Source organism: Lotus japonicus, chromosome 5 (assembly GCF_012489685.1).
Source record: "Lotus japonicus ecotype B-129 chromosome 5, LjGifu_v1.2".
Lineage (NCBI taxonomy): Eukaryota > Viridiplantae > Streptophyta > Magnoliopsida > Fabales > Fabaceae > Lotus > Lotus japonicus.
The window spans coordinates 15,856,583-15,924,822 of record NC_080045.1 but is presented as its reverse complement, the minus strand read 5'-3'; the positions used below and the strand labels follow the sequence as shown (position 1 = coordinate 15,924,822).

General features: G+C 39.5%; 2 protein-coding genes across 4 annotated transcripts; one reads left to right on the top strand and one right to left on the bottom strand.

Annotated features, from left to right (window-relative positions):
- Window positions 1-7,775: 7,775 nt before the first annotated feature.
- Window positions 7,776-18,363, bottom strand: LOC130716716 (serine/threonine-protein kinase CTR1-like). 3 transcript variants are annotated; one of them, XM_057566725.1, is made up of 16 exons: window positions 17,606-18,353; window positions 15,314-15,615; window positions 15,085-15,229; window positions 14,839-14,942; window positions 14,429-14,637; window positions 13,934-14,221; window positions 13,420-13,460; window positions 11,870-11,938; window positions 11,666-11,766; window positions 11,472-11,556; window positions 11,293-11,391; window positions 10,500-10,568; window positions 10,224-10,355; window positions 8,817-8,911; window positions 8,534-8,733; window positions 7,776-8,143 (listed from the first exon to the last, which is right to left on the bottom strand). In XM_057566725.1, the coding sequence occupies exons 1-15, from the start codon at window positions 18,143-18,145 to the stop codon at window positions 8,625-8,627; spliced, it is 2,388 nt and encodes a 795-aa protein (XP_057422708.1). In that variant the 5' UTR covers window positions 18,146-18,353; the 3' UTR covers window positions 7,776-8,143; window positions 8,534-8,624. The 3 variants fall into 3 exon arrangements, with proteins under 3 accessions (XP_057422708.1, XP_057422709.1, XP_057422710.1); XM_057566726.1 differs by lacking the exon at window positions 7,776-8,143 and having other exon boundaries at window positions 8,593-8,733; window positions 10,224-10,290; window positions 17,606-18,361; XM_057566727.1 differs by lacking the exons at window positions 7,776-8,143; window positions 8,534-8,733; window positions 8,817-8,911 and having other exon boundaries at window positions 10,224-10,290; window positions 10,446-10,568; window positions 17,606-18,363.
- A 27,856-nt stretch (window positions 18,364-46,219) lies between these two features.
- LOC130721274 (uncharacterized) lies at window positions 46,220-48,532 on the top strand. The gene has a single exon (XM_057572039.1). The coding sequence runs from the start codon at window positions 46,220-46,222 to the stop codon at window positions 48,530-48,532; it is 2,313 nt and encodes a 770-aa protein (XP_057428022.1).
- Window positions 48,533-68,240: the final 19,708 nt, after the last annotated feature.

The window sequence follows — 68,240 nt, the reverse complement described above, 5'->3', positions numbered from 1 at the left end:
CTTTCTTTCTGGAAACGTCAAAGCTCCTACACCTGTTCGCACCGGAGAAAAGAGGCAAGACTCACCGACAGACGATGGCTCCTCAAAAAAGAAGAAACTAAGTGAGCCAGGCTCTTAAGCTTCTCAGCTGGATACCGCAGGCGGAGGGAAAGTCACTCCCACCTTCTCTGCTTCAGCCGGTGCACACGACTCCTCCCTTCTTGACCAAGGCGAAGAAACGAACACTTCCTCCGCCGAGGACTTACCTCGCCCACTATCTCAGGCGGAGGCCTAGCCGTCGCCGTCCTTCGTTCGTCCCTCTTCTCCTGCTCGTGTGACTCCTGATCTCTCTAACCCTACTTCCTCAAAGGTTGGAGACGGAGAAGAAAGGCCTTCTTCCAACTGTCCAAAAGAGCCTTCCCGTGATTCCACTTTCGACCCCTTTTCCTTCTTGCTCTCCCATCCCTATCTTGAAAAGCTGAGGGAGGTTCCCAGTCAGAACCCGCAGGACGTCGCTCAGGAGCTGTGTCCAGCCTTCTCCGCGCCGGTTCTTTGTTCGCCCAGGTGGCCTGGCAGGCACGACCCCTCACCGGGATCGCGGGGCTTCGTCAGGAGGTGGAGAAACTGCATGCTGCCAATCTCCAGGCTAATGAGACTTGTTCCAAGCTGACCAAACAACTGGCTTGTGAAGTGGACAAGAACAAGAAAATACATAAAGCCCTCGCCGAGGCGAAATTTGCTCAAGCTGCAACGGAAGAAAAAGAAAAACGCCTTGAGGACCAGGTTGAAAAGCTCCGCAGAGACCTCAGCTCCAAGGAAGCCATTGTTGGTTCTCAGGAGAAGGACCTTTCCGCTAAAGGCGAGGAAGTTGCTGATTTGCGTAGAAGGTTGACGGATAGGAGTAAGACGCTCGCCGACGCCCAGTTGGAACTGGAGTCCAAGTGCAAGCTCTTGGTGGAGAAGGATGCTCAGGCCCTCGCCTTGGAGGAAAAGATAAGGAAGGAAGCTGCCCACGCAGTCGCCAATGAACGTATCCGCGGCTTTCTGATCGCCAAAGCTCAAGTCAAGCACCTACATCCTGCCATCAACCTTGACCCTATGGGAGTTTTCAAGAAGATTACCCCCGCCGGGTTGGAGGGTCTTGATGATCCGCTGGAGGTCGCCTGCATTGACCTTGGAGATGTTGTGGAACAAGAGAGAAAAGACAAATAGATAGAAAACTTTCTTAATTTGGATTACTGTAATGTTAGTACCCCTTTGTTTGATTTACCTATTACTTCAAGTTAATTAATTCGATTTTAGATCCCTTATATTTTTATGCATGCTTGAGCGCTTTCTAATTTTCTTCTCTCGGGCCCTTATGATTTATTTATTTCTGAATTACGTCTGACGACATTGATGGTGTGCTGGGTTCAATTAGGACTTTTTGCTCAGTTTTTGAACCGAGACTTTTGTTTTGCACACACGTATTTCCCGTAAGAGCAGGTGTGGCCCCGCCAGCCTTATTAGGCGGGGTCTTACAATTGCTCAGGGCCCAATGGTCATATGGGTTTACCCGAGACTTTTTAAGCCTAGTTGAAGAATGCTCGCCCATATTTTGGGGAGATTATTGGGATAAGAAGCTTATCCGCACACATCGCTGACGAGTGACGGCGAGTTGCGTCGGCTTTTCCGGAGCAGTCCTCAGACATCAAGGTCGTGTTGGGATTGCCACCTTCAGGGAATTTTTCCCACTGAGCTCTCGCCGTAATTCAGTGTGATTGAAATTGCTGCATACAATTTTTGTATTTTCAATCAGACGTGATAGTCAACAAACTCCCGAGATGGAGAACAAGAACGTGTCTTTGTTTTTACCATTTAGGCACTTCGACCAATAATTCCTTGTGCATGGAGTACAAAAGTATACTTCGTCATTTTTATTTTCAACTCTTCAGTCTACGTGAGGAGCGCTCCTTATCCTTGCATCAAATCCAGCTCTCTATCAATTCCTTAGCTGTAGTAGTACTTTAAGCTTGTTGCGTTCCAAGATCGAGGCAATCGTTTCCCATCCAAGCTTTCCAAGTGATAAGCTCCCTTCCCCAAAACTCTAAAGATTCTGTAAGGTCCTTCCCAGATTGGGCTTAGCTTGTTTCCGGTTATCCCTGTCCGCTTCTTAAGCACCAAGTCCCCCTTCTGCATTTCCCTCGGTCGTACTTTCGAGTCGTATTTGGCCGCAGCTCGCTGCTTCATTGCAGCCTCCCTGAGGCGGGCCTCACTGTGCGTTTCTGATAGCAAATCTAGCTCTACCGCCATGTTTGAAGAATTCTCGCCCTCAAACTTCGGCGCTGTTCGCCACGAACTGTTGTCTATTTCCACGGGAAGCATGACGTATGCCCCATAAGTCATCCTGAATGGAGTTTCTCCCGTAGTTGAGTGTTGCGTAGTGTTATACGACCAGATTACAATCGGGAGCTCATCCAACCAGGCCCCCTTTGCTTCTGAGAGCCGGCGCTTCAAACCTCGCAAAATGACTTTGTTCGCCGACTCCGCTTGCCCGTTAGTTTAGGGATGTTCCACCGAAGAAAACCTCCTCTGAATACCCATCTCCTCGCAGAATTCTTTGGTTTGATTACTCGCAAACTGCGTTCCATTGTCCGAGACGATCGCCCTCGGCACCCCGAACCGGCACACGATCCATTTCCAGTAAAAGCTTATGATTTTTGCCGCTGTAATGCTCGCAAGGGGCTCGGCCTCCACCCACTTGGTAAAGTAACCCACCGCCACGAGGATGAACTTCATTTGTGACCTGGTGGTAGGGAAAGGTCCGACAAGGTCAACTCCCCACATGGCAAAGGGCCAAGGGGAGCTGATTGTGGCCAATTGCTCTAGCGGGGCTCTGGGCAAGTCCGCAAATACTTGACACTTTTCACATTTCTTTACGAATTCTGCACAGTCTCTCCGTATCGTGGGCTAGTAAAAGCCCGCTCTGAGGACTTTGTTCGCCAGTGACCTTCCTCTGATGTGGCTAGCGCAGACTCCCTCGTGAACTTCTGTCATAACAGCCTCGTATTTCGTCGGCGAGAGACACCTTACGAGAGGCGAACTAAATCCCCGTCGGAAGAGGATCCCATCGAGTAATGTGTAGTGCCCCGCTTCTCTCCTTTGTGCCTTTGAGTATTTCACTACATCGCTTGATTCCCCCGCCAGGATATCGACGATGGGATCCATCCAAGTCTCCTGGTGACCAACCGACGCCACCAACTCTCCCTCTATGCTGGGGCTGGCGAGCGTTTTCTGAATCACGCTTCGATTGTTTCCAGGTTTTCGAGTGCTTGCTAATTTCTCGAGGGCGTCCGCCCTTTGATTTTGCGCTCGTGGAACAAACTCAACTACAACCTCCTGCAAACGACCCATGAGTAGCCGTACGCGCTCCAGATACTTAACCAAGGTCGGATCCTTCACCTAAAACTCCCCGTTGACCTGATTCGCCACTAACAATGAATCTGTTCTGGTTAGCAAACTGTCGATTTGTACTTCGATCGCCAGCTTTAACCCTGCAATCAGAGCCTCATATTCCGCCTGGTTATTACTAGCCTTAAACTGGAATCTGAGGGATTGCTCCAACACTAGCTCCCCTGGTCCTTGCAGCGTGACCCCAGCTCCACTTCCATTGTCATTCGACGACTCATCGACAAACAGGGTCCATTGCGTGCTCACCCTCTCGCCCTCTTCTGGTGTTAATTCAACCACAAAATCAGCCAGAGTCTGTGCGCCGACATTTCCTCTTTTATCATACTGTAAACCATACTCTGACAATTCCATCGACCACGCGACGAGTCTTCCCGACAGATCTGGCTTCTGCAACACCTGTCTCAAAGGAAGATCAGTTCTTATTTTTACCTGGAAGCTTTGGAAATACGGTCTTAGACGCCTGGCGGTGACGAGGACGGCGAGCGTCGCCTTCTCTATCTTCTGATACCTGATTTCTGCGCCTTGGAGTGTATGACTTACAAAGTAGATGATTTTCTGCTCTCCGTCTACCTCCTGGAGGATCACCGAGCTGATGGCGTGATCGCTGACGGAAAAGTATAAGTGCAAAGGAAGGCCTTGGGCGGGTTTTGATAGAACAGGTGGTGCTGACAACATCTCCTTAAGGCGAGCGAAGGCTTCTTCGCACTCCGAGCTCCACTCGAACGCTGCATTCTTCTTGAGACAGTTGAAGAACGGGGCTGACTTATCGCCTGAGTGAGGGAGAAAACGTGATAGGGCCGCAATCCTCCCCGTCAACCGCTGCACTTCCTTCACGCTGCTCGGGCTTTCCATTTCCTGGATCGCCTTACACAGATCCGGATTAATCTCAATTCCCCTTCACGTAATCATAAATCCTAAGAAATTTCCCCCCTGTATACCGAAAGAACACTTCTCCGGATTAAGTCTCATGTTGTGCTTTCGGATTCTGCCAAAAGCCTCTGTCAAATCCTCATGATGGTTCACCCCCCCAAAACTGATTTGACGATCATATCGTCGACATATACCTTCATGTTTCTTCCTACTTGACCCTCGAACACTCTATCCATCAATCGCTGATACGTCGCCCCCGCATTTTTCAAGCCAAAAGGCATGGTTTGATAACAGTAATTTACTCTGGCGGTCATGAAGGTTGTTTTGTCTTCGTCAGCAGGATGCATTTTGATCTGGTGGTATCCTGAATAAGCGTCCATCAAGCTCAGGAGTTCATTTCCTGAAGCTCCGTCCACCAGCTTGTCTATGCTTGGCAGTGGATAGGAATCTTTCGGGCATGCCTTGTTCAGGTCTGTATAGTCCACGCACATTCACCATTTCCCGTTCGCTTTTTTGACCATTACTACATTTGCCAGCCAGGTAGGATACTTGATTTCTCGAATAAAGTCTGCAGTTAGTAACTTGTTCACCTCATGCTGGATCGCTTTTTCCTTTTCATCGCCCATTCTCCGGCGAGTCTAGGTCACTGGCTTTATCCCTGGGTTCAATGCTAGCCTGTGACAAATGAAGTTCGGGTCTATTCCGGGCATGTCTTTATGGCTCCAGGCAAAGAGATCTAGGTTGTCACCTAATAATCTAGATAACCTCTGCTCCTGGTCCTCACTCAGCTTGGTCCCTATTTTGAGCACCTTCTCGCCAAATTTCAACTCCTTTGTCTCCTCTATTGGCGTGGGCCTATTAACACGGCCCTCGCCCCTTGGGTCCAAATTTTCTTCTGGCGCTCCCACCTCGTTGCATCGATGCCCTATCGAAGAATTCTTCTTCCCGTACCAATCCACAGCATTACAGTAGCATTCCCTCGCGACCTGTTGGTCCACAACGACTCGTCCAATACGCGCGCTTGACAACGGATATTTCACTGCCAGGTGGGCTGTTGAGATTACGGCACATAAACGGTTTAAGGTGTTCCTTCCAATTATCATATTGTAGGATCTCTCCGCCTCCAGGATTAAATATTTCACCTTCAGCGTCCTCGCGTTTTCTCGCTCGCCAAATGTGGTGTCAAGGTCGAGCACGCCCCTTACCCACACTTGTTCGCCCGCGAAACCCACCAAAGTTCCGGCGTACGGAATTAGATTTCCTTCGCTCAAACCAAGCCGATCAAACGCTCCACCGTAAATGATGTCCGCTGAACTCCCTTGGTCAAGGAGCACCCGTTGCACATTGAGCTTATTAACGCGAAGGGAGATCACGATCGGGTCATCTAAATGCGGCTTTATTCCAAAGAAATCCGCAGATGTAAACGTGATGTTCGGGTGCGAGAAACCGAAAGGAGTCTCCGTGACGGCGTTCACCGCCCTAGCATAACGCTTCCGTACTGCGCTAGTGACTCCTCCTCCACCAAACCCTCCGGCGATCGTGCCTACTTCCTTAAGCGCTGAAGACACATTGTCCCATGCTTTGGAAACTTTTCCTGTTGTTATCAACTTCCTCACCGCGCGTTGTAAAGCGTGGCATTCTTCGGTAGTGTGGTTGGAGACTCGGTGATAAGCGCACCATTCTGCCTGCAATCTTCCTTCAAAGGAAGAAAACTTTGGTTGTCGTAAAGATGCTCGGTAACCCCTCTTATATGAATCACCAGGCGCTGGTGTTGCGTCTGCTGCTCGGTTCTCTGTATCATGTCGCTCCAAACGATCAACGACATCGGAAATCAGCCCTTGCCAACCGCTACCAACATTCGGTGCCTGAGGCGGAGGTTGTGCGTCGCCTGAAACGCTTGACAAGAAAACTGAAGACCTTACGTTCTTCTTGTGCTTTCTCATGTTCGCGCGGTGCCGCAGCGGAATTCTTGTACTCTTCACACTTCCTCTTTGTGATCGTCCATGTTTCTCCATCGAGCTTCGCTTATGTATTGAAGAAACGCAATCGGAAAACCTTGAAAATTGGAGAAAAACCGCACAAAAATCGAGTTTCACGTAATTGAATCGCAATCCACGTAGTCCGGGAATCGAAATCTACCGTTCCCCACAGACGGCGCCAAAATGTTCTAACCAGAGAACATCAAAAGGGGTAGAGTACCCAAAGTGTGAGGGAAACGATATGAACAATCTAGAGAGAGAATAACTGAATTTCAATCTGAATATTTCTCAAATGAGCTAAGAGCCCTTTACAATTGGTACTCCCCTCCTATTTATAGGGGCTGAGTTGGGCCTTCGCACCTTCAATTTTCCTAAGTGGGCCGGTTGGGCCTCAGGGGAAGAGGCCCAAGTCCTTAACACGTCCCTTGTATGGGGTTAGCGCTCCTGGGCGAGGGACCCTGGGGTCTCGCCCAGTCCAGGTTAAAAGGCTAGAGTCATGATGGGTTAGGCCAAAAATGGTATGCATGGGGAAGGAACCATAACTAAAAGCACAACTCTTGCCATTTATGTGTGTTGGCCGTCCACCCCCTTCTATGAAAGCTATTCAATCAGTTTTTCTGAAGCAAAGTGATGGAAAGGAGAGATTTTTTGAGAGAAGAGTGAGAGAGAGTGTAGAGAGAAGATTCATTCATCTTCTTCATCTTTCTTCTTCCAAGATCAAAACATTAACACTAATCACCCTCAAACACTATCAGCGAGTCATCTTTATCTCTTCTACTCTTCACAAAGGAGCTAGCACTTAAGGTGAGGATCATGGTGATGGTTTTCAAATTCAAAAAGGAGCCAAGCCAAGCTAGCTTATAACAAACACTTATATCTATTTATGAATTAGTTTAAGCTTATTTCGATAAGTTTCTTAAATTATAAATAAGTTTAATGTGATGAGTGTTAATAAAACATACTTTACTAAGTTTTTTACCCTAAAGCTAATGTTAGTATTGACAACATACCCTAGCACATTGCATAGGCCATGCATGATAATTCCTTCAATGCAAGAGAAAAGACGCAAGAACCAATGAAGGGTTCTCGTTTTGATGGAGGTAAAGCGGATTTCCAGGCTTGTTTGGCCAAAATGGTCATTTTGTTAAGTAAGAGAAGAAAAACGAACGGAACCGGAACTCAAGTTTAGAGCTGATACCATCTTGATGACATGAAAACCAATGGGATCAAAATGTAGTATAGCTTGTCCCTTCGGGGACATCCTATAAAGTGTAGTATAGCTTAATTTTGCAGAAATGTAAATTTATATATTACAACTGCGCTGTAGGCTCTCACATAGCTATTATACAAGGACTTCACTAACATCTAACTACTACAAGTCTACAACAGAATACAACTACCAGAAAGAGCTTAACAGCGAACTATAACTCTATCATAACCCAGCAATTGCTCACGAAGTAACAGAGGAAGAAGTGCAAGAAGTAATTTCTGATACTCTAGTGTTCGTAAGTCACAACTCTTAATTCCTTTCAAAAGAATCAATTCGTCCCCTTGCATTGACCTTTTTTTCAAACAAGGAAACTCTCTAAACAAGGCAATGACAGATTCAAGTACATTACACGAATACAGGGCAAACAATTGTTGGTGTACACCGCCAGCGCAGCTGCTTATCATAAACTGCGTCTAAAACAATGGGAATAATTTTTACATACGAAATTATGGAAGGGAAAAAATTAAACATTTCTTGGTGAAATTACAATATCACCGACTCAAAACAATTTTGTTTGGAACAAAGATGGAGAATTCTTGCTTTGCGTTGGAAATCAGTGTTCCAAAACCTGATTTAAAAAATATACAACTTGTCTCTGCAACCAAAAAACATGGCATTAGTTTTACCATAACAGGTTGGACATGCAGTAAGCTAACATTCTCAGGGACAAAGGATAAATAAAAAACAAAGGATAAACATTATCAGGTTCGACAGCACTACCCCCGCAAAAATAAATAAATAAATGAAACTTCAAATAACTCTTCTAATGAGTTAGTTGTAACGGCGTTTTCAGCACGGCGTTTTCAGCACGATTATAACTGGTTGAACCAAAGTTTGTGTACACTCCAATTATAACAATCAGATCATATCTTCACTAGAAGACCCATACGAAATCCTTTACCCCACAAGAAAACAGAAAATAGTGAAATACTACATTGAAGCTAGATTTAGTGTTGGCAACACCATTATGGAATTTGGCACGTACCTACGACAAGTAAAAGAGCTATTCTGTTAGATATCAAAACCAATAAAATCCTGTGGTATGTGCATGAATAACAACTTGGCCTCCCAACCATTCAGGTGAGTAATGGCATGTTTGGACGACCAGGTTGAGGAGTAGGGGGTTTAAGCATTGTCCTCAAAGAATCCATAATACTGGAGAAAGAAGGCCGTTTCCAGGGCTCACTGCAGCAAAATAAATATATCAATAAATCACATATAGACAATATAGTAGTAGAATACGAAATGGCATATGTATCTAAACTCACTTGGCCCAACAAGCCTCAATCATTGCAGCTAATTGGGGATTCACATCACGTGGGATCTCAAGCCTTTTTCCCTTAAAGCCAACAGCTGCCACGACCTACAGGACATCATGCATTAGCGAAAATACTGATTCTAACGCCATTGATTGGCCAAAGGGAAAAATAACTAAGTGCTGGGAACTTATATTACAGAAAATGGAGTTTAGCTCCTGACAACAGAGGTATCCCTCGATATTATACTGAAAAACAAAAAACTGCAACCCAGAAGAAAAATTAATTGCAAAGAGATGCTGCAGGCAGTGTTAGAAATCCTTAGTTAGAACCACACAACACCACAAAACCTTAGGCTTAAGGCAATGGGTGTGTGTGTTCTTTATTATATATGCACTTGTGCACTTGCTAATCTTGGCAATGTGGGACTTCTTTGAGTTACCACTTCATTATCTCTATTACTCCCCCTCAATTGGGACTCCAATTTTTTTTTTTTTTTTTTTGCCTGTGCCTTGAACTCCAGCGGGAACATCAGTGGTCGTCGGACTTGTGCTCCTTCGTCTGAGTCTGCCTTTCGACTTTCTTTGTCTGGGCTAGTACTCTAGCGGGAACATCGGAGTTCCTTGGACTTGTGCTCCTTCATCTGAGTCTGAGGTCTTGGCTTGCGCAAATGGGACTGCCATTTTTGCTTTTTTTTTTCAATCTTTTTTTTTTTACTTTTTTTTTACGTTTTTTTTTTTTTTTTTGAAAGCGGAAGTCATGGCTTGGATCAGACCAGCTCTGATACCATGTTAGAAATCCTTAGTTAGAACCACACAACACCACAAAACCTTAGGCTTAAGGCAATGGGTGTGTGTGTTCTTTATTATATATGCACTTGTGCACTTGCTAATCTTGGCAATGTGGGACTTCTTTGAGTTACCACTTCATTATCTCTATTAGGCAGGAAGAAACTCCGTGCCCCTCTCTCTTCATCCAAACCCTCCTTAAACCGTTAGTGCCTCTCTCCTCTCCTTTCACTTCATTTGGTTTCTGGTCTGATGCCCTTATTTTATTCTACATCCCTATTCCCTAGCATATCACCTGGCATGGTTGTTTCAAATCCCTATCTCCTCTAACAAATTCTGTCCCTTCTCTTTCAGAATGAAGGCCTATCAATATGAACCTTGACCTGTCCTATTTACCTATCATCATTTAGTTGTTCGACACATGCTTCAACGAACAAACACTTTTTGCGATTACATTCAGGTTTCCATCACCAACTGCATGCTATTCCATACTATATATATATTGTATATTCTTACAGTCATAAGTTTCAGATCTTATGAATCAATCATAAAACTGAAGCAACATAGTTATAATAGAATCTCTAAAGCAGAAACATACTGCAGTTTCATGTAACAGCGGTATAAAACAAACCTGTGCTGGATTCAAATTGCCCCATGGCTGTTGCAACGTTGCAAGCTCCCACAAGATTATACCAAAGCTGTAAACATCAGACTTCTCATTCGATGGCTCATCACGAAGAACTTCTGGAGCCATCCACTCAGGCTAAGGAAGGAAAAGGAGTACAATTAAATTATATATATATATATATATATATATATATATATATATATATATATATATTTATAAACTAACCTTTGAAATATTAGATACACAAAACAGAAATATCTGCAGCTAATTTAGACTTACAGTCCCAGCAGCTGACTTGGAGGAGAGAAATGTATTGGCCTTTAAGCGGGAAAGCCCAAAATCACAAACCTAAGAGGATTATATTAAAAAACACTCCATTAATATCCGAGAAAATAGATAGCCAAGCTAACGACCACCCCCCTCCCCAAAACAAAAAAAAATCCACAAAAAAGTTGTTTCTAACACTACACATGCTGTTTTCATATTAATTAGCATTTCAACATTCCAAATTTGCATCAAAACAAAAATGGCTAGGCAGCAGAATGCTGAAACAGTGAAACTCCTATCAGCTATGTGAAGGTAGAGAAAGTTTTGCAATAAACTCAAATCTTCCACCAGTTCAATAGTACCAGATGAAATCAACTTCCATTAAAGGAAAAACCAATGAAATCAATAGTTTATTTTTATGGGCTGTCATGCAAAGTGGAATCAGTGGTGCCATTTCTTTTTAAGACAATGTACAAGTTCCAAGGGCGGGATGGGAGAAGAAGGCTGCTACAACCCCACATCAAACAGAGACTAGCTGGTTATCAGAGCAAAGGTCTGATATCTGGCCAAAAAGTGTCATTAAACTTGAACATATAATATAACACCTGATTACTTTCATGCTATAATAGACCAAAAATTATATGAACCTTTGTGGTTGATTATAGCCTTGTATCCGTAAAATCGTGCAAAGCTCTTTGCAAGAGCTGGAAAAAAGAAGTGGAATCCTACTGCCAAGGATGACAAATGATCTCCATGAAACTTTCATGTCTATTTGGTGGTGTACTAGAGAAATCCTAATTCTTACCTTCACTGTATATTTCTTGTCAACTAGAAGGTTTGGAGATTTAAGATCTCTATGAACAATGGGAGGATTACGTTTATGAAGATAATTCATCCCCTTTGCCTGCAAATGAATATTACGAAGTTAAAAATTAACCTTGACCAGAAACAATTATGTTTATTTTTTAGTTTTTACATGCATACCACATCATAAGCCATTGCAATCCTACGCCTCTCATCCAACACCTCTCTGGCACCAGGTCGATGCAACAGCCTATATAAGCTACCCCTGCACTTAGTTCAAAATCTGTGAGGGTCTCCAGGTTAAAATATCCAATGACTCTGAAAAATTTCCCTGTTTTAGGGGAAAATACTGAGGGCTGGTAGAGGCGTAAAACCTTGATAAATATTCAGTGACAATTGATAAGTTAGGAGGTTGAGTGACTGCTCCCATTAATAAAACGATGTTTGGATGTCTCAAATGTTTCATTATTGCAACCTAGCAAGAGAAGTGAAAATACAGCTCAGATCTACAGTAAGCCAATATATAAAGGCCAATTGGTGTTCTCTGCATAACACATGGTTAGATCTTTAAAGCATACCTCCCTCAAGAATTCTTTGAAGCGTTCAGCATGAAAATCTTGTTCCATCAGAATTTTCACGGCGACATCCTACAATTGACAATGTGCTGGTTGTTAAAGAATATAAAAAGAAAAGAAAAAAACAACACGGAAATATGGAGAGGAAGAGAGAAGCATAAAAAATATGAATCAATATTTCAGCTAAAACTTTAATAAAGCAATCCTGAAAAGAGGATCATAATCCTGTCAGAAGATATATGATGCCCTCGACATATATCATATATGCATTCCAAATCATAACATAAACACAGCTTAAAAATTCTGGACATAAAATTGAAGTCAAAAGGCATAAAATCATTAAAATATGTCACTTTGAAACATTAAGACTCCATTTGTTTACAGAAATAAAATGTTAGATGAAAATAGTTCCATGTGCAAAACATCTATTCTATTGAAGATTAAATTTTTTTAAAGAGGAACGTTAGGGGTGATTTATGACAGTAAAGTACTACTCAAGCCTAAAGATTTTTTTTACCACACAACTATAAGAACTATAATGATGTATGGAGTTGAATGTCGGGTGCAAAAGAGCCAACAAGACAAGATAGTAGAGTAAGCTTGAAGTTGCATAGATGAGAATGTTACAATGGATAAATTATTACACAAGATAATTAATTATCAGAAACAATGTTGGGTAGCACAAGGAAAGATGGTAGAGTCTCTTCTTAGGTGGATTTGGCATATGTGAAGAAGACATGTAGAAGCACCAGTAAAAAGGACAGACCACACGAATAGTCCAATAACTAGAGGTGGAGAGAGACCAAGAAAAACTGCAAGCCAAGTTATTAATTGAGATTTAAATTTAAATGGTATTTCATGCATTGCACTTGATTCATGACATTGACAAAACATTATAACGCCATTCAATCCATGTAGCCAACCCCACCAAGTGGAGAAAAGCTTTTGTTGTTGATTTTATTGTTGTAAACTTCTACTCTTTCTTACGTACAATTCAAATAGAAAACTTATGGAAATAAAGGTCAAAATTTATTGAAGTCATCTAGTTTAAGGAGAGAATTTTAGCAAATAAGATGCTAAGGCAATAAGCATTGTTTTCCATTGCGAAGGCTGAGATGCTAAAGATCAATAAAAAATAATACTAACAAGGGCTGGGCCTCTACTAGAAGTGCATTGGCTTCAGCTTATTTGATGTATTATTATTGACATATGTTAGGAGTATCATTGGGCTATACTTGTATTTGTTGTGCTATACTTGTAATTGATATGGACTATTTATACAAATAGGGGCACAGTTAGTTTTCATATCTCAATATTTCAGCATCTCGTTACTTTAATATATACTCTCTTTTCTTAGAATTTGGATTAGACCTAAATCTACCCAAAAGCTAGCTTAGGGGTGAGGATTACACTACCCTTTATAAGGACTTATTTGGCCATATCTCTAGTTAATGTTGAGACTGCTCAACTAAAATTTCAAAAGAAACCGGTCAAACAATGATAATTTGATTGCTTTATGCAGCATTAAATAAACAAATAACGAAGTGGCTTACCGAGCCATTCCACTCAGCACGGTGTACAGTTCCAAAAGAACCTGAAATACAATAGGTCCTCATCAAGTAATGACTCCTGATATTAATTGCACAAATAATTTCACTAGAAGAAGAAAGTCATGTCACAAACACATTAAATACCATGTCAATTTAGTAGAGATCAGATCTTATTTAACTTTAGAAGGTTTGTAGGGCATGGCAAAATTTTGTGGTATGGTATTTTTGGAGTGATGAATTTTACTGGGTACAATATTTTGAATTATTTTTATTTGGTGCTCTAAGACTCTAACCATAACCTTTTTTTGTTATGAAACCACCCTGACAAATACACATAATGGATTGGGGAGCTTTGCAATAATGAGCTGGCTTCCCCTTCTTGTTTTCGTCTTTTCTATTGTCATTGCTAAGGGATATCCATTTTACTCGTCTACTCCCTCTTCAAAAGAATGTTTCTTTTATCCCCCAAAAAAGGAAGACTTCTTAAAATATGTCACTTATAAAGGTTGAGATATACCTGATCCTATTTTCTCTTTTAACACAAGATCACACCACGGTATGTCCAAATCATCCATGTCAAGGGAAATTTCTCGAGTAGGTTTGCTAGGTCTCAGTAGACTTCCTTCAACAAACCTCCTACCCTCAATCATGTCATCATTGGCATTAGTTAGTGCTAGTGAGGTTTGCATACCAACAGGACGCTTCTGCTTTAAAGGCGGTGGATACTTGCCCACTGTTGTTGAGTCTAAAATGTTCTGAGGAGGATTGCATGATACATATGTCTCAAGACCTTGATCATGTGTGCCTGAATTAAGGAGAGTAACTAGCTTAAAGAAAAAGATTTTATCATTCATAAAAAAGTGGAGATAAAAAAGATCTGGGTCACCTTGATCTTATGTTATTAATGAATGCAACAATATAGCATAAGTAGGTCCTTCAAGATATATGAAATAACAATATCACAAGCCCAGATCTAGAATATTATAAATTAAATACGAAATACAGATGTTACCCGCAGAATTGCTGTCAAAGACAAGCTCAATGGACAGACAGTCCAAGAAATATTGTTTGGCCAGTGACCTGAAATCAATGGTAGGTTCAGTTGGATTATGTCTTGGAAAGCGCAGGGGGGAAGAAAATGAGATGGAAGATGGACCATTGAGCAAGGAATCAGGCTCGCATAAGTATCCTGGCTTCCCAATAAAATCAACGAGACATTCCCTGTAATTAGATTATGTAGGATGTGACATGTCAGGACTATTACTATTAATAAAATCTATTTAAATTGTTAATATACAGAATGTTAACCTCTGACCTACAGTCTTTTCACAAATCTTGGATTTCCACAGTTATCATAGCTTATGAAATTGCAGTTCTACTTATAAATGAAGAAGTATATGTGTTCGGCAATAAAACATATACCTCTCAAGGCCAAATCGAACAAGACAAGATGAAGCATCAACCCTTTTGCAATATTTACAGCCCCTAGTGATCCGACAAGGTAAACCAATGGCATCAGCTAGTACCTGAAAATATTGATACAAAAAAAGTTGTTTCAAAACAACTTAAATACACTCATCTGCACTAAACCAGTATAAAAAAAACAAGTAAACTTATTGCACAATCAGTGATCACAGCCTTTAACCTCCACAAGAAGTTGAGCCTTACTTTGAATAATATAGCACGATGCCTGCACAGGCCAACAGATAGACTACCTATGGGAACAACAACAGATCCTAAACAATCTTTCAGATCGTTACTGCAATCCCTCCATATAGAAACCAAGTCATCTTCCCCAACAGAAGTAGAACCCCTTGTTAGAAATAAAACACAGTTAGACTGACAATACCAGACAATAAGCTTAATAGGTCAAGCTATGAATTTCAAGGAATCTCACCCCATACGATTGCAAACCAGTTTGGAGAGGTGATCTACAACCTCTGCTGTTGTTAAGCTGCTAGAAGAAATGCTATGAACTGTGTTTTGCAGTTCTCTTAAGGTGGGGTCACTGCGTCGATCCACCAAAACTACTTCAAGTGAAGAATCGATGCAGGGATCTACAGATTTAAGCGTATCAACTGAAGGGATTCGGCCATTTTCCTGCAGATCAGTGCACACAGTCCAGACATAGGAATCCATCCCATGAATCAGGTAAAACCCATCAGGAATTTTGTCGGAGTATGATAGGCAGCCATTCACCTGGTGCAGAGTATTAACAAGACACAAAATCAACAATTTAATAGCTAGCAATAAGTACATCAAGTCTATCAAAAAAATGAAACAGTTTTCAATTTCCCTTCACCTTTTGAGATGGAGTAGAATAAAGAGTGGAACAGCTATATTTCTTCCTCATGCAACAGCTAAAGAATCAGGTTTTAAGGTAAGCAAATTTCTCTAGGATGATCAAGCACATTTTGCTCACTAAAATATTAATGCACATTTTCAAGATTTCTCGGACTCCTTAAATTACCATATTTTCCAATATTATATTTTTATGCAGTGCAACAATGATAAAAGCACTTCTTGTAGAGGTCAAACAAACTTCAACTGAAGAATATGCAATATGTTCATTAGCATGTAAGGCGTACATTAACACTTTGTTTGGTAGCGTAGAAGTTGTGCAGAGAGAGATGGCACAGAGAGAGATAGTGCAGAAAGAGAGGCTTCATCTCTGTTCGGTGTCATCACAGAGAGAAGAAGCATGCAGCAAATACATGGGCCCCACATGTTTTTGCACTCTTCTCATTTTCATGAATAAGAAGAGAACTGAGAGAGAGTTATATTATATCTCACTTTTACCCTTTTAAGCACTACTAATTTATTAATAATCAATTATAAATATTAATATTTTTAAGAGAAAGATGTAATTTTAAACAAAAGTAACTCTCTCATTTCCATTCTCTATTTAACCAAACAAAGTGAGAGAGAGGCCACATCATAGTTTTCTCTTCTCTTTCCATACCAAACAACCTACAAAATCTACTCTATTTCTCACATCTTTCTCTCTACTCATCTCCGCTATTCTCTCTTTTCCTCTTCTCTCTCTCCCCAAACAAACAAAGCATAACATACTACCTGGCCCACACACTGCCCAGAAATCACAGCAAACGTATTATGAATCAAAATTGAACACCAGGAGGTAGTTTTCCTTGGTCGTGCTATGGAAAAAAATACAACCAGGAGGTTGTTCGAAGGACCTGGGACCAAACAAAATGAAAGAAAAAGGATCCGAAATATCCTGATCTATGTTGTCAATTCCAGTTCCCAACTCGTCGCGGCCAGCCTCAAAACTGGGATAGCAGGATCCCCGAAAGCGGGATGGCCGGGATAGTGAATTTTTGTCTATATCTTGTATAATTTATACCATATATATACCATACATACTAAATCAATTATAAATACGGGATGGAAAGAGGAGGAGAGGGTCAAAGTAGGTAGAAGAGACGGAAAGATCAAACAAAGTCAAAGGCCTAGGGTTTTCCCGTTGTGAAAACCCAGAAATACCCCTAAGTAAAACCCCCAACGCTTACATTTGGGGGCATTTTTGGGAAACTGTGGCCTTCACTATCCCACCAGGATGGCTGGGATTTTGGCCCGGATGGCAGAACAATGATCTGGGATGGGAAAATTCATCCCAGGGCATGGCAGAGATGGGAACCCGCCGGGATTGACAACTTAGATCCTGATTACTCTTAGTAGACATCAACACTAAATCAAAACTCAACTCAGTCCTCTGCAACGAACAAAACACAACATCCTAGGAGGGTTGTGTACTAATACAACTCCCATCCATTCAAGTCAAACTACAGCTCCTCCAATCACTCATTGCAAAGGACCAACAGTCTCAATCTAAATGAACTTCTAAAAACGCTATTTCGAGCTCTATAGCAGAAAATAGCGGCAAATAGTGGAGTAGCGATGAACCCCCAGGGCGCTACGCTATATAGCGCTATTGCGCGCGCTATTAACAAGCCTGATTTTACCCATAGCCAAAATATTCTCATGCCAATTCACGCGCTTCCTCATTCATTATTCTAACTAATTAGTTATTCATTAACAATCAAAGTCGCCGCAGTAACAGCAATCACCAGAATTCAAGATCACAATTCAAATCAGCACAATCTAAGTCACTACATACAAAGGACTCACACAACACAACACAACACAACACAACAATCAATCATCATACCCAGAATCTATGCGAAACCGCCTCGGGCGACAAAGGGAGCCTCATGGACGATTCATCAGGAGCCTGATCCAGGAAATTCGGGTCATCAGCACACGTAGCATCCGACGATAACCGCAACGCAAGAGCAAGCTGCAGCTGGTAACTCTCCTCCGTCTGCTGCGCCCAGCTCTTCCCAGAAGACCCACTAGCCCTCCCCGGAGCCTCCACCAACCTATTCCTCCCCTCCTCATGAAAATACCCAAACGCACCATCCACCTCACTCGCCGCCAGCGTCGGAGCGTAGAACTCTCCTCCGCCTGAAAGCGAGCTCTCACCGAAGCTGCTCCCACTAGACTGCCTCTGCAAGCCGCTCGAAGAGAATAAGCTCCCGATCCGATTGTTCGCCTGCTGAGCCGCCCTGTGATCGGCGACGAGCTCCCAATCGGACCTGGCAGTTCGGGTGGGTTTTCCGTCGCCGGAGGAAGACGGCGCGGCGGTGAACTGGTCGTCGGGAACTTGGCTGAGGAGAGAGTAATTGGTCCTTCTAGCAGGCATTTCCATCGCAATCTGTAACCGTTTTTGTGATCACAAAACCCTAAAACTCACCATTGTTTGTTACAGTTGGTGTGTTTGTTTATCTCTATAGAGTGAATGAATATGAATATGAATATGAATATGAATATGAATTGTTGAATTGAATGAATCTTCTTCTGTATCTGGGATTGAAGTGCCACAAAGAGAAAGAGAGAAATCAAAGTCGCGAGGTTTTTTATTTATTTATTTAATTTGGTTGCGGAAACCGTCATTTGGTTTTTTTTTTTCCTTCAAAAATTCACTTTTAGCGGTTTGGTTTTCTTTTAGTGGGAAAAGAAAAACCACCATTTGATTCACACGGCTGCGATTTTTATTTTTGTTTTAATTAAGGTATCATTGTAATCAATAGTTATTAGACTAATTATTGAACTCATGGGTCATGGTCAACACATTAATTATACATGCTAATGTGGGGTTTTGGATGAATACGTCAAGTGTATCGAGTTTTCAAGGAGGTAAGAAATACAAGTGTATACCTCGTGAAGGCTTCATTTGATGAATTGAATATGGAATCGTTAAATATAGGGAAGTTTGCTATCAATTCATTTGGATTTATAATACAAAAAAAGTTAGCTCATTTTCTAATTTGAAAAAACTTATATTTCATGATGTTATGACAGAGTCGGCTAGTCGGCTTCCTCGTCAACAATGAGATTATTGTTGTGAAACTTTTGTGGGCTGGGAACCAACAGACGGTTAGAGTTTTGTGTATGTTCAATCCACTCTGACACTCCCAATGTTTTTTTTTTTGTGTGATGGAAACACGTAAAAAGATCCATAAATTTCATCGTTTAGGGATTTTGGTGGTCTCTCAAATGTTTTTCTTGTTAACTGTTCAGGCTAAGGTAGGTCGCATGGTAAAGGTTTGTGTCAGTTCTGGAAATAGGATAAACATGTTCGAATTCAATTGGTCTCTATGAATCAAATTCATTTTTATTATCAAACCATCATGATCAAGAACATCTAATGCTTATCTCGACTAGAGAACCTTATCAGGAGCTTGAGACTGAACGATAACACATCTTAATTATATGTTAGAGATTTTAGTAACACTCTCAATGTTGTGTTGTTTGTAGGAGTGACAACCCTAATCTAGTTCATATTCAATTTTTTCAACAAGTTTGTGTTGTTTGTTATTTGGAAGATTTTGGCTTCTTGGTTGATAGATGCATCTGGTTAAATAGAATAAAAGAGCTTGAATATATTGAAGAGAGACTTAATTATGATATTGCTAATGGTTATTGAAAATCAATTTGACCATGCATATCAGTCCTGCATTTACCTAGGTATATTCTGACCATAATTTGATTATTTTTTATTGAGCTTTGTCGAGTCAATCAAGTTGTTCATAGGGACTTATGGTATAACATATAACAGGTCCAAGGCAAGTCATATATACCAAACTAATACCTTAAACAATGTATATATTTTTTAAAAATCTTATTTGGTTAAAAACACTATACTCGAGTCATTCAAAAAGCATTGTAAGTTTAATACGCTAGCTAACCTCTTTTAAATAAGCATAATTAATATAGATATATTTCATGATTTATATTATTTTTTATTTACATTAGAAATTTATTAAAATTTCTTGATATTATATATTTAATCACATATTTATATATTTAAACAAAGTGACTTATATAATGGTTTAAGGATATAAATATATTTAAGTTAATTATTAAGATTATAAACCTTAGAACATAGAGGCATGGAACATTATATGAAGCTTAAAACAACCTCCCAAATGAAATGGTCATAAGGGAAGTTGTGCTCCTACAATTCAATATAAGTACATTAAAAGTTGAAAATTTTGATGTTTGCACACTCGAGAGTGAGGAATTGAGAAGTTGAAGTCAAATGAGAGAACTAAATGTGTGTTAATAAGGAAGGTAAAGGCTAGGGCAACATGCACCTTTTTAGGGTGTGATTAGATTATTTAGCCTCTTGCATTTACTATTAGTTTATTGAGGCTAGGTTTTGTTCTCAAGATTATATTTATTTTAAATTATATGATTTTCGCTTGCGAAAAAAATTAAAAATATTTATGACCTCTAGACACCTTACTATGAAATGTGATTTTAAATAGACTTTTAAACCTTAGAAAATCCAACATAATCTAACATATCTCAACCTCTACCTATTAGCTTACAAACAAGCTACACTTCCCAAGAGTTTACATTAAACTTTCACCAAAATAGAAACATCTTTTTTTTTCCATTTTCCTAAACTACTATGTGTAATCACCAATTTAGGAAAATCTTAGATAACATATCATCTCAAGCCCGATAAACAATGAAGAGCATTAAATGCACATCAGGTAGTCATTGCAATCCCTTGCAGATGCCAAGCAAGCTTAAGCCTCTCGCACTGTATGAAGCTTCCAACGTTAAAAGACTATATAAGGAACACTTGAAGACTTGTCAAGTAGATTCAAGAATTGAGGATTTTTTAAAAACGTCGAATCTACCAAGCAAGCAGAACCAATCACACAAAATCAATTGCTGAGAAACTAGAACTGCCTTGAAGAAAATCTTCTAAGAGTTCTTATTTCAAAAGACCGAAAGCTAAGCCTCAAAAGCCCAAACTTTTACCCAGAGCTTTTGTTAAGAGCATTTGAGTACTGTAATCAAGTGTCGAATCTCACTCACATATTAGAGAGCCTTGTACTTAACTTCTACTGTCATTTCTTAAGGAGAATCAAGTAAAGTTAAATCTTTCTTTGTAAAGGTTGAGAAGGAAAAGTCTTTCAAAGTGAACAGTTGAATCCTATAACTCTTTCACCAACTTCGGGTAGATTTCTCTTCTAACAACAAAAAATATGTTGTTCCATCATGCTCCTATAAGCTCAGTGGTGGCGTCTCTGGTGCAACTACAGATTGGGTCTTGCACCATACAAGAGAGGAAATTACCTGCTATGACAGGTCATGTTTACTTGTTAGGAAAAAAATAAAAACCAATAAACACTACAATAATACAAAAATACCCTCTCCATATCTCTACCCTTCACTCATGCCTTTCTACTCTGGCGAGCTCTCTGCCATTGCCGTGGTGTTTCCTTTCTACTCCGCCGCCGCCACTTTTCCTTCCTTGCAGATGGATATGCTCCGCCGCATATCTTCCTTCTCCCTCTGTCGTCCATTCTCCCATCCTCATCAAGGTCGATTGGTGGTGTGTGGTGTAAGATCAAGGTTTGATCAGTGGTTGCATCTCTATGTTTTGATGATTACAATTAAGGTTTGTGATGATGAACAATTGTGGTACCCTAACGTTTGTTTTTTTAAGTTGTGACAAACAGGTTCTGAATCTGACCCAAGCCTATTCGTTCAGAAGAAGAAGAACCAAGGGTTACTAAAAAGAGAGCTCATTAACCTACCATGTTCGTTCTGAACAGTGGCAAATACTTCAGAAGCTCTGAAGATGGAAGCTCTCAAGAAGATCTGAAGAACTCAAGTCAGAAGTTCTGAAGACCAGATGTTCCAGTGGAACGGTCCAGAAGCAGAAGACTCAAGTTCTGAAGACTTGCAAGAAGTTGGTTCTGAAGACCCAGGCTATTCTAGCTCTGACGATCAGAAGTTCTGAGGAACTTGTTCAGAAGCAGAAGTTGCATGGTCAGAAGACTCCAAGCTTCAATCTGACGATGATCAGAAGCTTCATCAACGTTCATATGAAGCTCCTTCATCACAAGTCAACTGGTGAAAGGACAAGTCGCTATCACAGTACAACGTCGTACAAGTCTCAGTCTGTCCGCCACCTACCTTGTACAGCCTAGCAGTCTGATATTACAGAATTGCCACTCCAACGGATAAAACCCTAGCAACGGCTACATCACAAGTCTTGGAGTATATAAAGGCTAAGAAAGAAGAAAGAGGCTAAGAAACCTTGCTGAAGATAATCAACACATACGAACCATTCTCTTGGCATTATTTCTTCACTGTTCTTAAACTTCTCAGTTTACTATTTGCTTGTAAGAAGCACCCTTTGTAAACCCAAAATCTTTTACATCATATTGTAAAGTTCATCAAGAGACCAAGGTTGGTCGGATCTTGAGAGGACTGAATCAAGGCTGATTCAGTATTTAGCTAGTCTTAAGAGGATCGGTAGATCAGCTTCTTAAGAGGATACTAGTGAGAAAATCAGTGTATTGTTAGTCACTTAGCAGGTTGCAAAGTGCAGTTGTAACACTCATTGATTTTAGTGGATTGCCTTCATCAGAAGAAGGAAGAAATCACCTTCACAGGTGGACTGGATTAGCTTGAGCTTTTATCTCAAGTGAACCAGGATAAAATACTCGTGTGCTTCACTGCCTATTTTTCAGCACTTAGTTTTATCCTTGAGTTTTGAAAAAGCTTAAAAATATACCCGAGATTCAAAAACTCTATTCAAACCCCCCCCCCCCTTTCTAGTGTTTTTCGCACCTTCAATTGGCATCAGAGCTCCGGTTCTGATTTTAACACCTAACAGTGTTCAGTGATCCAGAACCTTGTGTGAAAAACAAACAATGGCCCAAGCCAATACTTCCGCTGACAACAACAACAACAACAATCAACTCAGAGCACCAATCTTTGATGGTGAAAAGTTTGAGTACTGGAAAGATAGAATAGAATGTTATTTCCTTGGCACTGACCCAGATCTCTGGGATATGGTCATTGAAGGCTATACTGATCCAGTAGATGCTTCAGGAGTGAAGATCCCTCGTTCTGAAATGACTGACGCTCAGAAGAAGCGTTTCAAGGATCATCACAAGGCGAAGTCCATGCTATTCAGCTCAATATCATATATTGAGTATGAGAAGATCTCTGACAAAGAAACTGCTAAATCCATCTTTGACTCCTTGGTCATGACGCACGAAGGAAATGAAGAGGTCAAGGAAACCAAGGCTCTTGCTCTCATACAACAATATGAGCAAGATGGAATCTGGTGAAACCATTGAGGAAATGTACTCAAGATTTCAAACTCTGATTGCTGGAATCAGAGTGCTAAACAAGGGCTACTCTACTGGTGATCATGTCAAGAAGATTATCAGAAGTTTGCCTAAGGAGTGGAGAGCCTTTGTCACTGCCCTGAAACTCTCCAGAAATTTGAACTCCTTGAAGTTATAAGAGCTCGTGAGTCATCTCAGAAGTCATGAGATTGAACTCAAAGGAGACAAGTCTCAGAAGAAAGACAAGTCTATTGCTCTTAAATCAAAGTCTGACAAAGCAAAAGCCTATCAGGCAGAAGAGGAAAATTCATCTGAAGAGCTATCAGATGCGTCTGATGATGAAGAGCTGTCTCTTTTCACAAAGAGGTTAAGCAAACTCTGGAAGAACAGACATAGCAAAGGCAAAGGACCAAAGAAAAGCTCAGGAAGATATGAATCTTCATCTGGTCAGAAGAAGTCATCTGGAAAGGAAGTCACTTGCTTCGAGTGCAAGGAATCTGGGCACTACAAGAGTGACTGTCCCAAGCTTAAGAAGGACAAGAGACCAAGAAAAGTCTTCAAGAAGAAAGCTCTCATAACCTTTGATGCAACTGATTCTGATGAAGCTGAGTCAGAAGAAGATGAAGCTGTGGAGGCTCTAATGGCTACCACTAGCAGAGGTGCTGAAGCTTCAGAAGATGATTCAGACTCTGAAAATGATGATGAGGTATTCTCTGACTTTTCTCTAACTGAGCTAAGAACTGCTTTATCTGAAATAATGAAGAAACGTGATATTTTGCTAAATAAGCATAAAGAGCTTAAAAAGAAATATGCTGCTAAAACCAGTTCTTCAGAAGTTCATGAGAAGTCAGTCTCTGAACTCATGGATGAAAACTATATTCTTGTTAATGACAATGCTGTTCTTCGTGCTAAAAATGATGTGCTAGAGGATCAACTTGCATCATCTGATGTTAAGTATGAAACAAAATATGAGAAAGCGTTTCAAAAGTTCCTTGCAAAGGGCATAGACAGAAGTCTTATGGCTTCAATGATCTATGGCATGAGCAGAAATGGGAACAGTGGTCTTGGCTACTTTCAATCCATGAAAGATGAGTCAATTGAGTCCAAACGCGAACCCTTGCACAAACATTTCGTTCCCGCTGGCACTGTCATTCCAGAAAAGGTTACACCAAAGGTGGTGAAACCAAAGGGGAAGTTTAAACTTGATATGTCTAAATATTATACTCAAGTTCCTTTGCATTATCCTCCTGTTGCACCCAAAGTTCCAAGAACCTCTGGGAAAACTAACAAGAAAGGACCCAAGATGTGGGTACCTAAAGCAAAAATTATTCCTGTTGCAGACATCTTATGCAGCTCAGTTAAGACACCTGTCATGGTACCTGGACAGTGGATGCTCGCGACACATGACAGGCACAAGGTCTATATTCCAAGAACTGACATCGCTTAAGTCAGGTGGAGATGTTGGCTTTGGAGGAAACCAGAAGGGAAAGATTATTGGAAAAGGTTCCATAGGAGATGGAAAAATTCCAGTCATCAACGATGTACTTCTGGTGGAAGGATTATTTCACAACTTGCTCTCCATAAGCCAAATTGCTGACAAAGGCTACGATGTGATCTTCAATCAAACCGGATGCAAAGCTGTTAGTCAAACAGATGGATCTGTTTTGTTTTCTGGGAAGAGGAAAAACGATATTTACAAAATCAGATCTTCTGAACTGCTATCTCAGAAGGTTAAGTGTCTCATGTCAGTTAATGATGAGCAATGGATCTGGCACAGACGTCTAGGACATGCAAGTCTCAGGAAAATTTCTCAACTTAGCAAGCTAAATCTCGTCAGAGGATTGCCTCGTCTGAAGTATTCATCAGAGGCTCTATGTGAAGCTTGTCAGAAGGGTAAATTCACCAAGAAGCCCTTTAAAGCAAAGAATGTAGTATCTACAACAAGGCCCCTTGAGCTACTTCACATTGATCTCTTTGGACCAGTGAAAACTGAATCCATTGGAGGAAAGAAGTATGGGTTAGTCATTGTAGATGATTATAGCAGGTGGACATGGGTAAAGTTCCTAAGGCACAAAGATGAAACACATACTGTGTTTACCAACTTCATTACCCAAGTTCAGAAGGAGTTTCAATCTTCCGTGATTACTGTCAGAAGTGACCATGGTGGAGAATTTGAGAACAAAGCTTTTGAAGAATTATTCAACTCTCAAGGAATCTCTCATAACTTCTCTTGTCCTCGCACTCCTCAACAAAATGGAGTAGTTGAAAGAAAGAATAGAACTCTTCAGGAGATGGCTCGCACCATGATGCAAGAATCAAGTATGGCCAAGCACTTCTGGGCTGAAGCAGTCAACACTGCATGCTACATCCAAAACAGAATCTCCATTAGACCAATTCTGGAGAAAACTCCTTATGAGCTATGCAAAGGAAGACAACCTGACATCTTTTACTTCCATCCATTCGGAAGTACTTGCTTCATGCTCAACACTAAGGAGCAATTGGGTAAATTCGATTCCAAAGCTTTAAAATGTTATTTTCTTGGTTATTCTGAAAGATCTAAAGGTTTTAGAATTTATAATATTATTCATCAAACTGTTGAGGAATCCATCCAGATTAGATTTGATGATAAGCTTGGCTCAGAAAAGTCAAAGCTGTTTGAAAGATTTGCAGATTTAAGCATTGACTGTTCAGAAGCAAATCAACCAATGAAAAGCCCAGAGGATGTTGCTCCAGAGGCAGAAGCATCTGAAGATTTTCCAACAACTTCTGATCCACTTCAGAAGAAGAAAAGAATAGTTGCTTCTCATCCAGAAGAACTGATCATTGGCAGCAAAGATGCTCCTGTCAGAACCAGGTCTATGCTCAAACCTTCAGAAGAGACTCTTCTGAGTGTGAAGGGACTTGTGTCTCTCATTGAGCCGAAATCAGTTGATGAAGCTCTTGAAGACAAAAGTTGGATTCAAGCAATGCAAGAAGAGCTAGATCAGTTCACCAAGAATGATGTATGGACCTTAATGCCCAAACCCAAAGGTTTCCATGTCATAGGAACCAAGTGGGTATTCAGGAACAAGCTGAATGAAAAAGGAGAAGTAACAAGAAACAAGGCAAGACTGGTAGCTCAAGGCTACAGTCAACAAGAGGGAATTGATTACACTGAGACCTTTGCTCCTGTAGCAAGGCTTGAAGCTATAAGGCTCCTGATTTCCTTCTCAGTAAATCACAACATCATTCTTCACCAAATGGACGTCAAAAGTGCCTTCCTCAATGGCTACATTTCAGAAGAAGTGTATGTCAAGCAACCTCCTGGCTTTGAAGATGACAAACACCCAGAGCATGTCTACAAGCTCAAGAAGTCACTCTATGGATTGAAGCAAGCTCCCAGAGCGTGGTATGAAAGGCTCAGCTCCTTTCTTCTACAAAATGAGTTTGTAAGGGGTAAAGGTGACAATACTCTCTTCTGCAGAACCTATAAGAATGACATTCTTATAGTTCAGATTTATGTTGATGATATCATTTTTGGTTCTGCTAATCCCTCCTTGTGCAAGGAATTTTCTAAGTTAATGCAGGCTGAATTTGAAATGAGCATGATGGGAGAACTTAAGTACTTCCTGGGAATTCAAATAGATCAACGACCAGGAGTCACCTACATCCATCAGAAGAAATACACCATGGAACTCCTGAAGAAGTTCAACATGAGTGACTGCAACATCTCAAAGACTCTAATGCATCCAACATGCATTCTTGAGAAAGAGGAAGTTTCCTCTAAGGTTTGTCAGAAGCTCTATCGTGGAATGATAGGCTCTCTTCTTTACTTAACTGCATCTAGACCTGATATATTGTTTAGTGTGCATCTCTGTGCTAGATTCCAATCAGATCCTAGAGAGACTCACTTAACTGCTGTTAAGAGGATCCTCAAATATCTGAAAGGAACTACTAACCTTGGCTTGATGTATAGAAAAACATCAGAGTATACACTTTCAGGTTTTTGTGACGCTGACTTTGCTGGAGATAGAGTGGAAAGGAAAAGCACCTCTGGAAGCTGTCATTTCCTTGGATCAAATCTTGTATCTTGGTCAAGCAAGAGACAGAACACAATTGCCCTATCAACTGCAGAAGCAGAATATGTTTCAGCTGCCACTTGCTGTACACAAACCATATGGATGAAGAATCATCTAGAAGATTATGGCTTGTCTATGAAGAAAGTTCCCATCTACTGTGACAACACAACTGCTATTTCTCTCAGCAAGAATCTCATTCTACACTCAAGAGCAAAGCACATAGAGGTAAAGTATCATTATATTCGTGATCATGTTCAGAAGGGCACTCTATCATTAGAGTATGTTGATACTGACCATCAGTGGGCAGATATCTTTACTAAGCCCTTGGCAGAAGATAGGTTTCTATTTATTCTTGAAAACCTGAACATGGATTTTTGTCCAGAATAAGGTTTTCTTCAGAACTTCTGACCATGGTACCTCTGAAATCATCAGATGTTACCCCCTTCAGAAGTTACTCGATCAGAAGCTCTTAACCCACTGGTTAAACTTCTGTGGTAGACAACAATACACGTGTCACTTCATTTGTGACATAGTTCCTTGAGTCGCGTGGTATATCTGCTATAATGATGATGTCTACTCTCCTCTACTATGCTATTTTCAGACTATATACTTTATAACCGTTGATTTTGCCTTTAATTTCTTAGAAAAACTGTCAACGGTTACCATTAAACCCACTATATGCACTGTCACACACGATCTCCCACTCACTTACACTTACGGTTTTGAAACTATTCGTGTGCATTGCATTCATTCATATTCCTTCCTCCAACATTTCCTCCTCTCTCTGAACCCTAAACCTCCATCTCTAAGAATCATGGGCAAATCAAGGAAACCTAAGGCGAATGTTCCTGCTTCTACCACACAAACTGCCAAAGATCAAGAGAAGCAAAGATTCGAGGAAGCTCAGAAGATTCTGAATGCACCAAATGTAGTCACCTGTGCAAAGAAAGTGGAAGAACTGAGTGTGTGCTGCGAAGCAAGAGTTGATTTTGATAATCTTGCTCAACGTGGGTTTGATATTAGGAACCAAGTCGAGTTGCAAGGATGGTCTGGGTACTTCAACAGGCTCGTTGGTCCAATCTATCACAAATTGGTTGTCGAGTTCTGGAAGAATGCAGTTTGCAACGACTACTACGTCGTCTCCCATGTACTGGACAAGAAAATTGTGATCTCTGAAGAATCTATAGCAAAACTGCTGGGTATGGAATTCCAGCAGGGAAAAAGGATCAAGAATGTTGAAGCAAATGTTGCTGGAATGAGGACCGTGGTCAACAAGGCGCTCTATGATAACTGGTCTTACGAGAAAACCAAGTACAACATTAAGGACTTGAAGTCTGAGATGAAGATTTGGCAAAAGATCTTCATGCACTGTATTCACCCCAGAACTGGAGGAACTGATTACCTGAATGCAACTCAGAAGGTAATCATGTACTACATTTCAACTGGTGAGCTTATATGTCTGCCATTCCTACTTTTCAATTATCTGAAGGAGTGTGTTGAGAAATCAAGGACCACAACTGGTTCTGAGAACAAAAGATTCATCTCTTACATTCCGTATGGAAGGCTGCTGTCAGACATCTTCGTCCAAAATAAGCTTGTCAAGACTCTATCAGATCTTGGACTTCACGAAGATCTGGCCATGACAGTTGGTGATGCTCTCAATGGCACAAAATTGAAGAAAATGCAGATCATTGAGAAGATTAAAGTTGCTCCCAAAGAAGACACCTCTGATGAAGTTCGTCGGAGAAATTACCCCATTGATGACTTTCCCATTTGGTCCAAGAAGGACAATCCAGCATGCATTCTGGAATATGTCAGGATGCTCAGAAGTCAAGGTGATCCAATCACCCTTACAGAATTTGTTAACACTCTTCCTGAAAGTCCTCCTAAGCTGGTTACCAGGAAATCCAGGAGAGCAACAAGCAGCAAGCCCTCAGATTCTAAGGGAAAAGGGATTCTGATAGAGGAACCTGCAAAGAAGAAGGCTGCTTCCAAGACTGTGATCATCAGGGAACCATCTTCTGAAAGGCCTCTGAAGAGAACCTCAACTCAACAACAACAAATGTCTGATTCTGAAAGCTCAGAAGACACATGGGTAGACCCTTCAAGTGAGGAGACTGAAGATGAAGACTGGCCTCGGGCTAAGAGACGCAAAATCATTCTTGAGGAAGAGGAAGATGAGCAGGATGACCATGAGATCATCCAGAATGTGATTCAGGGTATAAGAGAATCCTCAGAGGCTGAAGAATCCACAGATTCTGATGAGGTACACTTGGTAAGAAGAAGAAAGCTGCCTCTGAAAGGTCCCCTTCAGCAGAAAGAGACAGTTGCAGAACAAGCTTCTGAATCTGCTTCAGAAGTACAACGTGAAAGAAGATCTAAAAGAACTTCTGATCCAGCAAGGGCTGTCAAACTCACCAGAACCTCACCCATCAGAAGCCCTGCTAAGGTAATTACTGAAAGCATTAATTCTGATTCTGCTTTAGTAGTTATACCTGAACAACCCATGTCTATATCTCTTCCATGCCTACCTTAACCCAAACAGCGCCCACTCAACCTGAAACGCAAACTCACACACAAGCTGAACCTCAAGCTCCTACTTCAACCAGCCAAACAGCTACCACAGCCATCCCTTCCATGCCAATTTACACCTCTTCCACATCCATCCCAACTGAACCAGTACCTCCCTTCAATTCCTTCATTCAAGGCATTATTCAAAGTGAGGCAACTCTAACAACATTAGTTCAGCAATTCACTCCCAAGCCAGTATCCACTCCACACACCTTTCTCATAACCCAGACTGGTGAGATCCCTGCTGAGAAAGAAAAGGAAGATGATGATGTCCAGATCCTTGAGCCGCCTTTCAATGTGAAGCCTCTTCAACAAATTGCTTCCAATTTTGAAGATCGGATTCCAGATGCTGCTGAGACCTCCTATGTGTCTTTGTCTAACTACTCAGCAGTCAACTCACAGGATCTGAGTTTCACTTCACCTGAGAAGACTGTCACCTCAAGGCAAAGGCCAGATACTATTTGTGAAGCTGAGTATATGGATGAATCAGATCACTCAGGCGTAGAGAAGGTCCATGAGATTGGTTCCATTATCTCAGAGAACATGGATGAATCAAATGCTTCAAGCTCCAATGCTGCCAGAACTCCTCAGCCTGTTCTGACCCTGGCCACCTCTTTCCTTCCTCAGAATCTTCCTCAACTCATTCAGGAGTTTTCTGAAGAGGCCACCAGAAGACTGAAATGGTTGTATCAGGTAACTGATAATCAGTTTGATGCCTCTCTGGTTGATGGTCTATGGTCTGCCTTTGAGAGATGGTCAGCAGGCAAAGGTCTTGCTCTTCAGAAGCAATTTAGCAGGGAGAAACGACTAAGAGTTCATGATGCATCTGAAAGGGCCTATGAGCAGAGGCAGAGAGTGCTACACAAGGTCTGTGAACCCTTGAGAAGAGCTATGGCTGAAAGACCATGTGTTGTCTCTGAATGTACCTCAGAGGATGTTGAGATGCCTTCAGTAGAGGAAGAAGAAGAAAGCACAGATGGTATAGTCATTCTGGAAGATGCAGATGCTGATGAAGTTCAGAAACAAGGGCCAATTCAAGTTGATACTGTCATGACTTCAGACGCTGAAGCTGCTACTCATCCACAAGAATCAGAAGTTCCCACTTCTGATCCAGCTCCAGAAGTTGCCGTTTTAGCTGCCCGGATTGACAGGATTCAAGATGATCAGCAGCGATTGTTTCAGATGGTTGAGCAACAAGGACAAGTTCAGACGGAGCAGAGCAAGCAGATTGCAGAGTCCTCAAGCAAAATAAAAGCCATCATGAAGTACCTCATGGACAACCTTCCCTCCTCTTCCAAGCCTTGAATTCCTCATCTCTATCATGCATACATTTAATTGTTATGACTACATTTATTTTATGATGACTATGCTTAATTCTTTCTTATCTGATTCAATGCACCGTCCATTTAGTAACTCACATGCCTTTATGATTTGATCAGTTTTATGCATGATTTTCTGTTACCTTTTCTCCTTATAATCTCCGCAATCCTTCTTCTCCATCACAACGCAATTCACTTCCTTCTCATTCTGTTCATTCTCCCTTATTCAAGAATGACTTCTGTCAACTTAATTTCTGAACTCAAGACTTTGGTATTTGACCAAGTCTTTCCATGGAGTGTTAATCTTTCTTCTTCTGAGATCTCTCAAGCTATTGAGAAGATTGAGCATCTTCTGACATGTTGGCTCACCTCTCATCAGACTCACTGTCTTCAGAACCTTCAAGAAGTTCTGAATGACCTCCTCCGTCTGACCAATCGTCGGGAGGACATCGAAGCTCAGCTCCAGGGTATTTGCATGCTTCTGGAATATGAGGCAGATAATCATGAAGCAGATCAAGAGGCTGTCCAGGAGAATGTTGCCTTGAAGGAAGATTTGGCTACTCAGTTAGCCTCAATTGATAAGGACATTCGTCCTCTCCACCTTCAACTTTTCTCCATGAAGAATTCTCGAGCTTTCCTGTTTGTCTAGGCTTAGTCTTCTTCTTTCCTCTCGATCCTTTGTACTTCTTCTCCATTCAGAAATAATAACATATCTTCATTGCATCATTTCCTTGTTATTGTTATTGTTAATTTTTGTTTTTCACTCTTTTTGATTATGACAAAGAGGGGGAGTACATATATTGGTTTTGATAAATTTTTATATTATATAAAACCAGTAGAGGAGAACAAGTATCAATACTTATAGCACATAGATATTGTCAAGCGTCTCAGATAAGGAATACATTTTGTTCTTATCGTGAACTAATCTTGCTTCTGACGCCTTATTCCAATTACATCTAGACAACACTCTATGTTATTATGTGGTATACGCTAAGTTCTGAACCATCACTTCTGATGAGTATACATCTATTCAAGCGTAAAATCTGATCACATAACCAGACTCCGAATCTAGACTATTCACCAATTCATCAAGTCATAGATTCAGGGGGAGTCAGGGGGAGACCCTAGCTCAGAAACAGGTGTTGTCCTAGATTCAGAAAGAGCATAGCAAACTGTTACACAAGGATAAGTTTAATCTCTGATCCTTCTCTCTTGTATATTCAGTTTATTGTGTAAAAATTGTTCATCAAAATACTTGTTTTGTCATCATCAAAAAGGGGGAGATTGTAAGATCAAGGTTTGATCAGTGGTTGCATCTCTATGTTTTGATGATTACAATTAAGGTTTGTGATGATGAACAATTGTGGTACCCTAACGTTTGTTTTTTTAAGTTGTGACAAACAGGTTCTGAATCTGACCCAAGCCTATTCGTTCAGAAGAAGAAGAACCAAGGGTTACTAAAAAGAGAGCTCATTAACCTACCATGTTCGTTCTGAACAGTGGCAAATACTTCAGAAACTATGAAGATGGAAGCTCTCAAGAAGATCTGAAGAACTCAAGTCAGAAGTTCTGAAGACCAGATGTTCCAGTGGAACGGTCCAGAAGCAGAAGACTCAAGTTCTGAAGACTTGCAAGAAGTTGGTTCTGAAGACCCAGGCTATTCTAGCTCTGACGATCAGAAGTTCTGAGGAACTTGTTCAGAAGCAGAAGTTGCATGGTCAGAAGACTCCAAGCTTCAATCTGACGATGATCAGAAGCTTCATCAACGTTCATCTGAAGCTCCTTCATCACAAGTCAACTGGTGAAAGGACAGGTCGCTATCACAGTACAACGTCGTACAAGTCTCAGTCTGTCCGCCACCTACCTTGTACAGCCTAGCAGTCTGATATTACAGAATTGCCACTCCAACGGATAAAACCCTAGCAACGGCTACATCACAAGTCTTGGAGTATATAAAGGCTGAAGAAAGAAGAAAGAGGCTAAGAAACCTTGCTGAAGATAATCAACACATACGAACCATTCTCTTGGCATTATTTCTTCACTGTTCTTAAACTTCTGAGTTTACTATTTGCTTGTAAGAAGCACCCTTTGTAAACCCAAAATCTTTTACATCATATTGTAAAGTTCATCAAGAGACCAAGGTTGGTCGGATCTTGAGAGGACTGAATCAAGGCTGATTCAGTATTTAGCTAGTCTTAAGAGGATCGGTAGATCAGCTTCTTAAGAGGATACTAGTGAGAAAATCAGTGTATTGTTAGTCACTTAGCAGGTTGCAAAGTGCAGTTGTAACACTCATTGATTTTAGTGGATTGCCTTCATCAGAAGAAGGAAGAAATCACCTTCACAGGTGGACTGGATTAACTTGAGCTTTTATCTCAAGTGAACCAAGATAAAATACTCGTGTGCTTCACTGCCTATTTTTCAGCACTTAGTTTTATCCTTGAGTTTTGAAAAAGCTTAAAAATATACCCGAGATTCAAAAACTCTATTCAAACCCCCCCCCCTTTCTAGTGTTTTTCGCACCTTCATGTGGTTCATAGATGAAAGGGGTTTTTCTGATTCTTCTACAGTGCGCAGGTCGCTGGGTTCAAGATGAACTGCGGTGGGGGCGATTCACGCCGATCTGAATGCAATTCATTTCCTACTCGATCGATCTGTCTCTTTCTCTCTCGGATCGATCTCGTTCGACATCCCAGATCTGGGAACCACCGCTGACCCAAATAGAACAGAATCCAGAACAATAGACAACAATACCCACACAACAACCCATAACAATTGAAAGGGATTTGAGACATGGAGAGATCTAGAGAAACGCAGTGTCTACGCCCTTTATCAAGTTTGGGGAAATCGTTCGAGTCAGATCTGGGTGTTCTATGTTACTTTCTGAGCATTGTTACTTCTAGTTTTTTCTGGGATGTTTCAACTCCTTTCTGAGCATTGTTAGTTCTAGTTTTCTCCTGTTAATTTTTGCTGATTCTTTTTGTTATGAGATTGTTGACTAGCTTGTTGTGATTATTCTTCTTTTGTTGAATGTGGATAAGGCATTCGTGTGTTATGTTGTTGTTTCAATGTTTTGTTATATTTTCTCAATTATATTTTCCGATTGGTGGTATGGAATTTGAGTTGAAGTGGATAGAAGTGGTGGTGGAGAAGCAACAGATTAATTGTGATGATGAGATCAAACCACAACAGAGAATTTGAGAGTGTTAATGAGATCTTGCAAAGTGGGATTTGCTGAGTGAGATTTTAGCTGCCATATTATTGTGTTTGTGAGTTGCAGTAGTGGGTTTGACAATGATGAAGATTGGAGAGGATAGAGAGAGTGGAAGATGAAGGGCTTTACTGTAAAAGACAAATTAAAATTACATTATATTACAAATATAAAATTATAGGTTGAACCGGTTATAGATATGGAATATTCTAAATAGAATATTCTGTTTATGTGGTTAAAAAGCTATCATGCACCGATGCATGACCTAACTAGTAGTGCACCTTATAACCCGCCAAGCTCAGTCACTCCTTCAATCTTTGCGCCAAAATTTTCTCAATGCTCGTGTATCTGGTTGTGTAGACCTTTATGCTTCCTATACCCTATATGACCAGACCTTAGGCTCCCTTACATCCTCAACTCCAATAACTATTTTATAATGAAAAAGAATAATTATGATATTAATGAGATATGAATATCATAAATAAAAATTGATTAATAATATTACATATAAGTTTTTGAGAATAATTCATTTACATTTAAAAAAATAAGTCAATCTCCCGCATTTTTAAAATTTGATTGGAGATGATAATGTAAAAAACATCTACATTTCTAGTGTGTATTTGTAAACATTTTTTTTGCTTGTTCTTAGAGCTTATCAATGACCATAAATACATAGCTATATGATTCATTCACAATCTCATTTGTTTACACCAATTCATATTTATTTATCTTTTTTTTTTTCTTTTAATCACATATTATATCTCTTACTTTCTTTCTCTTTTTTTCGTGTAGAAGTGCTATTTGGCAATACTATCTATGCACGAAGACGCACAAGCTGACGTGGAGCAGTGTTGAAACCCATATGTTCGCACCTTCTCTCTCATCTGTACTTGCCTCTTCTTCTTTCACTCCATGACCTCAAGCCCCTGCTGCCGAGACGACCTCCAATCAGCGTGTTCTCTACCCTATGTCCAGATCAGATCCATGCACGCCCATTGTAACCTCCGCCATCACACTGTCAGGAAACCCCACCAGAGGTTAGCCGAGCCCTTCTCCTACGCGTCGGAAACCCCAGCTCTGTGTTGTTCATTTCTCTGCGTCACGTATGGAACCACCACTCTGTACCTCTGTTTCTCTCATCTCTATCGTGGTCTCTCTCTCCTGATCTTTCTCTTGCGATCTCTCTTTCTCTCCCCTTATGTGTGTTTGGCGGCAGCTATGTGAAGAAAAGAGGGGCAAGGTAAGGTTATCCTAAATTGAGCCTAGTGAGAGGAAAGTTTAGGCAGGAGAAATCTTTGCAACCAACACAAAACATATTAAAAGAGGAGCAGAAGCTTGTGAATTAGACATGAAAGTAGACCATGTTCAGTTTTTATTTTGATTTTTGTTGGTCGTGCATGTTTCGTCGGGGAAGTTGTCTTGCTACATAGTATTTTCCTTTTTTTATCCCTTTCTTCTCTTCACTTCATCTACTCTTTAAAGAGTGTGAAGAAAACTTTATTCATGAAAACAAGAAGTGTCAATGCAAAGAACACATTAAGCAACGTTTATTAAACAAAAGTAGGAATGCAAGTGGGTATATTGTCTTATAAAAAAAAAGTGGGTATATTGTACGGTTGAAGAAAGGCAGAAAGCATTATTGAGTCACATCTCTTTTTATTATGGGCAAAATCTTAACTAATAAATCAGTCTCTTTCTGACGAAAAAAATTCCTCTTATAGATACGTGAGAAGCTTGTGATCTCACATACAATATGAGTTATAGAATTGTAATTATAAAATCCTGAATTAATTATAAATGATATTCTTCTAAATATATGGCAGACTAAACTCACTTTAAGGATTAGATGATATAAATTTGAATCTTTGATAAAAATATTTATGGAAAGATATATACAACTGTTTTTTAAACTGATAGTAATGACAATTGTCAAAGTGTAAGAGTATAATTAAAACCTTTTAAAAAAAAATTAAAACATTCTTTCCAAAGTCATAAAAAAGTTAGCGTTAGTTAATATTTTTAAGCATTTTGATTCATAAATATTTTTTCTTTCATCACATTTTCACAATTTTTTTTTTATTTTTCACTCTATATTTATCATATCATTTACAGTATTACTATATTTCTCATTTCTTTGTTTTTCTTTTTTTCTTTACCTCTAGATATGAGTGTGTTTAGTTAGTATGTTAACAAAGCTTAGTTGTAATTTAAAAAGGAACAGAAAGAGGGTCGTGTTCGATGAATCTAAACTTGTCCTCGTCTTCGATGTGATTACTCCCTTAATTCTTTGTCTTTATTATTATTTAAAGTCAATATATGGGATTAGCCGATTAGGCACCAAAAAGTAAGATTAGAACGAAGTTGCCGCTCCGTAGAAAACAAGTGTAAGAATTGTGAGGGACCCTATGCTGAGTCGGTGAACCCCAACCTATTTCAAACTTCAAATTGATCAATAAAAAACTCATTTTGATATCTGTTCGAAAATATATAATTATTTCTCCCAATATATGATTTTTTTCAGAAAAAAAAATCAAACTTGTGTTCTACGTTCATCATGAGATTATAATATACTATAACGGTTGAGTGAGATAAAATGTAAAATGTTTAGGATTTGAATTCTTAAGAGAAACTGATTTACTGACAACTAACATCTGTTTTATTTAAAAAAAAATTAATGGTAGCTCATTGCGAGTGGCAACTATTCAAAATGCACTTTTTTTTGTACAACTTTTAAAGAAAGAAAGAAATTAAGTCTCACAGATGAAACACCTATAGCATCAGCTAACAAAAACATACACATTCCCTCTACCAGATGCTCAATCACCACAAGCAAATTATCCTCTTGTGCACTATACTTAGTCAATAAATCAGCACAGGAATTCCCCTCTTAAAGCGTATGATACAGATCAACTTGCCAAGAACGATTAAAATGCACCGGTTAGATATTAGTCAATGGAATTGAAAAAATTATTAAAATTTTCTCAAAAAGGTAATTTATCTCTACATATAAAACGTAAATCATGTCATATTTGTAAAAAATATTAAAAAATTAATACTGTATTTAGTTTTCGAAACTGAGATAAATTATAATATTAATTTTTTTTACGAATATAAAGTTAGGTTTACTTTTAGGAATTAATATGATTTGATTTATGTTTTTAGAAAATAAATTGATCGATAAACCACATTATTCATGTTTTAATAAATTTCTTTTTCACAACTTATCAATGCACTATTAGAAATAAAAAAAATGACGTCGCGAAATGAGAAGAAAAATGATTGGAATGATGTGCAAAATGCAAAGTATCACGATTGCATAAATATCACAGGGGAACTCAAGTTGCAGTCCCAAAACAAGAACAGAATGCTAACAATATAGCCAACAGGATTCATACTCAACAACCATCAAGTAATATGTTTTGTTTTGAATTCAATTCTATGGATTGAACTTGTGTTATGACGTTTAGAAATTAATTAATATGATCTGATTTTATCATATATTTTTTAGGAAATAAAATGATCAATAAACTTACATTATTGATTTTTTAACAATTTTCTTTTTTGCAAGGCTAAAATAACTCATCCATGATCCATGCACTTTTAGAAAAGAAGTCCAAATTAACTGCAAACAAGTGCAGCGGTAATATTGAGAAAGTGATTTTTCACGTATTTAAAAAAAAAACTATCATCATTTAATTTTTTCATTGCAATTTGAATTTACAAATTTTCTATTCTCGAATCTGGCGGTATGTATATAGCTCGTGGACCTTGAGTTGGACCTATCACCTACATTATTAGCTCAGCAATTTTGGAAAAGTAATTCCATGAAAAGAAAAGAAACAAATTAGGGTCCTCCTTTTTCTTTGTAGTTTTTTTAAAACTATTTGTTTAAATGTGTATTTTTTTCCTAAAAAAAATAATCTCTGAAAAAAAAATCTTTATTCTTATCCATAAAAAAGTTTATTTGATTTAAATGGCATGTATGACTGTAACCCAAAAAAAGATTCGCATAAAAGTTTATGTTATTATGAAGAAAGAGTGAACGAGTAAATAAGAAAGAAGAGAAGAACAAGAGATAGAAAAATAGTGTAATGGAGATGCTCTGTTAGGTGCAGTATCTCTTGTATTTATGATATTGAGTCAAGAGTGTTGAATAAGTATACATATGAGTCTGACCCCTGGACTCCTAACTCTAAACCCTGATTGACATGCAAATATTCATAACACTCCTTATTAGATGATCATCTCTTAAGAATGTGTCTCGTTAAAATCTTACTAGGAAAAATTCAACGGATAAAACCTAGTGAAGAAAAACAAAAATACATCATTTTATAGTTCATTTTTGTATATTGCGTCATTATATATTCATAAGCAATCTACCTAGGTGGCTCACGTGGACTTTTAACATCAGTTTTTATCCCTGAAAAATTTCTTCAGTCAAATTTAATTTAATCTTTCTCTCATTTTCCTTTTTCTCTCCGTCTTACTCTTCCTCCTCCCACTCACTACACTTTCTCCCGATCAATATTTCTGGCCAAGAACACCTATCTTGCTGCCACCATTCGCCACTACACCTTAGTTTTCTCCCTTCTCTCCCCCAAATCTCTTATCTTCTCCTCCCTTTTTTCAAATAGAATTCTTGTGGGGAGACCTCAAAGATATGGGGTGAGGCTCCACTTTTTTCTATGTAGTTCTAGTGAGCACAAAAGATATGAACGAATTTTCCCTCTAAGCTTGGAATTAATTTTTTGTTTTCTTCCTCCACCATGTATCGATTTTTCTCTCCATAAACTCAACATCTTGTTCGGGGAGACATGGGAGCCAATAGGCTGAGGAGTAAGACACCAAGAGATATCGACGCAACATTTTAACCAAAAATCTTAAGGCATTAGGTTTATGAGTCACATCTCTTATAAAGTCTTCTCTTCACTCATACTTAATCAATGTGGGAATCCAACTCACACTTGACTTCTAAACAATCTTCCCCTCAAGCGCGAGTTACCACCACATTGTCATGCCCCCACCCCTCGCGGAAACTATCAATACTTATATCGTCGCTTGCTGCGTCAACGAGACCCGCTGCCTAGCCACATTGCTAGGAAGACTTTCGACACAAGGAGTCGGTCACCATGCATGGTCAATCAGCCATCGATTTTGATACCACTGTTAGGTCTAAATTAAAGGAGATGATTTAAACTACGAGCTTCGCGGAAACTATCAATACTTATATCGTCGCTTGCTGCGTCAACGGGACCCGCTGCCTACCCACATTGCTAGGAAGACTTTCGACACAAGGAGTTGGTCACCATGCATGGTCAATCAACCATCGATTTTGATACCACTGTTAGGTCTAAATTAAAGGAGATGATTTAAACTACGAGGGATCATCCACATTGGGCTAAAGAGAAAACCACAAGTGAGTTGGACACCACATCTTTCACCCAAAACCTTAAGGCATTAGGTGTATGAGTCAACTCACTTATAAGCCGCTCAAATTTATCCTTATCTTCCAATGTGAGACTTACTCACATTTGATATCACAACAACAACTATCGACTTTGATACCATTGTTGGGCCAAACAAAGGAGATAATTTAAAACTAAGGGGATTAAACTCCACATTGGGCTAAAGAGCAAATCACAAGTGAGTTGGACACTATATCTTTCACCTAAAACCTTAAGACATTAGGTGTATGAGTCATTTCACTTATAAACTGATCAAAGTTATCATTATCTTCCAATGTGAAACTTACTCACACTTGATATCACAATACATCTTCCTCTGAATTTTACAATCACCATATGAACCATTTTTTTCCCAGCACCACCCATAAACCAAAAACTGAGTCCCCCTCCTAGCATCTTCCCTCTCCATAAAAAACACAGTAGCAAAGGGGAAATAACTTTTTATTTATTTATTTTGGGTATGTCCATTAGGGCTGTCATGGGCCGGTTACAGGCGGTTTCGGGCCGCCGATGTAGGTTTCGTCGGGTGCAAATCACCAAAAAAAACCAGACCCACCATCGTCCGTTTAGAGGCCACGGTTACGTCGGGTTCGGTTTTGACGGTTGGCAGTTTGAATCGAGTGGTTACAATTGTTTATCCATAAAATTAAAAGAATAAAGAAACTAAGACTGAGAGGAGAAAAACTAAAGAGGTACAAGTTTGTTCATAGTGTATTACATTAGATCCAGAATATTAACAAATGATACAATCAAATCGTCCATAATAGTGTATCAAATCAGGTTCCTTCCCCTCTCAAATCGTTGGTGCTACGTGAAGCAGATCCGGAATCGAAAGATTGGTGGGGATACCTGCGATTTCATTCAGAAACGTAGTGAGACTTGATCTTCTTTCGAATATTGAGGGATTCCTTGTCCCGGTCTCGACGATTGAGGTGGTGACGACATGAATGACGGTGGATCTAGCTTGAGAAATGACAACGGTGGTTTCGTGGTGGCAGGGTCAAGGTGCGATGTTGGTGGTTTTTGGGTTCGGTGGTTGAAGGTTAAAGTCGTGGAGGAGTTGTGGTGGTGGCTGCTTAGAAGGGTAGGGTTTGAGAGGAACATGGTGCGTGGGGTTGGCGACGACAACAGATAGAGAGTGATAGAGAGACTTGAGAGAGAGAGAGGGGCAGAGAGGCTAAAGGTTAGTGAGGCTAAGGGTTGAGAGTTTGAGAGAGAGAAAGAGACGAATGTGGTGGTGGAGCTTCAGAGGTGGTTGGCGGCTAGGGTTTGTGAGAGTGGCTGAAGAGAGGTTGAAGATTTAGGGTTAATGGGTTAACATGAGTATTTATATGACTTAGGGGTTTTTTTTTAGAACTGTGCCTTTGGGTTCAAGGTTGGATTGGGCCTTGTCTTAAGTTTTTTTTTTTATGTTATCAGAGTTGTTTCGGTCGATTCAAAGGTTAAACCGAACTCAACTGTACCGAACCACCAAGAACAAGTTTTTACCACCCGTCAAACCCGCGAACTAAACCGACCGAACCGAGAAATTTATTTTTGCAGCGGGTCGGACGGTTTCAGGCGGGCCACCTAAAACTGGACAGGCCAAATGTCCATCATCAAGCAATTCTCATGTAGTCATGTTAACTAAGCCAGATAGTGAAAGACATATTAAATCTTCATACAATTCATAGTGTTATATTTACACTAATAATAAAAGAAAATTAAAACAAATAAGAACTACTCCCTCGTGATGTTCACTTTTTAAATTCAAGGGGATCTCTCACCCCTCTGTCCTCAGAGCAAACAATATTGGTATTATCATGTACCTACCTAACGTCCACTTCGAATCATATTAATCACGTACATGAAGTGAGAATGTTCAATTCATAGAGACTTTGGACCAAAGCCATTCTGTTTTTACAATTATTGGCTCTTGGAAGATGGTTTTAAATAGCTTTTTGAAGAGTGGTGGGGATCTATACTTGTTGAGGGTTGGTCCGGTTACGTCATTCTTCAAATATTAAAACCTTTGAAGGAAAAAATAAAAGTGTGGAGAAAGAGTCGAGGACTGTGGGGTTCGTCTAAGATCAAGGCCCTGGAAGAACAGTTAAAGGAGATTCTTGACTGTATGGAAGAGCATGGGGTGGTTGAAGAATCAAGAAAAGAAATATTGGAGGTGCTGAACAAACTCTGGCTTGAATATAGACTAGAGGAAAGAATGTGGCTCCAAAAATTGCGTGTTCGGTGGCTTAAAGAAGGTGATATAAATACAAGTTTCTTTCACAGAACTTGTAAAAGCCGCCAAGCAAGGAGGAATATTGAACATCTCCAGTTCAATGGAGTAATACTGGAAGATCCAAGGGCAATCAAAGAAGCTGTTTTTAATCATTTCCTCACTTTTTTTCAAAAGAGAAAGACGGTTCAAGGCAAAACTAGCATGTAACAATTTGCCAAAAATTTCAGAGGTAATCGGAAAAAGATTAGAAGAGCCATTTTATGAATCTGAAATTTGGGAGTCTTTGCAATCGTGTGAAAGCAACCGTGCTCTAGGACAAGATGGTTTCAATACGGGATTCTTCAAAGAATTTTGGGGATTGGTGAAGAATGATATATTCAGAGTGTTCCATGATTTTTTCATCCACTAGAAGTTAGTGAGAGGTCTGAATGCTGCCTTCATTGCTCTAATTCCGAAGAACCAAGAGCCCTATTCTATCTCAGACTTTAGACCAATCAGCTTGATAGGGAGTATATATAAGCTACTTTCTAAGGTGCTATCTAATAGACTCCAAAGCATCATTCCATCTATCTTGACGCCGAATCAATTCGCTTTCACTCACGGCCGACAAATAGCGGATTGTATTTTGATGGCAAATGAAGTTGTTGATTCTTTAAGGAAAAGGAGAGAAGGTGGTTTACTTCTAAAACTTGACTTTGCTAAGGCTTACGATAACATAGATTGGGATTTCCTTCTCAATTTTCTAAAGGAAATGGGTTTCGGCCAAAAGTGGATATGGTGGATACACACATGCATATCTTCAGCTTCTTTAGCAGTGCTAGTTAATGGATCACCTACAGATTTTTTCAAGATCGAAAAAGGGCTAAGACAAGGGGATCCATTATCCCCTTTGCTCTTCAACATTTGCGTTAACAGCTTATCATGTATGCTCAATCAACTCTTGGTGGGGGACCAGCCATGTGGAGTCAAGTTAGAGGAGGATTTCTTATAAATCATCTCCAATTTGTTGATGACACACTCATCTTTTGTGAGAGAGATGTTGGACAGTTGGAGAGACTTGGGGGCATTGTGGAAATGTTTTTGGCAATTTCGGGTCTAAAAATTAATTACTCAAAGTCAGTGCTGATGGGCTGTAATGTGGAAAGTGATGAACTTCAAAATCTGGCAGCAATACTGGATGTGGAGGTTGGTGCCTTACCTATTCAATATCTAGGTGCTCCATTGGGGGGAAATCCGAAACGAAAGGATTTTTGGAAACCTGTTGTGGAAAGGCTGAGGGTCAAATTGCACTCATGGGACTCTAAATTTCTGTCCCTAGCTGGCAGAATGGTACTTCTGAGATCTGTCCTCAGTGCCATACCTGTATATCTCTTGTCAGTTTTCTTGGCTCATATTGGGATTGTGGGGGAAATGGAAAAGCTGATGAGAGCTTTCTTGTGGGGGAATGCAAATGGAACTAGAAAGATACATTGGTGCACATGGGAACAGGTATGCAAGAGTCCTAAGCTAGGGGGCCTTGTCCTAGGATTTCTATGTTGGCGCAACAAGGCTTTACTTCTCAAATGGCTTTGGCGATTTGGAAATGAAAGACAATCGTTGTGGAGAAAAGTGATCTGTGTAAAATACAAGCTAAACGATCAAATCATGCTGCTACATTCTCAGATTGAAGGCACGAGACAGTTCTCCCCGATCTTGCAAGATATCTTTAAAGTGGCTTACGAAGATACCTTGTTAGCCAAAGCGTTTAGGGACTCCTGCTGCCTGGGAACAGGGCAGCACATCCGCTTCTGGAAGGATTCTTGGGCAGATTCAGTACCATTTTCACCCTCTTCCCGAGATTATTTTCCCTGGCAGTTGATAGAAATTCGATGATTGCCTCAAATGGATTTTTTACCTATGGGGTGTGGACGTGGAATATAGGATTTAGAAGGCAATTCTTTGGTTGGGAGACAGAGGTTGTAGTTGCACTACATGATTTAATATCCAAAGTGATCCCAGGTCGTGAAGGAGATAAGTTATTATGGACAGGAGATGCATCTGGTCTGTTCTCAGTGAAAGGGATCTCATCCTTTGTTGAACCAAAGGTTTTTGAAATTTCAGTTTGGTCTATCCTACACACAGTCCGAAAGATTGCCCCAGCCAAGGTAGTTCAATTTTTCTGGCAACTTGTCCAAGATCGAATCGCAACCCGATCCAATTTAATGGTGCGAGGAGTTCTCATAGAAAATGGAGGTATGTGTGTTATATGCGGTCTGGTTTTAGAAACAACACCCATCTTATGCTCCATTGTGCCTTTTCTTGGAAGATTTTGAACAAGGTGATGCAACGAGAAGGTATTGTTTGGTGCTGCCCAAACGGAATACCTGAGCTGATGTTGGAATGGCATGATTTAAGAGTTAAATCTTATCGTCTCCTATGGAATTTAATCCCTTTTTCCATCTTCTGGTCTACTTGGCTTGAAAGAAACCATGCTCTGTTCAACAACCAACCTGTCTCTCATGAATCGATGTGGGATCTTCATCTTTCGAGGATCTATTCCTGGATACATGGTTGGTGGAAAGAATGCCCATATTCGCCTTATGATTTTGATCAATATTTTGGAGAAATCAGAATTAAACCTCCTTCTCCTCAATCTCGTTCAGATATCTGGTTTGCCCCAATTCCAGGTGTTCTTAAGGTGAACGTAGACGGATCTTCCATGGGAAATCCTGGACCTAGCGGTGCAGGTGGCGTGATTCGCAATCACTCCAGGGAATTCATCGGTTGTTTTGCACTGGCTTTGGGTTTCAAATGGGCTTACGAAGTTGAAGTGTTTGCGATCCTGAAAGCATTACAATTCTGCAAACATCATTCACTCCGACGCCTTGAGATTGAAAGCGATTCTACACTTGCAGTTGGGTGGTCAAACAACCAATCAAATAGACCATGAAAACTTTTAAATGAGCTCAATATGATTGACATTTTGAGAGAGGAATTAGAGGTTTTGGAGGTGACTCATATATACAGAGAAGCCAATCCCATCGCGGACTATTTGGCAAAATCTGGCGTGGAGAGACATACCCCTCTCTTTGTCCTGTTTACGACTGGCCTAGTTTGATTTCTTCTGATTTCAGTTTGTTCTACTTCTGTCTTGTAGCTTTCTTTTTTCTTTGTTTTTGCTGTCTTTTTAGCTTTGGATCTTTTTCCTTTTTGCCTGCTTGGGAAGGCTGGTCCCAGGAACTTATTATCATCAATATATATTTGTTCTTTTGAAAAAAAAAAAAGTATGATCAGTTTCAATCAACAACTATTTTTAACTTTTTAAAATAAAAACATGTTTCTTGGGGTGTAATTGTCTTAAGGATGACTTATGTAAGCAGGGGCGGACCCATTAAGGGGCCAGGTGTGGCATTGGCCACACCGGTTTTTTTTGTTTTTTTTTTTTAAAAATTATATGGTTAAAAAAAAAGAAAATTTATTTGTTTTCTATCACCAGTTCTCACACACTCATCACGTGATCTCTCTCACGCCTTTGACTCTCATTCTCTGATTTCACGATACAGCCATACAGGACGCATTCTCACCGGCCACCACCACGCCGTCCGCCGCACCACCACGCCGTCCGCCACACCACCACTGTCCAGCCGTGCCTCTGGCTCTGCGGTTCTACTTCTACTGTTCTACAGGTATGGCTGATTTGAGTGATTTCCCTAACCCTAATTTCCTCAAATGTCATAATTTCTCAAGCATGAATCATGATACATGAAATCAAAGTAGAAGAAAGAAACCTCTAATCACAGATTCACGGTATTGTAAACTGAAATTCTTTGTTCCTTGTGATTGGGTAATTTGGTACTGCAATTCCTTTCCCAAGGTGTCATGGCTCTTGTCTGCTACTTGTTTCTGCTTCAGGTCCCTGTTTTGCAGTTTTGCTCCAAGTTGAATTCGTGGAAGTTGGCTTTGTGTTTTGATAATTGGGTATGCGTTGGAATTTTAGATTGAGGATATATTGATAATTGATCCAATTGTGTTAAGGTTGTCATGTTGTGTGGATTGAGAACCTTTGCTGTTTTTTTTGGGTCCTTTTGTCTGTTGCATAAATAGCAGTTTAGGAACTTTTTTCCTATTCTCTGTTTGATGACTATGTACAGGCCACAGGGTTGGGATAATTATGATTAAAGACAGTTTTGACAAGTGACTATAAAATAAGATGAGATGGAATGTAACATAATATAGCTATCATTCCATTATTGATTACATCTAATGTAAATTGTTGCTATGTTATTTTGGTTTTTGATGGTTTCATTATCTCTTTATAGGATGAAGAAATTTTTTCCTGTGCTTTCAAGAGACAAAACTACTTCTTCTTCGGCAAATCTAGACGCATCGGAAACTCCAAGTGAGGGTATTAAAATTGTTGATTATGAATTGTTGGAAACAGATCCAGGAATTAGGCCTCCAATTTCAAGCTATCATCCTAACATCCAAAATGAGGTAAGGAAAGCTTATTTAAAAATAGGCCGTCATCAACCTCCTGACAATTTTCTTTATCCTTGGACTTATCAAGGTAATAAAAGACGTAGATTTTGCAAAAATTGGTTTGATTGGTATGATTGGATTGATTATAGTGAATCTAAGGACCTAGCATTTTGTTTGCCATGTTTCTTGTTTAAGAATGTCTATAAATATGGGGGAGATCACTTTGTGACAGAGGGGTTTGGTGATTGGAAGAATTCTCATAGATTGGGTAGTCATGCTACTTCTTCCAATACTCATCGTGATTATGTGCTTAAGAGTTACGATCTCATGAACCCAAAGCAAAGTATTGAGGCTGCACTTGTTAATCAAACTACACAAATGAGTTCTGAATATCGTGTTCGTGTCAACATATCTCTTATAGCTACTAAGTTTCTTTTGAGGTGTGGTATGCCATTTAGAGGGAGTGACGAGTCATTTAACTCTTTATTTAAGGGGCCATTTCTTGAGTTGGTGGACACTCTAAAGGAAATTAACCCAGAGATAGCTAATGTAATAGATTGTGCTCCGGGAAATAACTTTATGACTGCCCCTAAGATTCAAAAGGATCTTGCTGCTGCTTGTGCATGTGAAATAACTAAACAAATTGTATGTGATATTGCGGATGATGTATTTTGTGTTTTGATTGATGAATCCGGTGATGTTGCTGGTAAAGAACAAATGGCTGTTGTTATTCGCTATGTTAATAGTGAAGGCTTGGTAAAAGAAAGGTTTCTTGGGATTGTTAGTGTTAAAGAAACAAGTGGTAAGTCGCTTAAGGAGGCACTTGAGAAGTTATTGTCTATTAATGGCTTGAGTTTATCTAGCATAAGGGGGCAAGGATATGATGGAGCTAGCAATATGCGAGGTAAATTTGGTGGTTTGAGAACTTTAATTCAAAATGAAACTCCATCCGCTTATTATGTGCATTGTTTTGCCCATCAACTTCAATTGGCACTTGTTGCATGTGCTAAGACTCACAAAGATGTTAGTGGATTTTTCGGGAAGGTCAATATGCTTGTTACTTTCATACGGTCTTCTAACAAGAGGCAAGAGTTGCTTCGGGACAAACAAGTATCTCAATTTGCTAAATTGCTTGAAGAGGGTGAGATAGAGACTGGTAGTGGATTAAATCAAGAATCGTCTATTGCTAGAGCGGGTGACACTCGTTGGGGTTCCCACTTTAGGACTCTCACTAGATTGATGACTTTATATGGTGCCATTATTGAGGTACTTGAAGAAGTCGGGAAAGATCCGTCATTTGAAAAACATGGTGAAACAGTGCTTTTGCTAGAAGTGCTTCAATCCTTTGATTTTATTTTCATGTTATACATGATGGTTGAGATTTTAGGATTTACAAATGATTTAAGTGAAGCACTACAAAAGCGTGATCAAGATCTTTTGAATGCTTTATCACTTGTCCAAGCCACCAAAGAAGAATTGCAAGAAATGAGGAATGATGGATGGGAAGAACTTATATCTAAGGTTATGAAAATTTGCAATAAGCATGATATTGATGTGCCTGATTTGGATGCACTGTTTGTGCAAGGGAAGAAACCTAGACGACATGCTATCACTTCTAGTGTTTCTAATTTGCATCATTATAAGCATGATTGTTTCTTTAGTGTTTTAGATTTGCAAATGCATGAGCTCAATACTAGGTTTGATGAAGAGAATACTGAACTTTTACAATGTGTTTCATGCTTGAATCCCTCATCATATTTTGAAGCTTTTGATGTGAAAAAATTATTGAGGATGGTTGAACTTTATCCAAATGATTTTGTTGATGTGCCGAAAGTGGTAGTGCGACATCAGCTTCAGAATTATGTTAGAAATGTTCGAAGTGATCCAAAATTTGCAAAGTTAAAAGGACTTTCAGATCTTTGTGCAAAACTTGTGGAAACAAAAAGGTGCAACACATTTGATATAGTTTATAAGCTTCTGAAGTTGGCTTTAGTCTTGCCGGTAGCTACTGCAAGTGTGGAACGTGTGTTTTCAGCTATGAAGTTTGTGAAGAGTCAGTTATGTAACAAAATGGGTGATCAATGGTTAAATGATCGTCTTGTAACTTTTATAGAAAGAGATGTTCTTTGAACAACTGACAATGATGTTATTTTAGCACATTTTCAAATAATGGATAGTAGACGATTTTCATTGTAAACTCTTGGACTATAATGTAAACTCTTCTATTTCCATGAGAAACTTTCTCTCATGGTTTTATCTATAATATTTTTCTTTTAGTCTATGATTGCTTTTATGTTTAGCCTCACTGATATTCAAGGTCTGGATCCGCCCCTGTATGTAAGACCCAAGTAGATTAAGTATTTACTCCCTCCGGTCCTTTTTATAAGAAAAACTTGGACAAAATCACACAAACCAAGGAAACTGATATTTTTTATAAAATTAACTACTATGCTTAATTCCAATGATGTTTTTTCCTTTTTACAAGAACAATCATGCTAATTACCATAAATGTTGGTCATACTTATTGGGTGCTTGCAATTTCCCTCCATATTTTTGTATTGGGAATAAGTCCCTTTGCATTAGTATTGATTATTTGACTTAATTTTATAAGAGTTTTTCTTATAAAAAGGACTAAGAAAAATCTTCAAAGTGTTTCTTATAAAAAGGACCGGAGGGAGTAATTAACTAGTTATGTATCAGCTTAAGGGCGATAATCGCTATTAAGCTTAAGATGATATGTTATTTATACCTTGTGTGCTTTATATAAATGAAGTATTATTAATATTATTAGTATTTTCTCCCTAACTAAATAAAAAAAAAGAGAGAAAACAAAGTAAAAAGAAAGAAAGAAAAAGAAAATTTCACGACATTAACATATATACACTAACTTATATATATATGTATATAAATGTAAAACACTTGTTTAACACTACTACACTTGATCACTTAATTTTGCTCAAATGATCTTAAATTATATCATAGAGTCCCTAATAATTTTTAGGATATTGATTCATCTTCTTAATATTTTTCTCTTAACTCTATGAGTTAAATCCTACACTATCTATACCTAACCCTTTTATATATATATACATACATTTAGTTTCAAGAGACTAAACATGCCTGGAACAGAAATGAAACAAGGAAAGATTTAAGAAAATGAATTGAAGCATGACGAGGATAGAACTAAATTTACGTGTTAATTGAAGAGGATTCAGCTGGCCAAGCTACAAGTCTATAAGCAGGAGGTGGCGTTCTGAAGCGTGAGGAAGAATGACAAGGATTGGAAAAAAAATGTGGCTATAAAAGCTTATTCAACCGGTCCATCATAACTATGACTAAGCTAATCCGGTGCAAATTTTCCACCGCCTTTGAGTAATATATAACATTGTGATCAGTTGGAATGAAAATAAGAACCGAGAGAAAGGAAACAAAGAGGGAGTGTTTGAATCAGAGGTAATAAGATTTGAGAGAGAAAGCAATGTTCCATTATTTTTCCTTGCACGTTAACAAAAATTAGGCAAATGAAAACTTAGATTACATTTATTTTCATTCAAGTGCGGGGAGCGAAATTGTGCTTATTTCGAATAGCGACGAGCGGAAGTAAGGCGCGGGAGTGATTGAGTTGGAAAGAGAGCAAGCTTCGCGTTACAAAACTGGACGAAGCACAAGTGAGGGTACTTCGCTTCGGCTATTATATTGTTGAAAATATGTGCTCTATGCTTGTTGTGAAGGCAACTTACTTACTAGTTAAGGCTTTAGGTGTCGGGAATTCGACATATATTAATTATTGATGATTGTTATTGACTGAGGCTTATGTCATTGCTATTTGCTGAGGCTTCGGCCGATTGTTGTGGTTCCTGTCAAACTAGATTGTATATTATTTTATGTCAAATTCTTGATATTTGTGCATATGCTTATGCTGGATTATACTGACTAGAACTGATGCATTTGTTATACAATTGCGGAGTGTGGGAAACACTAGGTCATGTCACGGTGATGACAAATTTTTGACAGAACTATGGGCAGACTCTAACAAGAGGTCTGAGCCATTGTCATGTTGAGGATCGAGGTTTTCCCGAGGATGTCACTTGGGGGTTATTGGGGATATTTAACTTGATAGGTTTTGGAAATAAGAAAACAAGAGGACTTATTTTTGTAAACAAATGACATAATGCATTAACTTATGATAGAACCCTTTTTCTTGTTAATAGAATCATTTCCAAGGATACCTAGGTTGTGGAAAAGAGTTGAACGGGAAATGTCGACAGTCTGGTTATGGAGAAGGTTGAAAGCCTATGCTTCGGTCATCATGAAGATGAGTCGTTGTGACGAGAAGTCACTAAGTGCGGATAACACTTCTGATTGTTAAGTATTGGTTTGGTCATCAAGAGATAAGCCAGTGTAACTTCAAAGGTCACTGAGTGCGAGCAACATTCTTTTGCTTGTTGAGCAGTTTGTTTGGCCATCGAGAAGGTGAACCAGGGTGACTAGAAAAGTTACTAAGTGCGGCTAGCACATCTCTCTTGTTGAGGTCTTTGGGTCGAGGGATCAACGTTTACCTTAGGATGTTGTAGAGACAATATACTCTAGCTAGACATGCGTATCCTGGTGAGGACGACTCGTTGTTTGGCTAACCATACTGCATTCATGCATACATTTTGTGGGGAGCGTGAGGCTTTCCGAAGGACGATATCAGATCGGACTTCAAAGAAGTGAGATGCTTCAAGAAGCGAGATGCTTCAGAGGAGCGAGATGCTTCAGTGGAGCGTGTTGCTTCAGCGGAGCGAGATGCTTCGGGTCATCGTGAGGGTGACATTTTATCCGGATCATATTTTACGCATGACATTGCATGTCATACCATGCACTTAACTACTTTGATAATTTGATATCATATGAGTTGGGATATCGTCTTATGTGAATTGGTGGATTTGTTATAGTGTTTGAGAGGTTGTCATAGACAACCCTCATATTTTACGTAAGCAACGTGATCGATAGATCTACGTGAGTAAGCGTGAAACTTATAAGTATGTGATTATGTGTATATTGTGTGACCTACTATTATATATATATACACACCTATATTCTGGAAGTTGACCCTCGCACGCCATTGTATATATTGCTTGTGTTTGGGCGGCCGGCAACTGCCAGGCGATGGGCGACGACATGATCAAGTACCATGCTTTTGGGGAAGTCGCAGTGGTGCTGCTGATGTGGAGGATCTATGATGATCTGATGAAGTACCATGGCTTTGTATCAGAGTTCGGTGGAGTGCACTGTGAGTCGTTCGTGGGATTGATTACATGTTTGTTGATGCCAGAACCCTGTTGTAGAACTTATAAGAGATTGATTGTTCGACCGTCGAGGAGACTCACTCAGAGGAGAAGTAGACTCTTGTGTAAGGCTAGAGCCTTTTGGGTAGAAAGCTTACCGTTGTTGGTTGAAGCTTGTAGGATGATCATATGAGTTTTTGTTCTTTTTTTATTAAAGGAACGGGCGGATGTCAGGCGTAGAACTATGTATGTGTCTTAGTGGTATTATGGTTTTGGGTTAGTACTTGAGGGTGAGCCGAGTTTTCTTGTAGGGTTCGAACCTAACCTAGAGACCTTCTTTTTGTGTTGGCTCAAGAGCGGTTGAGCATTAGCTTACCCTTATGTTTTACAAATTGAAGGAAATATTTGTAATCAATATTTTATTAATAGAATGGAATTATTCAGTCCATTTACTCCTTCAGTTGTCAAGTTTTTTTTTAATTCCGCAAAAATTCACCCACATTTTTTGGAAAGGTTACTAAAGTGACCCTCGAGAAATCGGGGTGTTATAGAGATGGCAGGAAAACCCAAATCCGCGGGGCCCAACCCGAACCCGGCCTGAAATTGTGGGCGAAACTCGATTTCTTTGGGTTTGGGTTCGGGTTTGGGTTTCACCCAAATTTTAAAACATGTTTGGGTTTGGGTGTGGGATTGATTAAACCCGCACCCAAACCCAAACCCAAATCCGAAGTCTTATGCATGTAATTATCAACCCTTATATATATACTATTAAATCTACTAAGTAGAGTTTTTTTTAAAGTTACTAAGTAGGCTTATGTTCATGAACTATATTTTTTCCTTTGTATTGGAATGATAATGGAGTTTAATCGGCTTATGTTCATGTTGTTCTCTTGTGTACATGTTGTTTCCGGGTTGATATTTTTGATTTTTTGTCGGTTCGGTACTCACATTGGGTTTTGGGTTTGGGTTCGGGTAACCCGAAACCCAGGGATTTGGGTTTGGGTTTAACTTTTGCACCCATATTGAATTTGGGTTTGAGTTTGAGTGTTAAGTTTGGGTTTGGGTGTGGGAATGGCCAAACCCGCACCCACGGGGCCCATTGCCAACCCTGAGCTTAAGCCACTAATTCACAAATTCAATCTTCAGGTGAGCACTTTATTTAATCGAGTTTGTGCGCTTAAGCGAGCCATTCCGGCTTGATGCTCACTTAAGCCAAGGCTTTCCAAAGGTAAAATGTAATTTTAGGGGTTTGGTTAAGGCTTTGCTTAAATGAGTCGTGCAGGGTCAACACAAATTTTCCACAGACTCGCTAAAGTGATTCATTCCTAGCTTAAGCTAGAAACACTTCAAACTGCGTGATTATGCAGCACAAAGGGGAGGAATCTATGGTTTTTGCAAAATTTTAACAAGTCCATACTCTAAAACACAATTTAAGCACTATTCTTACACTGAAAGTGATCAAATCCCTATAAGTTATAACACATGATGAACTAGTAGAAAGTCTATAAAACACATAATCACTCACGAACTCCACAAATTCAAAATCACATACAAATGAAATACTTAAAAATTTCAAATCACACATATGAAAAGCACAAAAAGATACTACAAAAAGATACAATAAAAAAATGGCTTAATTGCAGTGTTGCTCCCTCATCTTTCACCTATGTGTGATTTAGCTCCCTTATATTTAAGATTTTGCTCCCTTATCTTTCAATTTGTGAAAATCAACTCCTTCTGTTAGTTAGCTGTTTAAAGTTTGACGGCGTGGCGTTCATTAAATGACATGGTTCCCACAGATTGAACACTTGGATGCCATTTCACTAAATAAATAAAAAAAGTAATTAAATAAATAAATAATTAATTAAAAAAATGAAATACCATCCCTAATTAAATATGGGTTCATCATCATCTTCATTGAGAAAGGTGGTGGCTTTATTGAGAAAGGTGATGGCTATGAGAAAGGTGGTGGTGTGTTGAATGGGTCTTTGAGTGTGAGGTCTTTCTCTTCATCTTTTTAATCTCCAGGTCGATTGAATTTGTGGGTGGTGGTTTTCGTTCAGGGGGTGGGGGTTTCAGGTCTAGGTGTTGGATTTAATGGTGGCTGGGGTTCTGGTTTAAGGAGAGGTAAGAAGAAGGATAAGAAAATAGAGGCTGAGAAGGGAGTGGAGGTGGTGAGAATGGAGGTGGCTGATGATGGATCTGACGATGAGGTTGGGTGAGAAGTGAGCTAGATTAAGGTTTTGTTCTCAGGTTTTAAAACCTAAGTTTTTCCCATATATGAAAACCAAGCTCTTCGCCTCTTCACTTCTCTGCTTCAACTTCCCAAATTTGCTCGTGGCATAACAAAAAATTTGGTATTGTGTTTTTCGACTGGAAGTTAGTGAGTAAATCACAAAGGATAATAATATAATATGGCTTGTTTAGCAAACTCAATTTGTTTCAGTTTTGTTTAAAGGATTAAACCAAGATTTTCTGGGTTTTGTTTAAGATGATGGAAGAAGGAGGATGCAAGTGATAGCCTGATGGGGATGAAGATGATAAAAGAATGATTAGTATTTAAAAAAATATTCATTTAGGGTTAATTTTTTTTTAATTTTTTTTTTAATTTTGTTTATCTACTGATGTGTCATTTTGTGTGGTGCAATTAGCAAAGCCACGTCATCCTCGGTTGTGCAACAAGTAAATTCCGTCTGAAATTTGACGGCAAATAGACGGAGGGAGCCAATTTTCACAAACTAGAATTTGAGGGAGCAAAATCGCTCGTTTTAAACATGAGGGAGCCAAATCGCACATAGGTGAAAGATGAGGGAGCAAAACTGCAATTAAGCATGGTGACCACGGACAAGAAGAGAAGATCATTCTCTTCTTCTTTTTTCAATTTATTTTCCTTCTCTTCCTTTTCTCATCACTTTGTTTTCAAAAACTTTTCAAATTTTCACTAACTTCAACGTCTTTCTTTTTATTTCCATCCTAATTTACTTTCATTATTCTCATCCACACCAAATAACATGTTTCAAGTTTAGAATCACAATGTTCACCATTATGCACACAAATGTGAATTGATTCATGTTCAAGATTCTTTGAAGGAATAGATGAAGCATGTTCATCGAATACATCACCAAATACAAAGTCACCATGATCAATATAAGAACTCTGTATTGGTTTTGTTTCAAATTTTCAAAAACCTTGGAACTTTACCTCATCCTCTCCATGCCTTCACTTCAGGATTCTAGTATCCTAATTCTAGTATCCGAATCAAAAGCGAGGAACCGTGCCTTAACTACAGGATTTTAGTATCTGAATCAAAAGTCACCCTGGCTGTTTTGTAATTTTGCCCCAAAGGATGAATACATCAATAACTACAAAATCTAGGAAATGCAAACTTTTCCACTTCGCCCATATCATAATTGTTGTTAGAAATATATAACAATGTATGTGATCCTTACTCAACATCTTAAGCTTTTCAGATAATTGGTTATATGACATGATATTAAAGTCTCTATTATATACAGTAGCATTGTAATAGATGCAAACTCTAATTTAAAGTTTTATTTATTTTATTTTAAAAGTAAAATATTATATGAATATTATCTTTAATTTAAAAAGTAATTAATATTAATATAAAGCTAAAAATAATGACCATGTATGAAGGGAATGAAATAGAGATAAAATTAGATATCATACCCGTGCGATGCACGGACTTACTTAAAATATTGTTTAACATTATATAAAAATTATTATAGTTAAATAATTAAAATTAAAATATTTTTCAATATAAATATAAAAAAAAATTATGTCAAGACATTTCAATAAATATTATTATAGTTCATTTTGTATAAATAATTAATATTACTCAAATTTAATTATTAACATTTATTTAATAATATGAAAAATTATTAAGTTAATTTGAAATATTAAAGTTACTAAAAAAATGTTAAGTAGTAAGTGTTTAATGTCTTGAAATAAGTTTTAATATCATTTTTTATATTTTTTTACTTGGAAAAGTCATTTGGTGTGACATGTCAAGACCAAGAAGAATAAATTAATTTTTACTTTTTGAATTATAATAAGTGATAACTTAAATAACATTTTTACAAAAAAAAGCCCAAAATATTATCTTGTGAATTTAATTTTTTTCAACTGATTTGGTTTGGGAGTATTTTCTCACAGCCGATAGCCATGAGACTAATTCCTTGAGGCTCTACGATCACGTTAAATGGATAGACCAGACCTCTCACATCAAACACTTGTTCAACTTTGACCATTATTATGTAAGATCAAGTTTTGATCTAGTAGTACAATTCTATGTTTTGATGATTACATGTTAATTATTATGTATGAACAATTATGGTACTCTATCGTTGTTTTCTGAGTGTTCTAATAACATGCCAAGACTCTGGTCCTATTTCACATAATTCAGAAGCACAATGCTCAAAGAGTAACCTCTGTAACGCTTTCGCACGTACTATGTTCAATCTGAACAGTAGATCAAGCTTCAGAAGATCTAAAGAATATAAAGCTCTGATATGGATTCAGCTCACTAGAAGCTCTGAAGGATCAGAAGCTCTGAAGGATCAGAAGTTCTGAAGGATCAGATACTCTGAAGGATCAGACGCTCTGAAGGATCAGAAGCTCTAAGGATCAGAAGCTTTGAAAGTCCAGAAGCTGAGTAATGAAGATTCTGAAGTCCAAGAGTAAGCTGGCTCTGAAGGAAGGAAGAAATCACCTTAACGGGTGGACTGGATTAGCTTGAGGGATTTATCAAGTGAACCAGGATAAAATCATTTGTGTGCTTTCTGTAACTCTCATCTTAGCACTTTTATCCTTAGCGGTTGAAGAGATTTATTTAAATCTCAAGTGGGTCGAGTTTTTAGTTTTAAAACGCTATTCAAACCCCCCTTTCTATCGTTTTTCATACCTTCAATTGGTATCAGAGCGCAAGTTCTGATTACCACACCTAACAGTGTTCAGTGATCCGGGCCGGTGTGAAAAAACTAAAATGGCTGCCACCATTGAAACGCAAAAAGATGTCTACAGTGCAAAGCCTCCTATGTTTGATGGGCAAAGATTTGAGTACTGGAAAGATATGATTGAAAGCTTTTTTCTGGGCTTTGATGCAGATCTCTGGGATATTATAGTGGATGGCTACGAGCGTCCAGTTGATGTTGATGGCAAGAAGATCTCCAGATCAGAGATATCTGCAGAACAAAAGAAGCTTTACTCACTGCATCATAAAGCTAGAACTATTCTTCTAAGTGCTATTTCTTATGAAGAATATCAAAATATCACAGATCGTGAGTATGCTAAGGGTATCTTTGATTCATTGAAGATGACCATGAAGGAAACAAGAAGGTGAAGGAGTCAAAGGCGTTGGCCTTGATCAGAAAGTATGAATCCTTCCAAATGGAATCCAGTGAGTCCATTGAGGACATGTTCTCCAGATTTCAGTTACTCATTGCTGGAATTAGACCTCTCAACAAGAGTTACACAACTGTTGATCATGTCATGAGGATTCTTAGAGGCATTCCTGAAAGCTGGATGCCTCTGATAACTTCTTTGGAGCTCACAAGAGATGTTGATCAGATGAGTCTGGAAGAACTCATAAGCATACTGAAGTGTCATGAACTGAAGCGTGCTGAACATCAGGATCAGAAGAAGAAGTCTATAGCCTTGAAATCCAAATCTGAAAAGGCTAAAGCTCTCCAAGCAGAAGAAGAAGAATCTGAAGAAGCCTCTGAAGATTCTGATGAGCATGAGCTGACTCTGATCTCCAGAAGGCTTAATCGCATCTGGAAGCACAGGCAGAGCAAGTACAAAGGCTCTGGAAAGAATAAAGGAAAGAATGAATCTTCTTCTGGTCAGAAGAAGTCTTCATCAAAGGAAATCACATGCTTTGAATGCAAAGAATCAGGGCACTACAAGAGTGATTGTCCTAAGCTGAAAATGGACAAGAAGCCAAAGAAGCATTTCAAAGCTAAGAAAGGCCTCATGGTGACTTTTGATGAATCAGAGTCAGAGGATGTTGACTCTTATGAAGAAGTTGTTGAAGGACTCATGACTATTGTCAAGAACAAAGAAGCAGAGTCAAAAGAAGTAACTAACTCTGAATCAGCATCAGAGGAAGATCCAGACTCTGACGATGAAAATGAGATATCCTTGATCGCTCCACTGAAACACCAATCATGGTATCTGGACAGTGGATGCTCGCGTCACATGACGGGAGAAAGGCGTATGTTCCAAGAGCTAAAACTTAAGCCTGGAGGCGAAGTTGACTTTGGTGGCAATGAGAAGGGTAAAATTGTTGGTTCTGGTACTATTGGTGTTGATAATAGTCCATGCATTGATAATGTTCTGTTGGTAGATGGCTTAAATCATAACTTATTGTCTATAAGTCAATTAGCTGACAAGGGTTATGATATAATCTTCAATCAAAAGTCTTGCAGGGTTGTAAGTCAGATCGATGGCTCTGTTCTGTTTAACAGCAAGAGGAGGAACAACACTTATAAGATCAGACTATCTGAGTTGGAGACTCAGAAAGTAAAGTGCCTTATGTCTGTTAATGAAGAGCAATGGGTATGGCATAGACGGTTAGGGCATGCCAGTATGAGAAAGATTTCTCAGCTGAGTAAGCTTGACCTTGTCAGGGGCTTACCCACTCTGAAGTTTTCTTCAGATGCTCTTTGGGAAGCATGTCAGAAAGGCAAATTTACAAAAGTCTCTTTCAAGGCAAAGAATGTTGTTTCCACCTCAAGGTCGTTGGAACTTCTGCATATCGACCTTTTTGGACCAGTAAAAACTGAGTCTATAGGTGGCAAAAGATATGGGATGGTCATTGTTGACGACTATAGCCGCTGGACATGGGTAAAATTTCTATCCCGCAAGGATGAGTCTCATTCTGTTTTCTCTACCTTTATTGCCCAAGTGCAAAACGAGAAGACTTGCAGAATTATGCGTGTCAGAAGTGATCATGGTGGAGAGTTTGAGAATGACAAGTTTGAGAGTCTGTTTGATTCCTATGGAATTGCACATGAGTTCTCTTGTCCCAGAACTCCTCAACAAAATGGGGTTGTTGAGAGGAAGAATAGAACTCTTCAAGAGATGGCTAGAGCCATGCTTCAAGAAACTGACATGGCAAAGCACTTGTGGGCTGAGGCAGTAAACACAACATGTTACATTCAGAATAGGATCTCTATCAGACCAATTCTGAATAAGACAACTTATGAATTGTGGAAGAAAGTAAAACCCAACATTTCTTACTTTCATCCTTTTGGTTGTGTTTGCTATGCTCTGAATACTAAGGATAGATTACATAAGTTTGATTCTAAATCTTCTAAATGTATATTACTTGGTTACTCTGAACGTTCTAAAGGATTTAGAATTTATAATACTGATGCTAAAACCATTGAAGAATCTATTCATGTTAGATTTGATGATAAGCTTGACTCTGATCAGTCAAAGCTAGTTGAAAAGTTTGCAGATATGAGTATTAATGTTTCTGACAAAGGCAAAGCTCCAGAGGAAGCTGAGCCAGAGGAAGACTCTCCAGAAGAAGTCGGTCCCTCTGATTCACAGCCTCAGAGAAAGAGCAGAATTGTTGCCTCTCACCCTAAGGAGTTGATTCTGGGAAACAAAGATGAACCAATCAGAACCAGATCAGCATTCAGACCCTCTGAAGAGACTCTACTTAGTCTGAAAGGATTGATATCCTTAATTGAACCAAAGTCAATTGATTAAGCTCTTCAAGACAAATACTGGATTCTGGCAATGGAAGAAGAATTGAATCAATTCTCCAAGAATGATGTTTGGAACCTTGTCAAGAAACCTCAAGGTGCTCACATCATTGGAACCAAATGGGTGTTCAGAAACAAGCTGAATGAAAAAGGAGATGTAGTCAGAAACAAAGCAAGGCTAGTTGCTCAAGGCAACAGTCAGCAAGAAGGAATAGACTATACTAAAACATTTGCCCCAGTAGCAAGATTGGAAGCTATCAGACTGCTGATCTCATTTTCAGTGAATCACGACATAATTCTTCATCAGATGGATGTTAAGAGTGTCTTCCTGAATGGATACATCTCAGAGGAAGTGTATGTGCACCAACCTCTTGGTTTTGAAGATGATAAGAACCCTGACCATGTTTTCAAATTGAAGAAATCTCTCTATGGTCTGAAGCAAGCTCCCAGAGCATGGTATGAGAGACTCTGTAACACCCCGATTTCGATGGCGTCACTTTAGTAACCAAAAAGAAAACAAAGCGGAAAAACGTGAATATTTTTTTTTTTCGAGATATTTGTTTTAAGTAAATAAAAGACTTGTAGAAATAAAGACTCATCGACGAAAGATAAACATGACTAATGTACAAATATATTTACAACCCCCACTATAAGTAGCATGCCACGTCACGAGTAACCTCCAGTGACGGGAAAGTAGTGCCTGTCAGCAAATATGTACAAACAAAATAAAAGGTCAAGTATTCGGAATACAGTCCTCCAAACGAAAGTAGGTCAGCCCAAAAACAGCCCGAAGACCTCCTAGTCTGACCAACTCTCTGTGATTCCCGTAAAGAGAACCACACAAAAAGCTAAAGGTCGGGGACCTACCCTGCCCCAAAATGAGAAACTGAAGACCAGAGCCACAACGCTACTCCTACCCTAATCCTGACTAGAGGAGCACACCACAGCACTCCCAACTACGCGTCATCAAGATCGTCGTCTGAATCTGAATCCAAGACGACTAGGTCTATGACTGTATCTGTCTCCACAACTGGTCCTATGGGTCCTGAACCCAATCCCAAATCAACAACAGCCGCGCGGTGGGTGAGCTAGAGTTTGATGAAGTCCCTCCCACAGGCACCTCCTCCGAGGGGTCCTCGTCGTCCTCATGCGACGGTGGTGGTGGTACTACAACTCCAGGCCCACAGTGCACACCCGGTGGTAGGTTGAAGCTGACGGTGTAGCGTCTCAAAACACCGTGCGTCAGGTTTCCCATCCTGTCGACGCGATCCTCCATTATTCGCCCCGAATAAATAGGTCGGTGACCGGCGGGGTGGTCCCAAGAGCTCGGGGTGTCCTGATCCAACATCTCGAACCTAGTCCCCCCGAAGGGACGACCATCTCGAACCAATCTGCCATCGACATCTGACAATAAGGGCATACATAGCCCCCCCAAACACAGGTAGCACGCGCGAGGGTCAACTCAAAGAATTACATAATAGTACATCCAATAGGTAAAGTTTAAACAATATCTACATAGGCTTAGATATGAATGATAGCATTATAAATTGTATACCCTGCCAAACGAAAATAAATAACATTTGCTGGCAATTAACATATCTCAAACAAGATTAACAAGTATCAAATACACTCGACAACTAAATCAGCATGAATGGTGCATGAATGCAATGCTAAGGAACAAGATGCAATCCGGAAGGATGGGCACCATCGAGTCAGCCCTAACACCGGCCAAGGTGGGACCATTTCTGCTCGGGCGTCTCTTATACCAAACAAAATGTAGTCAGATCAGCAGTGAACCCGCAGGTCTGCCATTTCCGTCTGCTACTAAGAATCACCGCAGTGTTCTTATGTGGAAATCCGGGTCTTATGACCATTTTAGAATCAACCGAGGTCCGGCATCCCACCGTGTATTAACCTCAAAATGAGTGCATGAATGCAAGTGATTAGCCAAACAACGTCTCCGACCTCACTCGTCACGTCGTCACGTGTTCTAGCTAACTTATTGTCTCTAAAAGAATACCCTAAGGTAAATGTCGATTCTGCGACAAAAGACAATTAATGAACAAAAAGTATCTCATGATGATTTCTCGAATCATCCGACTCATCTCCATCCGATGGTCAAAAACTGCTCAGCGAGCGAAGAGTACCAATGTACTTGGAAACTACCCGTTTCCCGGCTTATCTTTTAGATAGCCAAACAACAAAACTGCTCATCGAGCAAAAGAGCATCAACGTTCTCAGAAACTTATCAATTTCCCGACTTATCCTTTAGATAGCCAAACAACAAAACTGCTCATCGAGCAAAGAGTATCAACATACTCGGAAACTTATTAGTTTTCCCCAAAACTTGGACTCGGCGACACTTCTCATTTTCCAAAACTAATATTCAAGTCCTAAGCTCTTATTTGAGATTGTGATCATTATTTAAAGGTTCAGAGGTTGTTTAGTGTCTTATGAATTTTCCTTGTAAAATAGTTTTCATTTAGTTTTATCTCTAATCTTATGAGCTTAGAAGATCTCATAATCCCATGTAACTCCCAGAGAAGGTCTCGATCCACTAGAACAATAACAAGGCCCGAACCTCCGTTCGTCCCGTAAAACTTTCCCAAAATCTCATGATAAATTTGGCATAACTGCCCGTTATCCTCTCTGACGTACAACAGATATATGTGTAATTTCTTAATCAAAGTAACACAATCCAACAGTCATGGCACATATATCAACACATCCTAGATTAACCATTTAGCACATAGCATGTGAATCAATATCAACACATCCTAGATTAACCATTTAGCACATAGCATGTGAATCAATATCAAAAACAATTTCAGTGATAAATGATCATCATTGTCAGTCGTAGCCTCAGAAAACATTTTTCCCAGTCAAACACAATCAAGTGCATAAACAGTAAATCAAGTCGAATTCGTCGACACCTAAGTCATTATCTAGTATGCAGTGAGTAGCCCTCACCTGTAGCTCTTCCAGCTTGTTCCTCAAAGCTTCCTTCACAACCTTCCTCCTCGACTCCACAGAGTTCCTCAAACGAACCTTAGAGCAAAATCACAGAATCCTATCACAATGAGTTAGAAACTCAGCAAACAATAAGTACTAGGGTTACACGAAGCATTATAAACTCCGAAGTACGATAATCTAACACGTTAAGACAAGTTTTCGAAAAACAAAATTTTCCTTCCCCTATGGAGGAGCTCTCGGCCACACATCATAATTGTGTGCGCCGATTTTTCTTCGATCAAACTTGGTTCCTAGGTTATCATTAGTCTTAACTAAGGCGAATCTAAGCTCGGAAAAATTTTCGGATCGAAAACTGTCGCAGGGGTATTTTGGTCATTATTTTTAGCTCAGAATTTCAAAATTGGAATTTCGAAAAACAAATTGGATGGGGACGTTACCAACAACGTTTATGACAACTAATCCTACTAGCGCTAAGCTAAGTCGAGAGTTTTCAGCTTAAAGGATGAAACTTTGGCTCAAAATGGGTTTTTCAAGCAGAATTTGAATTCGGCGACATTCGGCAAAATGTAATCCGCTAAACATTCTCTTGGGCATGCAGGGAATAGGTTTAGATAGAGAAATCGAGTTATTTGGACAGTTTTACAAAAAGCTCAAAACTTTGAGCACAGAAAGACATAGAGAAAAGCGACGGAATTGACGATCAGAAGTGAGAGATAGTATCTATACCTCGATGTCTTCGAATAGCAACGAACGGTGCAGCGATCGGGCAAGAAACGACGAAAATCACTTCCTCCTCCTCCTCCTTGGGTGCTCGCGGGTTTGGGTGAAAATGGGTGAAGGGTTTTGAAAATTTTTCATTTTCTTGCTATTTATAGGTTTTGGAAAATGTGGAAAAATGAAAATTTCGCGATTCTGATTTTTCCTACGTATTCCTCTGTGAATTCTAAGATAGGTTCTGGCGACAGAATTCCAAAACTCAAAACAGGTTTCTTGGAATTAAAGCAAACGATCCAAAATCGGTGTGAAATGTGAATCGATTTATCCCGAAAAACTACTTTTTGCAGTTGATGTCGGATGAGAAAACTTCGTTCTGAAGAAAGATTCAAAACATCGACAGAAATAGGTGGTTGCGTGTGGAATCTTCATTTGAAGCTCCGAATAGAAAAAGTCTTCATCGTCGGTTGATTTTAGGTTTCTTGAACTATCAGTGATTTAGTTTCGGCAAACTTCCGAGTATTGGAATTTGACCTTCGTACATTCCAGAGTTTCGTATCGAAACGCTTGTTATGGAGGGATTTAGAGAAGTTCTAACATTTCTCTGAAGATTTTTTTGAATTAGTTTCCATCGTGTCTTTAAGTGCAAATTAGCTATTTACTAGCGCTCTTGCCCTAGGTTTAAGCGAATACTAATCGTGCTATAACTTTTATCGACTTTGATACAATCCTTAGCCTTTTCCTGAACTTTCTCCTTCATAAATTTATTCCATTCAACCAACTTGTTCAAGTTTTCCTTCACGTTACATCGAATCTAATCGTGAATAGGAATTTTATTCGGTTTATTCTAAGCTTAAAAACTTGGGTCTCACAGACTCAGCTCATTCCTTCTGGAAAATGAGTTTGTAAGGGGTAAAGTAGATACAACTCTCTTTTGCAAAACTTACAAAGATGATATCTTAATTGTGCAAATTTATGTTGATGATATTATATTTGGATCTGCTAATCCATCTCTTCGCAAAGAATTTTCTGAGATGATGCAGGCTGAATTTGAAATGAGTATGATGGGAGAACTCAAGTACTTTCTGGGTATACAAGTTGATCAAAAACCAGAAGCTACTTACATCCATCAGAGCAAGTACACAAAGGAACTTCTGAAGAAGTTCAATATGACAGAATCAATAATTGCTAAGACTCCTATGCATCCTACATGCATTCTGGAAAAAGAAGATGTCAGTGGAAAAGTATGTCAGAAGCTCTATCGTGGAATGATAGGTTCACTTCTATACTTAACTGCATCTATGCCTGATATTCTGTTTAGTGTACACTTATGTGCTCGATTCCAATCAGATCCTAGAGAAACTCACTTAACTGTTGTTAAGAGAATTCTCAGATATCTGAAAGGTACCACTAACCTTGGCTTGATGTATAAGAAAACATTAGAGTATAAGCTTTCAGGTTATTGTGATGCTGATTATGCTGGAGATAGAACTGAAAGAAAGAGTACTTCTGGAAATTATCAATTTCTGGGAAGTAACTTAGTCTCATGGGCAAGCAAGAGGCAGTCTACTATTGCACTATCCACTGCTGAGGCAGAATATATCTCAGCAGCTATTGACAGCACTCAGATGCTCTGAATGAAACATCAGCTAGAGGATTATCAAATCCTTGAGAGCAACATTCCAATTTATTGTGATAACACTGCTGCAATCTCACTCAGTAAGAATCCAATCTTACACTCAAGGGCAAAACATATTGAGGTAAAGTATCACTTTATTAGAGATTATGTTCAGAAGGGCGTACTTCTTCTGAAGTTTATTGATACTGACCATCAATGGGCAGATATCTTTACAAAGCCCTTAGCAGAGGATAGATTTAAATTTATACTGAAAAATCTGAATATGGACTTTTGTCTAGTATGAAGATGGATCAGAACCTCTGACTATGATGCTTTCTCATCAGAAGATGTCTAGTTCAGAAGGTAACTCAGTCAGAAGATAAGTACCCATTGGTGCTTACTCTGAGACGAGACAGTAAGCGTGTGTCAGTTTACTTTGATACATCGTTCCTTGTGCCCGTGCTGACAATCTGTTGTAATGAGTGTTGATGTGCTTTTTCTCCACCGTGTGATCTGTGTATTAACCGTTCATAATGATGTTCTTAATTTTTAACCGTTGATTTTACTTTTGCTTTTACAATCAACAACAGTTACTTTCTAAAACCACTACGCACACACGTTTTCCATCATTCACGTCTTTTGCTTCTCTCTCCTGTTTGCAAAACCCTCATCCTCTTCAATTCTCTCTCGCTTTCACTCATCTCTCTTCTACCCAAACCTCCTACCTTCAACAATGGCAAGATCTGAAAGAGCTGACTCCGGTGAAAGGTCTGATTCCGCCGATGGAAGAGTATTTCCTAGAATGGTTGTGTGTCTTCCAACAGGGCAAGTGGGTCCTGTTCTGCGTCCTAGATCGACAAAGGGTGCTCAAGCACAAGTCCAAGACGCTGAAGATGTTGTTCCCCTATCTCAGAGAAGATGTGCAGCTACCTGCGTTTTCCCTCCAGAAGATCTCCAAGTTCTTGCTGAATGGAGATTTGACCTCGATAACATTGCTGATAATGGGGTCGATCTTCGTCCTGAAGTTCAAGCTCAAGGCTGGGAAGGGTATTTCCAAAGACTCCATGGTCCAGTTTATGATAAACTCATGAAGGAATTCTGGAAACACGCTGACTGCAATGAGTATCAAGTGGTGTCCTTTGTTCTGGGAAAGAGGATCATCATTTCTGAGAAGTCATTTGTAAGGCTTCTGGGTGCAGAGACAAGTAATGGTTGCAGATTCCAGTTGCAGGAATCAAAAGTCAAACCAAGCACCAAAGAGAAGGTCAACATGACTCTTTACTCTACATGGAAGCCAGGGAAAAGTGACTGCAAGACCAAAGATCTTCATCCTGATCTGAGAATCTGGCACAAGATTCTGCTAAACTGCATAAATCAAAGGCCGAAGGGAAGCTCGCCATATTACATCAACTTCACCCAGAAGGTGTTGCTTTTCTTCATCAAGGAGCACCGCAAAGTCTGCCTGCCCTACTTTCTCTTCTCCTATCTGAAGGAGTGCATCAAGAAGTTAAGAACTACTGCTTCACCCAAGTCTGCAATCAAATACATACCATTTGGTAGACTGCTTTCTGACTTCTTTATAGAGAGCAAACTGATAAAGGCTCTGCAAAAATTAGGATGCACTGAAGACTTGACAACAATTGTTGGGGATGTCTTCACTCCTACATCCATGAAGAGAATGGGCTTGATAGAAACAAAGGCTAAAGTTAAAACCGCTGATGAAAGACCAAGAAGAAGAACCCATCTGAAGGACTACCCTCTCTGGTCCAAGGCTGATGACCCAGAGGTAATCAGAATCTACCTTGATGATCTAAAGCAGCAAGGCTATAAGATTGATGTGGATGAATTATTCAGAAATCTTCAAGATCCTCCAGACTTTGAGTCTCCCGGGAAGAGGAAGACTAAGAGAAAGCAAGTTGAAGCATCTGAGGAGAAGGATCCCTCTGATGGTGATGACGATGATGATGATGAATCACCGCCTCAGAAGAAGGCCAAGACCGTCAGGATTGCAACTCAAGTCACTCATCTGCAACCAACTCAGGAGCCTGCTAGAACTGCACCTTCTACCCGAATCACAAGATCTGCAGCTAGAGCTTCAAGTAAGTTTGTTGTTCTTTCAGATGATGATTTAAATTTGCTTGATGCAATTCATGATAAAATCAATCCTGAACCCACACCAATTAATCAACCAACTTCTCATCCTTCACCCCCTAGGGCCTCATTCTTCCAACCTTCCATTGAGGAAGAACCCCTCTGGAAAATGCTTCAAGCTGACACCTCACCCATTATTCTTTCATACAATCCACAACCCTTTGAACCAATAATTTCTGAGACACAAGCTCACGAGATACCAAACCCTGAAAAATCCAACTCTGAGCCTCAACCCTCTGATCACTCAAATGAGGAACACTCTAAAAGAGAAGTTCTCTCTCCTTGTCCCACTATTTCTTTTCGTACCAATGTTCTTTTTTCTTATCCTTCCAATAAATCTGAAGCTTCTCGCAAATTCTTTCAACTTGTCAGAGAAAGAGTTTCAGAAATTCCTGAACATTTTCTAAATGTTCCAAGTCCAAACCGCTACTCTGGACCCAGGCCAGAACCTCTGGTTGCTCCGGATTCCCCAATCCAAGCGGTCTCTCTGACTTCTATGCCTCCTCCACCTCCTCCTCCTCCTCATTCTCCTATTCCAGAGAATGATGCGTTAGTCTCAAACCATTCCTCAGACAAATCACAAAACCCTGAGACTGAAACCTCTCATAAAAACCCAGAGACCAATATATCTGCACATCAGACTCTGCAGATTGGTTCTCCCTCTGAGGTTGCTAGTAGCAATCACTCTTCATCACCTGAACCAAACCTCTCTCTTGTTCCCTACACCTACTCTGGACCAAACACCCTCCTTGATTGCATCAACTCATTTAATCATGAAGCATCTTTAAGGGTTCACAATGTGCATGGTCGCACTGACCTCAGTGAGAATCCAGACATGGTTGTTGAGGACTGGGATCATCTGTGTTCTTGGATTGTTGATCAAGTTCTAGTGATGGTGGGGTTTCTAAATGCTGAAAAGAATAAGTGTGTTGAAGCTGTCAGTCAACGACTCAGAAGAATAAAAGCTTTGAATGAACAACTGATGAGAGAACAGCTCTATACTGCTATTGAAGTAGCAAAAAAGGAGAAAGAACAAGAAGAAGAAGCTGCAAGGATTGAAGCAGAACAGCGTGAAGCTGCAAGATTGGAAGCTCTGGAACAAGCTGCTAAATTACAAGCTGAAGCTGAGGCACTAAGAAATCAAGCACTTAGAATTGTTCCAGTTACTGATGTTGCCTCCACATCTGCTCAAGTTCCTCACTCTGATCAAGCTGCAACGTCTGCCCAACCTCAGTCAGATTCAAGAATTGATCTTATTGAACAAAGACTTGATTCTCATGAAGTTCTTCTTCAGAGTTTGAAAGAGATGTGCACAGAACTTCTAAGGAGGACACCTAAACCCTAGCTTTATGAACTCTCTTTTCTTCTGTCTTTCTTTA

Coding starts and splice junctions, on each gene's coding strand:
- LOC130716716 (XM_057566725.1), bottom strand. CDS start 18,145: ATGGAAATGCCTGCTAGAAGGACCAATTACTCTCTCCTCAGCCAAGTT. Junction 15,230..15,313: donor CTGGTTTGCAATCGTATGGG/GTGAGATTCCTT, acceptor ATTTCTAACAAG/GGGTTCTACTTCTGTTGGGG. Junction 10,569..11,292: donor ACAAGAAATATACAGTGAAG/GTAAGAATTAGG, acceptor TAATCCTCTTAG/GTTTGTGATTTTGGGCTTTC.
- LOC130721274 (XM_057572039.1), top strand. CDS start 46,220: ATGGTTTCATTATCTCTTTATAGGATGAAGAAATTTTTTCCTGTGCTT.